Genomic DNA, 70,616 nt, shown 5'->3' with positions numbered 1-70,616 from the left:
GTCTATCTCACCTTAGTTTTCACTGGCTGGCATCAGTGCTTATGTTTGTGTAGAATGATTCATAAATGACCCTTGCAGTACGACTGAATGGAGACAGCTGGGGCCCCTTAGTAAGGTCATGTCTCTAACTGTCACTGCAAACTTTGTACATTGCTGCTGTGTCTGGTTTGTCCACAGGCGACCGTGGCTCAGGGGGTTGGGAAGCGCATCTGTAACCGGAAGGTCGCCGGTTCGATCCCTGGGCTCTCTGTCCTGGTCGTTGTGTCCTTGGGCAAGACACTTTACCCTACTTGCCTACTGGTGTTGGCCAGAGGGGCCGATGGCGCGATATGGCAGCCTCGCTTCTGTCCCAGGGCAGCTGTGGCTACAACTGTAGCTGCCTCCACCAGTGTGTGAATGAATAGTGGTATTGTAAAGCGCTTTGGGTGCCTTGAAAAGCGCTATATAAATCCAATCCGTTGTTATTATTATTATTATTGTCAGTCCTAAGGGGCCCCCTGCTGGTGCTATTGCCTTTGGGCACCAACCAGTTACCTGCCTAACTTAGAGGCACCTCTGCATGCACCAAGAATGCATAAAGGATTTCAACTGATTTCTATAATCACTCAGAGGCATTCTACCAAAAACATATAATACCTGTCCTGGACTCATTGTGGCGAATAAAACTTGTGTATTCCAAAAAGTCTTAATACTGACTGAGTAGCTCTATTAAGGAACATGTCATTACCAGTGTTGGGCAAGCTACTTTGAAAAAGTAATTAATTATAGTTACTAGTTACTTCTTCAAAAAAGTAACTGAGTTAGTAACTGAGTTACAATATTTTAAAAGTAATTAATTACTTGAAAAGTAACTACTGCGTTACTTTAAAAAAATGTTTTACCCTCTGGGGTCCAGGGTATAATTATAAGATGCGGTAAGCTGAACACAGCTTCAGCCGTCTGTTTGTTGAAAAATAGTAACGGACCACATTTTCTTGTTAGTAACTGTAACGGCGTTGTAACAATAGGAATAGTAATTAGTTCGATTACTCGTTACTGAAAAAAGTAATGCCGTTGGTAACGCCGTTACTTGTAACGCCGTGACAAAGCTGAAGCTGCGCCGGGGCTGGATCTTTCAACAAGACAATGACCCGAAACACTGCTCAAAATCCACTAAAGCATTCATGCAGAGGAACAACGTTCTGGAACGTTCATCTCAGTCCAGACCTGAAAACCTTGAAAACCTGTGGTGTGAGTTAAGGAGAGCTGTCCATACTCAGAAGCCATCAAACCTGAATGAACTAGAGATGTTCTGTAAAGAACATCTCCTCCTTGAATCGCTACCTTATCGTGGTGGAGGGGTTTGTGTGTCCCAGGGATCCCAGGGGCTATGTTGTCTGGGGGCTTTTGCCCCCTGGTAGGGTCTCCCATGACAAACTGGTCCTGGGTGAGGGACCAGACAAAGAGCGATTCAGAAGACCCCCATGAAGAGAATATCGAGGGAACAGTTTACCCTGCCCGGGATAGGGTTACCGGGGCCCCGCCCTGGAGCCAGACCCGGGGAGGGTGCCCGAGGGCGAGCGTCTGGTGGCCGGGCCTTAGTCCATGGGGCCCGGCCGGGCACAGCCCGAAGAGGAGACATGGGCCCATCCTCCCGCAGGCCCACCACCCGCAGGAGGCGCCATAGGGGTCGGGTGCATTGTGAGCCGGGTGGCGGCCAGGAGCGGAGGCCCTGGCGGACCGACCCCCGGCTGCCAAGACTGGCAATAGGGACATGGAATGTCACCTCTCTGGTGGGGAAGGAGCCTGAGTTGGTGCGTGAGGTTGAGAGGTACCGGCTAGATATAGTTGGGCTCACCTCTACGCATTGTCTGGGCTCTGGAACCAGTCTCCTGGAGAGGGGCTGGACTCTGTCTCAGTCTGGAGTTGCCCCTGGTGAGAGGCGGCGGGCTGGGGTGGGTATTCTTATATCCCCTCGGCTTGCTGCCGGTACGTTGGGGTTTTTCCCGGTGGACGAGAGGGTTTGCTCCCTGTGCCTTAGGGTCGGGGAACGGGTCCTGACTGTCATCTGCGCTTATGCGCCGGGTGGCAGTTCGGAGTACCCAGCCTTCTTAGAGTCCCTGGGGGGGGTGCTGGAAGGTGCTCCACCTGGAGACTCTGTTGTCCTGCTGGGAGACTTCAATGCTCACTTGGGTAACGACAGCGAGACCTGGAGGGGCGTGATTGGGAGGAACGGCCTCCCTGATCTGAACCCGAGCGGTGCTTTGTTATTGGACTTCTGTGCTAATCACAGTTTGGCCATAACGAACACCCTGTTCGAACATAAGAGTGTTCATAAGTGCACGTGGCACCAGGATGCTCTAGGCCGTAGGTCGATGATCGATTTTGTAATCGTATCACCAGACCTGCGACCATATGTTCTGGACACTCGGGTAAAGAGAGGGGCTGAGCTGTCAACTGATCACCACCTGGTGGTGAGTTGGATCAGGTGGCGGGGGAGGACGCTGGACAGACCTGGTGCACCTAAACGCGTAGTGAGGGTGTGCTGGGAACGTCTAGCAGAGGCCCCAGTCCGCGAGATCTTCAACGCACACCTCCGGCAGAGCTTCAACAGCATTCCGAGGGAGACTGGGGACATGGAGTCCGAATGGACCATGTTCAGCGTCTCCATTGCCGAAGCTGCTGCATTGAGCTGCGGCCGCAAGGTGGTTGGTGCCTGCCGTGGTGGTAATCCCCGAACCAAATGGTGGACACCAGAGGTGAAGGGAGCCACCAGGCTGAAGAAGGAGGCCTATCGGGCTTGGTTAGCCTGTGGGACTCCGGAGGCAGCCGACAGGTACCGACAGGCCAAGCGGAATGCGGCTCGGGCAGTGGCTGAAGCAAAAACTCGGGTGTGGGAGGAGTTCGGAGAGGCCATGGAAAAAGACTTTCGGACTGCCTCAAAGAGATTCTGGCAAACCGTCAGGCGTCTCAGGAGGGGAAAGCGGTGCTCTACCTGCGCTGTGTATAGTGCTGGCGGAGCGCTGTTGACGTCGACTGAGAAAATTGTCGGGCGGTGGAAGGAATACTTCGAGGACCTCCTTAATCCCACTGACACGTCTTCCGAGGAGGAAGCAGAGTCTGGGGATGAGGGGTATGACCCGCCAATTTCCGGGGGCGAGGTCACTGAGGCAGTTAAACAACTCCTTGGTGGCAGAGCCCCTGGTGTTGATGAGGTCCGCCCCGAGTTCCTGAAGGCGCTGGACGTTGTAGGGCTGTCTTGGTTGACACGTCTCTGCAATGTTGCGTGGAGATCAGGGGCAGTGCCTGTGGACTGGCAGACCGGGGTGGTGGTCCCCATCTTTAAGAAGGGGGACCGGAGGGTGTGTTCCAACTACAGGGGGATCACACTCCTCAGCCTCCCTGGGAAAGTCTATGCCAGGGTGCTGGAGAGGAGAGTTCGTCCGCTAGTCGAACCTCGGATACAGGAGGAACAATGCGGTTTTCGTCCTGGTCGCGGAACACTGGACCAGCTCTTTATCCTCTCCAGGATACTTGAGGGTGCATGGGAGTTTGCCCAACCAGTCTACATGTGTTTTGTGGACTTGGAGAAGGCATTCGACCGTGTCCCTCGGGGTGTCCTGTGGGAGGTGTTGCGGGAGTATGGGGTGTCTGGCCCATTGCTACGGGCCATTCAATCCCTATACAACCGTTGCAAGAGCTTGGTTCGCATTGCCGGCAATAAGTCGGACTCGTTCCCGGTGGGTGATGGGCTCCGCCAGGGCTGCCCTTTGTCTCCGGTTCTGTTCATAATTTTTATGGACAGGATTTCTAGGCGCAGCCAAGTGGCGGAGGGCTTTCGCTTTGGTGGCCTCAGAATCTCATCTCTGATTTTTGCGGATGATGTGGTTCTGTTGGCTTCATCGGGTGAGGGCCTCCAGCTCGCACTGGAGCGGTTCGCAGCCGAGTGTGACGCAGCGGGAATGAGGATCAGCACCTCCAAATCTGAGGCCATGGTTCTCAGCCGGAAAAGGGTGGAGTGCCCACTCCGGGTCGGGGATGAGTTCCTGCCCCAAGTGGAGGAGTTCAAGTATCTCGGGGTCTTGTTCGCGAGTGATGGGAGAAGGGAGCCGGAGATCGACAGACGGATTGGGGCTGCGGCTACAGTAATGCGGACGCTGCACCGGTCAGTCGTGGTGAAGAGGGAGCTGAGTGTAAAAGCGAAGCTCTCAATTTACCGGTCGATCTACGTCCCTACCCTCACCTATGGCCACGAGCTGTGGGTAGTGACCGAAAGAACGAGATCGCGGATACAAGCGGCGGAAATGAGCTTCCTCCGAAGGGTGGCTGGCCTCTCCCTTAGAGATAGGGTGAGAAGTTTGGCCATCCGGGAGGGGCTCAGAGTAGAGCAGCTGCTGCTCCACATCGAAAGGAGCCAGCTGAGGTGGTTCGGGCATCTGGCAAGGATGCCCCCTGGGCGCCTCCTGGGCGAGGTGTTCCAGGCATGTCCCACCGGGAGGAGGCCCCGGGGCAGACCCAGGACACGCTGGAGAGATTATATCTCTCGGCTGGCCTGGGAACGCCTTGGTATTCCCCCGGACAAGCTGGAGGAGGTGGCTGGGGAGAGGGAGGTCTGGACCTCTTTGCTTAGGCTGCTACCCCCGCGACCCGACCTCGGATAAGCGGATGAAGATGGATGGATGGATGGATGGATGTTCTGTAAAGAGGAATGATCCAAAATACCTTCAACCGCAATCCAGACTCTCATCGGGACCTACAGGAAGCGTTTAGAGGCTGCAGAAGGCGGATCTACTAAATATCGATTTCATTTCTTTTTTTTGTGGTGCCCACATTTATGCACCTGCCTGATTTTGTTTAAACAATTCTTGCACACTTTCTGTAAATCCAATAAACTTAATTTCACTTCTCAAATATCACTGTGTGTGTCTCCTATACGATATATTTAACTGACATTTTTTATTGTAACAACCACGATTTATACAGGAAAATAATGACTATTAACAAGGTTGCCCAAACGTTTGCATCCCACTGTAGAAATGAGCTGAGTAGAGTCATAGGTGCGGGGCTCAGCCAGCAGCCAGTGGAGAAACCACAGGGGGAGCAACATGTACTGAGAGAGGTGAAGTTTAATACCTGACCTGACAGACATAGACAAACAGATACAAGAGCGACGGGACAAGACTCTGTCCATCTGCTTCTAAAGGACACTCCTTCAAGGATGCCAATGTTCACATTTTCAACAGAGAGGACAGGTGAAAACGTCTTCAAGCAACTTAAAGAAGTCCAGACGCTTTTCTTTCCAAGCTTCTTAGAAGACACAAACATGCATTCCTACCCTCATGTACACAGATACAAATACTCACCTATCATAGAGACACACACAAATAAATGCAGCGCACATACTCCCCATACACACTCTGTACTCCAAGTGTGTTGTTCTTTTACAATAAACAGCAACAATCAGAAAGTGTGTTTGGATTGACAACAACTGTGATGACACATTATAACCTGTTATTAAAGTTCTGCCCCTGCTTTGATCAAATGTGGGTTACTGCTGGTTAGTTAGTGTGACTTCATACAAACCTGTGTGTTACACCAGTGGAAGAAGCTTTTCCTTCATCAGTCTTCTTGTTTCTTACTATAGGGGTGAACAGCTACACTAACACTCTCTGGCTCTATGCTGCCCCCCTGTGGTCACAGTTTTGGTTCATATATATATTGAAACTAAAAAAAATAATAATAAAGAAGATTAAACTATTAAATATTTAAAGGTAATAAGAAATAAGTTCTGTTTTTATACAATCTAACTTTATAACAGCACATTTTACAGTTTTCATGCCATTTTCCCATAAGGTATATAACAAGTGAATAAAGATGGATACTGTTAGGGTGCTGGGTCATCGACCCAGTGATTTTGTTTTGGTTCTTTGATTTTGTTGATTTCATTATATTCTAGCTGTGACTTATGGGTTATAGGATTATTCTTAGTTTAGAGTTGTAGTCTTCTGTTTTTCTGTCTGTGATCCATAGTTGCTGTCTTCCCGGTCTGCTGTACCCTGTGTCAAGTCTGTGTTTCTGTGTTATGTTTCCTGTTTTACTTTGAAAGTCTGTGTCTCATGTAATGCATCTGGTTTTGCTTCCTTTGTCTCGTCAGGCCTGAGCTGCCCCAGCTGTGTTTCCCTCCTGTCTCTCATTCCCTGATTGCCCACTCTGTGTATTTAAGCCCTGTGTATACATCTGTCTGTGTCGCGATCTACCCTCAGCTTGCTGTGTTCTGTCTGTCTGCGTAAGGTTATTTGGAAGGTTGTTACTTTTTGAGTAACGCCGTCGCCTACAGTGCCACCTCCTGCTGCTCCCACACCGGCGCCTGCTGTTACACCACCAAATCTGTCGCCTGCAGCTGCCATGCTGCCATCTGGTCCTGCTTCGTCTCTGCCTGAGGCCTCCGCACGGGCTGGTTCTGCTTCATCTCAACCAGAGGTCTCAGCTCCATCTGGTCCTGCCTCACCTCGTCCTGTCTGGCCTGCACGTCCTCATTGCGGCCGGCCTCCGGACCTGCTCTATCGCCGCCACTGGCTTTGCGGTCGGCCTCCTGAACTGTTTTTTGGACTTTTGTGTTGTTGACCTCCGGGCCGGCCCCCTAAAATGCCTGGTTCTGGACTGATGGGCCGTTGACCTTTTGTTTGTTTTTGAGTTCAGTTTGTCTCCGGAGTCTGCACTTTGGATCCTCCATTTCACCAGCCTTCACATTACAATTACAAACATCATGAAATCACACACTCCTTAAAATTACTTATTCAGTACTTAAATTTATAAATTAAATTTATATAAAGTATATATTACAGAAGAATCATCATCTACAGTGCATAATAACATCAGAAGGCTCGGTCTTGAACAAAAGGAGAAGGAAATCTGAAAAATACCTAAATAAGATTTGGCATGATGGTGGCAGTAATGGGAACATTACAGTCCATCATTGTTTTAGCGCTCAATGACTGAGAGATGATCTAATGAAAGCATCTACAATCTTAAGCAGTCAAAATGGTGTGTTTCTCTAAAATGCAACAGAAATAAAAGTGGAGCTGAGAAAGTACAAGCGAAAGGCTGAATTTGTTTGTGCTGGCGCCTCTGCCAGTGCGCCTCGGGCGGCTGTGGCTACAGTGTAGCTTGTGTCAATGTGTGTGTGAGTGGCTGGATGCTTAAAGCGCTTTGGGGTCCTTAGGGACCAAGTAAATCACTATACAAATACAGGTCATTGACCATTTACCATATCTCTAAGCTCACTTTTTATTGAGCAGATCAAAATGCACTTATTCTTTTGTTAAACAAGTGTTTTTATAGTTTGTCTCAGGCTTTACAAATATAAAGACAAAGAAATGCTCCTCTCAGCACAGCCGAGGTTTTGTGGGTTTGTGTTTCTTTGTTGCTTCTGAAAAGTTTCTTCCGTTCTGAAAGCAGGAAGAAGGCCGGCCAAAAGTGACATCAGTGTCAGGACAGGATATCATTGTATCTGCCAGAGTTAGCAGTGCACAACGGTTAGAGTACAGTTTAAACTCCTGCTCAGTGTCTCCGTCTGTTCAAGATGTCCTCACATATCTATGCCAAACCAGATCTATCAAAGAAGGTGAGAAACAGCAGAAAGGAGGACGGAGCAGAGTGGGAGCAGAGGGAGGTGGATATCTATACTACGTGTATCTACAACAGTGCAGACTTTGCTCACACTGGAATTCAATCACAAGGAGGAGGTAAGTCACCTGTAATAATCTGTTTACTTCCAGTTTGTTACAGTCAGCTTTTAATCCCAATGAACTGCATGTGCTGTATGAACCTTGTACCTGATTTGCTCTTTTCTTATGCAGCATGATTTCTTCATATTAACTGTTTATACAGTTGGCTCTGCATAGAAAACACATTTAGACTTAATGATAAACCAGCACAGTGGATGGTTATGGACAACGCTGCTGCTTTCAGGGATGTTCAGACAATGTTTGTAACTGTTACTCAAATACTATCTGCCTGCTGCTGAGCTCTGTGTGCATGAACAGCTGCTAGCTTTCAGACACAAGCGCAGTTTCAGAAAACGTATTCTTTCTAAACAAGACCGCTTCTTTTTTTCTTTTTTTGGTTTTTAATAAAACAAAAGTAATGATATCAGGTTAGAATATGTTTGACAGCTAATAAAAACAGTGTATGTATGATAAAAAAATAAAGAGCCACTTAGAATATATTACTCTAAAATGTAAGGTCATAAACGACCCGCTCTATAACTTTAGTCAGTTGACGTCTTGCATAAATAGTTTGGTTGGTTGAGGGTTAATCACAATAAAGATGTATTTTGGTATCTGATTATTTTGTGAAGTTGAGCTCATCCAACCACAACCACAGGTCTATTAAAGGCAGTGACACGAAATGACCACAAACCAACATCTGCACTGTTTTCTAACAGGACCAAAGACTAAGAGTCCTTCAGTCCAGAAGGGCTCTTTCAGATGTGCTACACTGGGTCTAGCAGTGCTGTGCCTCCTGATGTTAGCTGGGATCATCATCCTCTCCATACACTGTAAGATAAGATACAATAAGATCTCGTCCTTCTGTGTGCTCCTCTCTACCGGCCTGTGTTCCTTTGTCTTCTTGAAACTTATGTTCACCACTGCCATTTCCATCCTTTCTTTTAAAAGGTCCAGTACCATCTGTCCTTCTACATTTCTCTTCTTCACATTATCCCTACCCAACACCTCTGTTCAACTACATGTCCACTGAAGTCTGCTCCAATCACCACTCTTGGACAAAGTGGCTCTTCCACTGCATCCACCTTACTCCAGAATTCCTCTCTCCTCTAACTGACCTCCAACCTGTGGGGTTCACACACTGACAATATCAACATCATACCTTCAACTTACAGCTTCAAATCCATGATTGTGTAGAGCATTCCCGTCACCTCCACAACACTGCTTAGATACTCTTCTTTCAAGATTACCCTTCCTTATTGGCAGAACTGCTTGACTTCGTCTAAGGCTACGTTCACACTGCAGGTGAAAGTGCAGCAAATCTGACTTTTTTGACCCTGTGCGACTCGTATCCGATCATGGTATGACAGTTTGAACAGCACAAATTCGATGTTTTCAAATGGGACCTGGGTCACTTTCGTATGTGGTACTGAATCCGATACATATCTGATGTTTTAGAAAGCAACTGCTGTTTGAATGGTCATGTCATTCGTCTTTTACGTCACTGACACAAGACAGACGCCAATTATCAGTGCCAGAGAAGACAAACGAGGAAGCATGGCAGCAGAAACTGGAGACGAAGCGAGTCAATGGACAGAAACTGAGGTTTTGGACTTGATTGGCATATGGTGAGACAATTCTATTCAAGCTAAACGACTCTGTGTCCATATACACCTCTGCACGGTGGTAGCAGCCACTGCTCCAAACAAGGCCATTGTTAAATCACAGGCTCTTTTTCTTCTTTTTTTTTCAGTGTCCTTCTTTCTGTAATTAATTTGTGAAAAATGTTTTGGTTACGACTGTGCAGAAATTGATAGACTGCTGCAACAACACCTACTAGCTCTGAAGCCGCCATTTTTATTTCCGTAAACAGAGCGTGTTGTGTATGACGTCTTCTTTTGCTCATGCGGGCAGCTTTGAGGGCCGTGAACAGTTCACACTAGAGCGCGTTTGCCATCACATTTTATTTGTAGTGTGAACAACCAGACAAAAGAAATAGGATTTGATCAAAAGATTGGAATTGAGCATTAAGACCTGCAGTGTGAACGTAAGTGCTCCAGGCCTTGCTTCCCTTCTATCTGGTCTTCTGCACACAAATCTACCTTCCTTCATTTGGATATATCAGCCACATCATTCCATTTATCAGTCTTACTTCTATGTTTAGAGTATCTGAGATCACCTCTATATTTTAGCCTTTCCTTCTCTTTCACTGTTGGCAAACTGCTGAGCAACAGCACCACCAGTGCAGGAATCTTAGTGATTATCTATATGTTTGAATTGTACCCCAGATGGCCTTCCTGACACAACCCTCCCCATTTATCCCTGTTTGTTGTTGGCATAAGGATAACACTGGTTTGAGGGACTCCTTTGACTGGACTGGGTGTTATTGTTAATTTAAACTCTAATTATTAAACAGATCAACAAATGCAACTGATAAAAATAGTATCAGAGAAATAAGCAAACTTCAGCTGACCTCCCAAACTAACATAAACAGGAGAAACTGTTCACAGTCAAAGGCAGCTCAGCCCTACAAACTCCTTCAGAGCGAAACAGGAAACAGAGAGTGAGAGCTGCACAGGTGTGGCAGGTTGGAACAAGGAAAAGCTGAACGAGTCCTCTGCAGACGGCGGCCATCTTGGCTCTTTATGTAATCATAAAGCAGCATGTTGGTGCACCAATCACAGCAGAGTACCTGCACATGCCCGTTATCATCCTCTCATTCAGTCACAGCTGAGGCACAGCATGCAGAGCTTTGCATGAAGACAGAAAAACACAGCAGTTACACAAAATGACACAAATATGATGACAGTCATAACAACAGGTCAAAGTTCAGTTTGTTACTGTATCATAGACACTGATGCTGTGTGTGCTATATGAGATGCTGCAGGCAGTCAGTGTGAGTCTTCAGCAGTCTGAGCTACAAAGATGGGATCTTGGCTGCAACAAACATGCAGCTTCACAACCAGAACGTGTCCTTCTGCCACAGCAAATACAGGAAGTACCTGATCACATGGAAACACCTTTGATATGAGGAAGTGTTGATTCCCACGGCAGCTTGTCTGTTCTTTCAAAAACCTAAAGATAACATCTCTGACTTCATTTCTAACACCTTCCACCACACTGAGAACAATTATTCTGAATCTTGTCAGTGGTTTTTGTTCACAGTTGATACGTATTTAGCTCATCAGATTTCCTGTAGTTCTAACACCTCCACCCACAGGACATGTTAAAGAACAATGGCTGCAAGTTTCTGACTCTTATTGATATTTGACAAAGCAGAGGAAGAAGATTATTTCTGTTTGAATCTCTCACTGAGCTTTTCTGATGTTGCTGTGATACCTGTTTAAATATTTCAGTTGCTGTCAGTCAGACCAACATCATTTCATGCTGAAAACAGTTTTACGTGTTATTGTTTCTTTTCCTGCTGTTCTCTATGATGCATATCTGATTTTTCAGATGGGTTTAAACGATTGGCTGATAAATATTTGATGATGCAGTAAGATTTCCTGGCAGAGTGACATTTATGAGTTTATTATTTTCAGCTGTGCGCTTCACTTCTGCTGTTTCCACCAGAGGAGAAACATCCACATGTAAATTACAAAGACAGTGAATACAAAAGTGTGATTGTGATTTTCAGTCATTGTTGTGATGTTGTTGTGTTTCACGGTTGTAGATTTCATGTTTTCAGTCTGTTTCTTGTTAAATTTCTAAACACATATTTTAGTTACTTTGATAAAACAGCAGCTGCAGAACCAAAACAACAACTGTGCAGGTAAGAAAAACAAATAAGTAAAAACATGTTTATCAAGTTCTTTGACTGTTTCATCAATTGTTTCTCAGTATGAAGCCGACAACAGTCAGTTGCAGCAGCTACAGATCAGTTATGATATGATTATTATCTAAAAATCTAAACAGCTACAGGATGAAGAAAGCCACAGCACACAGTAGTAGGTTAGAGATGTTAAACAAATGTTAAAAACATCAGATTTACACACTGATCACCTGACTGAATCATTTTTAATTATAAATGTTTTGTGCTGAGTTCAAATGAATTTAAATCATGTTGGGGGAAAAGGAGAATATAACTATAATAATACATGGACATTACAGATTTTTTCAGTTTGATACTCAGTGAAATTACACCTGTCTTTAAAACATGTGTTTGACTTTAAGAGAAGTGTCCTGATCGATGGACGAGGTTTGGAAGCAGCTGTTACTTTAAATTCAATGAGACAAAAACTTGGTATGAGAGTCGAAAACTGTGTCAGGATAAAGGAGCTGATCTGGTGATGATAAACAGCAAAGAGGAACAGGTGGGTGTGTTTGTTCATGTCTGTGTGATCTTTGATGGAGCTGACAGTCATCTGTTACTTGTGTCTTTGACCTGCTGTCAGTCTGTGACCTGCTTCCTGTCTCCGCTCTGATGGATTTCTGTGTTTGGTTATTTTGTTTCCATATTGAGAGTTTATGTTTTTAACATTTCAAATGTAATATTGCAAATTCAGACATTTTATTTAACAAATTTCTAAAGCAAAGAGGAATTTATGGAACAAAATACTTGATTGAAATGTAGAGTTTAAAAAAGTGGTAAATATAATTCTCTCTTTTTTGTTTTTGTTAAATGAAACTCAGTAAAATGAAATGTTATGTGAGTTTGTTATTGAGCTACCGGAGGAGCTGATATTCATTGATTCTTTGGCTCTTTCTGATTTCTGCACAATGGAAGAAAAGTTTCATCACAGTTATTCTTCCTTCAGACATGTTCACAAGATGATGTCACTACAACAGAAGTGCTGAATTATGACTGGAGACAATATTTGTGTCTCTTCTCAAACAGGAATTTGTCAGTAAATTTGGAGGAGAGTCCTGGATTGGTCTGGAACGCACTTCTCCGAAACATGAATGGAAATGGATGGATGGATCACTGCTGACAGAAACGTGAGACTATTTCATATTACAATGCTGTCGCAGTTATTCCAGAAGTTATCAGAACCATACTTTAGAAGTTAGACCAGCAAAATATGAGTTGAGATGTTTTTTCACCAGCCCCACAAATTGAATGTAAAGAAAAGCAGAAACAATTTAGTCCAGTTTAATATCATATTTGATCTCTCTGACAGCTTCTGGGCAGCAGGACAGCAGAGTGACAGTTTGGCTTACTATGCAGCTTGTTGTGACAATGATGGGAGATGGACACAAAGTTCTTATGAATCAAAGACCTTCATCTGTGAGAAATGAGTTTGGTGCTTTGATGTAAATGTTTGAATAATCCAACCAAAGACACCTCACTATGAAATGTCCTGCATGAGCCTCAGACTCAGCTTACAGTCTTTACTTGTTCATTCTGCATCATATATTGATTACATATATTGTCCCTCTGTGCTCTGTGCTGTACAGTAAGGTTGGAAGTCATCCACACAAAAACTTGAAGTACTTCATTACTCTGTAGTTCCAGCAAATTGTTCTAATAAAAGTCAAAGTGCAGCTTGTCTTTACTTTGGTTTACTTGGTTTATTCATCAGTCTGTTGGTCCTAAAACTTCAGTAAATGTCTTGTTTCTAAAAGTTCAGCAAAAAATATGTTTGATTAATAAGAATTTTAAAGGTTCTGATCAGCTGGAACATCAGAAGGACATTTTTATACCTCTGTGTATGTGAAAGTGACAGAAAGACATTAAATGTTAATTGTGTTATGTGAGTCATATATATTTAGTTTTGCATTTTATATGGAAGTTGTATTTAATTTTTTTGTATGATGGATTTGAAAAACAGATATTTCATATAAAGCTTTAAGTGTTGATGACTTTAATTACAGATAAAATAACTTACTCAGTAACTTATTGGTTGAACTGTAAAAGAGAGAAAACGGCTTCAGAGCTCTAAGTGTCGCTATATTAAAAGTTCAACATTTAACTTGGAGACACTTTGAAATATTTCAAAACTAAAAAACATCAACAGAATATGAAGAAAACATCTCTGACGTCATGTTCAACACATCTATATATGAACTGAAGTTAGCATCCAGCAAATGTCAGCCTGTACTCTCATGTAATACCACTTTGTACCACAAGAGGCTGCAGTGAGTCAGCATCTAGTCTGCACTGAGCTCACATTTGTATAGTTGTTGTTGCACTACAGCATTAGGTCAGACCACAAGTGTGTTGTTCTTTTACAATAAACAGCAACAATCAGAAAGTGTGTTTGGATTGACAACAACTGTGATGACACATTATAACCTGTTATTAAAGTTCTGCCCCTGCTTTGATCAAATGTGGGTTACTGCTGGTTAGTTAGTGTGACTTCATACAAACCTGTGTGTTACACCAGTGGAAGAAGCTTTTCCTTCATCAGTCTTCTTGTTTCTTACTATAGGGGTGAACAGCTACACTAACACTCTCTGGCTCTATGCTGCCCCCCTGTGGTCACAGTTGTAGTCAGTGTTGGTATGAAATGTTTGAAAGCTTCAGCACCACAGACAGCTACAGGCAGCTCCACCCTCTCTGTACCATGTCTGCAACCTGTAACTTCAGTGTGTTGATTTAAACATTGAAATAAACTCTGGCTGCACATTGTTCTGCTTTTCTTTAAAAACAAAAACAAAAACGGTTAAATAGTGTAAAATATGTAAATGTACAAACAAAATGTACAAAAGTTAGTGGTCCCAGAATAACTACAACTTTAAATAATTATAATCATAGCGAGGTTTGGCCTGATGGTGGCAGTAATGGAAACATTAGAGTACCACCATCATCAGTTTAAATTGATCACATTTTATTTGAAGAACACTCAAGGACACTGTACACAGCAGAATAAGAAAAGCAACAGAAAAGCAGGCAGTTTACACAATCATAAAGTCATAAGGCATAAAACTAATTTAACATATCTGTGATGGAGAGGTTATGTGGGATAAGCTATTTTGAACGAGTGAGTTTTTGTCTAGACTTAAAGAGAGAGAAGGAAGAGATATTTCTTAAATCAGGAGGTCGAGAATTCCAGAGTCGAGGAGCAGAGCAGCTCCCCATCGTGGCAAGACGGGGGGAGGGGCTAGAGAGAGAGAGAGAAGGAGATCTAAGACACCGAGACGGGATCATCATCAGAGATAGATGATGAACAGCCTTAAATGTGTACAAAAGTATTTTGACATTGATGTGATATCTAACTGGGAGTGATGAGATCTATAGAAGGGGTCCTGGTGATGATACGAGCCACAGAGTTCTGGACACATTAAAGTTTATTAATGGATTTTTGAGTAAGACCAAAAAGAAGTGAATCACAGTAATCGATCCGAGCAGTAACAACACTGTGAACAAGAATGTCAGCGGCATGTGGAGTGAGAAAAGGACGGAGACGATTAATGTTGCACAATTGAAAATATGCAGACTGAGTAACATTGTTAATGTGTGAATTGAACGATAGAGTACTGTCGAGGATGATACCCAAACTTTTCACAGAGGAAGAAACAGAGACCGGCGAGTTATTGATCGTTATAGAGAAACTGTTGGTTCTGGATAATGTTGATTTAGAGTCGACCAAGAGAAGCTCAGATTTGACGGTAACAGCAGTCGGTAAGAAGATTTTTATCCAGAACTAAAATGAAAACCAGAGAGCAGAAAAGTAAAAGAACAAAAACAATGGTGGGGTTGGCCCGGAAGCAGAGAGGAGAAGAGGGTCAGAACATGTGGACAATATGAAAACGGAGGAGGTGAAAGAACTTCTCTGGAGGTCGGACGTGTTGCTAACAGTGGAGGGGCTGCTTTGAAGATTGGCTGCAAAGGCAGAGTCTCTCTGGAGACTTGGAGGCAGACAGGAGCCCTGCTGGGGCTTAGCTGGGTGACTCAGAGGACTCAGGATACCTTGAAGTTACACCTCCTCCAGCTTATCCAAGGGAACATCAAGGTGTTCCCAGGCCAGCCAAGAGATCTAATTTCTCCAGCTTGTTCTTGGTCTATCCAGTGATTCTACTATAGAAGCATGAACAGGTGGAGACGGAGGCTGCAGCCTGACTGTTCATTAGTTACCTGCTGAAGTTCAGGGTCTGGCTGCTGCGCTAGTTATGGTGTTCTTGATTACAAAAGCATCACAAGTAAACCAGGAAACACTAACTGGAACACACAGCTGGAGGGATGAGGGAGATCATGACAAGTGTTGGAGTGACTTTGTTAAAAATTGTCATTGTTGTGCTTCGAATTGTGAACCTTGTTTAAACTGCATGATTGAAGATATTCTTGTTTCTGTTCTCCTCCCTGCATGTAGGATGGTGGGGGAGGCTACAGCTATAGTGTTCAACTGCAGGCACATTCCAGGTAAAGATTCTGGTTTGTTTATTTGCTCAGGAACGTCCACTTCCTGCCCTTCATGGGCTCACCTATGCTTGTATATGGTGGAGCATTGAGGGGGTTAAGCCAAATACAGGGTGGGGGGAGACGACCCTTTTATGAATAGGGATGTTGTTAAACGGTTGTAAACATATGTTGTGTAGCAGGAAGTCACGTATACAGAGACACACACACACATACAAACACATTCACAGTGTGTGTTCTCTGAATAAAAGGCTGCGAGGGGAGTTTGGAGTTGGCTACAGGGAGCTTGTGTCAGTTCTGGGAGGCAATCTCCCCTTGCAAGCAAACCGTACCAATGGCTCTTGTGTTCTGTTTGCAGTCTCTCGTGGTCTGAATCCAGCAGGGTCGTATGTTCAGACCCAACAACAAGCAACACAAGGGAATGCAGACAATGAATACAAACAATAAGGGAACAGACCACAGGTGGGAACAAAGAGCAGAGTCTAATCGTCAGTTTTACTCACAGAGGGAGGATAGTAGGAGCGTCGTCTCCTCCGGCCTGAGGAAACAGGAGAGTTTGGAGCTGCTGATGCAACATCATTCCAGCTGAAGAGCCTGTGATGAGCCGGCCCGTAAAATCTCCGGCGAGCAAAACGGCATCATCCAGGTGGAGTCGGCAGCCGGTGATAGGTTGTTGCTCCACGTGAGAAGGAAATCTGCACTTTTTTCTTCTTGGTGAAGGAAAAAGGGAAACCGGATAATTGAGCCTCTGATGGCCCCAGACAGGAAACTCTTTGAGGATCGAGGTGGAAGAGCTTATGAGGAGGCAGGCCAATGAGCGGGCAGCGGAGAGGCTGATCAACAACCGTGAGCAACCAGAGATGGGTGGATGATGCCCACTTTCAGCTGCAGAGCATCAGGTGCAGGCGGGGCAGCAGGTGGACGAACACGGCGTCTTTGAGGACCCCTTAGAGCCCGCTGAGTACCACTGAAAATGTGCTCCTACCAGGGGTGAGCCAACGCTTCCACTTCAGCTTTTCCTCAAGAAAGGAAACGGCTACTTGCTGCCACTTGTAGGTCGGAGTCTGCTGCTTTATTTTAGTGCTCGAGATCTCCTGTCATGTACCGCTGTGTGAGGCAAGGCAGGATAGCAGATAAAATGTGGGAGTCGGAGACAGAAACCAAACTTAAAGACAATTATTACTGACTACAAAAACACCATAACTAGACCAAGAAATACTAAACAGACGAACACACAGCTGGAGGGAATGAAGGAGGCTGTGAGAAGAAACACAAGGGAACAGATCACAGGTGGGAACAAAGCTGAACGTAATCAAACTAACGAGACCAGGAAGCAAAACTAAACAAGATGCACACAGGACGAGAGACTGTCAGAGTAAAACAGGAAACAGCAGAAACACACTGAGACACAGACTGACTGAACACAGGGAACAGAGGGAGGGAGAGAAACAGAGACACGACTGGGGAACAGGCCAATCAGCATGGAGACAAGACTGACTTCACAGAGAGATACTAACACAGGAAGAGGGCGGGGACACAGAGGAGGGATGATAACAGAAAACCTGAGGCTAGATAACAAACTAAGACCTGGGACACAAACAGAGACACAACAATCATAACCAAAACTTCACCTCAGAACATGAAACGAACCAGAATCAGTCTTCACCCTCGCCTGGTCCAGCCTCCGAGTCTTCACCCTCGCCTGGTCCAGCCTCCGAGTCTGAAGACTCGGAGGCTGGGCCTGCTCCGTCTAGCGTCGTTTGCGCCTGAGGTCTCCGTGCCGTCTCAGCCTGCTCGTCCTGCACGTCCTGTCTGACCACTTTCCAGGCCGATGACTGGACGTCATGGACGGCCCCCTGACCTACATCGCTGCCGGTGCCTCCCGCCCGGCCGGCCTCCTGACCTGCTCCGTCGTCGCCGGTGCCTCCCGCCTGCCCGGCCCCCTGAACTGTTTTCTGGGATCTTGGGCCGTCAGCCTCCGGGCCGCCCCCCTGAACTTTTTGTAACCTGTTTTTCCTGGCCGCCTGCGCCTGTCGTGAGCCTGTTTTTGTTCTGTTGCTTTCCCGGCTCCAGTGTTTACACTTTTTTTTGTTTCTGGCTCCTTGTGTTTGGTTTGTTTCGAGCCCTCCTTCCTGTTTCCCCCACCGCCCACCCTGGTTGGGTTGTTTTTTGTTTTGGTGTCGGTTTGGGCTGTCTGGGAGCCAGCCCTTTGGGGGGGGGGGGGGGGGGGGGGGTGCTGTTAGGATGCCTGGGTGGTTGACCCAGGGTTTTTTGAGTTTATTATATTATTTATAATTTCTAGTCTTTGGGTTTTTGTTAGAGTCATGTCTTATGGTTTGTCTCTGTGTAATCCTTAGTTGCTGTCTCCCCTGTCCGCTATATCCCCGTGTCCAGTCAGTGTCTCTGTCTGCCCTGGTCCCACGTCTCTGTTCCCTCTGTTGTAGTGCAGACTCACAGGCAGTGTGAGTCTGTGTCTTTGTTCAGTCTGTGTTATGTGTTTCCTGTTTTACTTTGAAGGTCTCTGTCTTATCTCAGTGTGTTCAGTTTACGCTTCCTTGTCTCGTCAGTTCTGATTTGCCCCAGCTGTGTCTCCCTCCTGTTGTCCATTCCCTGATTGCTCCCTCGATGTATTTAAGCTCTGTGTTTCAGTTTGTCATTGTCGTGATCTACCGTTTATTTTGCTGTGTGTTTTTTCTGCCCGTGTAAGTTATTTGGATTCTAACTTTTGTTCTGTTTGAGTTCAGCATCAAAGCTGTTTCAGTTTACGTTTGTCTCTGGAGTCTGCACCTTGGGTCCTTTTCTTGCCTGCACACAGCCGTCACATAACAAAAACAAGAACTCTCTTTCTGAGAAGTGATGGTGCTCACCACTGCAGCACCACGCTGCCCTGTTAGTTTCTGTGCTGGTAAAAATAAAGATGAATAAATAGTTCACTCTGACATATTTCCTGTGTCACAAACACTTCTTCTCTCTGCTGCTTCGATGTACTTACAGTTTGTAGAAGGCAGCGTCTAACAAAGCCGTGTTATTATAAACATACTGCAGCTGCTGAGTTAAAGCTTATTATCTCTGTGATAGAAAATATTAAAAACAAAACTTCTTTCAGTGTTTTACATTCTTGTAACTGAACTTCAGATCTTGTTGAATGTTGTTTTCATTTGTACATAACTGACAGTTTGACGCCTCCTGACGTGTCAGAAGAACTGTGACTCGTCCTGTTTTACTTCCTCTTTGTTTTCTCTTCAAAGCTGTCGGACTTAAAGACACAGACAGACGGTGAAGCTGCTCAAAGATCTTTCAGCTCAAAATGTCTACAGAAATTCAAAGTGTTGAAGATTTCAGGGTGAAATACAGCAGAGGGTCCCAAGAGGATGGAGGAGTGAGAGAGCAAAGTGAGGTGGAGGTGTTAGATGATGGAGAGCAGCACCCTGACGTTGGCCTACAAGAAGCTGGTAAGCAGGAAATCATCAAAGTGACCAAACCAAAGAAAATGTTGGTGATGAAAGTGTTGTTCAGTGTCTTTCAAAGCTCTGATATCCGACCACTTTAAGACATATTAGTGTTCGTGTCACATGTGCCCAGAATATGTTTCCAGTTTCAGTCCAAACTGGCACACAGATCATTTGTTGCACTGGGCCTGTTTACTCCCAGTTAGGAGCTCCGTTTCTAACCGTCTGACTGTTTCAGTGTCTGTGGCTTCAAGTCAAACTGGTTCAGCTGCTGCTCTGCTTTCAGGAAGAGGTCTGTGAGTGACAGAGAGAAGCAGCCAATAGGAGCAGCACAGCTCTTTCTGCTTCCTCTCCAAGTGATAACATGACTGTAAATACAGCCAGATTGTCCACACAGTCATTGTTTTAAACATATGTGAATGTCGAGTTTGTCCGACAATGTTGTGCTTCCAAAAATGCGTCTTTCAGAGGTGCAGAGCAGCAGCTTGGTATGCAGCTCCAGTGTGTTAGCAGCTTCCCCCTGCAGTTAATGCAGCACGTTTAAATCAGTAGTTCATAGTTGTTCTGTGGTCTGACAACAGGAACAGAAAGATGCAGATTCATTGTGAGTTCAGCTGCATCAAAATGCAGTATGAGTGAGTGCAGAGAGGAGAGAAGCAAACTGATGGAAACAGCTAGCAGAAAGCTAACTGAGTGTAACTGAAGCACAAACACAGAGTAACACACACCCAGCACCACTCTGTTATAAATCAGCTTTAAAGTTTCCACAGTTCATGGTTGTTCCTCAGCATTACACTTTCCTCACAGCTCTGACCCGCGTGCAGATGATCATCATACAAACGAATATTCTGGGACTCTCCTCCATATTTGTCCCTCAGGTTTCTACACTTCTTTCTACGTTCCCTCACGTCCATCAGGATAGTTTTGCTCATTTAGTCCTTATATTGAGAGGAGGATTGTTTTTCTCTCACTGATCTATTCAAAAGCTGCGACAAAGAAGTGGCCAGAAATGCACCGACCGATCACAACAGCTGGAATGGACTAATATTACTTTGTCCTTGTTTGAGTTCCTGTAACTTTTAACAAACTCGACTGATTTGTTTGGTGAATCTGATTTACTTTCTACTGGGATCATTCCTACAGTGAGGATTAATAAAAAGCTCCAAAGTCTCTCATTAGTGCTTCATAAATGGACTTTTTGTTTTCTCTTTGTAGATATTCACACCGAGAAGAAGCTTCCAGCTGTGAGAAGAAGCTGGTTCAGAGCTTTTGAAGTGAACCTGGGAGTGCTGTATCTGCTGATTGTGGTGGGAATCATGACACGCTGTGAGGAATTTGATTCCAATATGTTAGATGTTTGATTTTGAACATTAGAAGTGAAATGATTTGATGCTGCAGACCTGATTGTGTTTAGTTCCTGTTCCCACACTGCTGTGTTTCTCCTACTTCACTGGAAAACACACAAACAGCAAACTTGTTACTGTAATGTTATTGTAGGGTCGACCTCACAACATAAAGCACCTTGAGGCTGTTGCTGTGATTTGGAGCTGTAGAAGTAAAACTGAATTGAATGATTAAGACAACGTGTGTCCTCCAGTTGGACAAACCTCCAACACCTAAGTAGCACACAGGTGTAATCCTAGTCAGGTGCTTTCAGTGTGGAGGAGCTCCAGCTCTGAGCCCACAGACACCTTTAGGTAGAAGCTTGTTTCCACCCCTTGTATCTCACTCTTTCAGTCAGTACTCACTGCTTGTGTTCATTACTGAGGTGAAGGTAAGAATGTAGCTCATCTGATAAACCAGCAGCACTTTCATGCTCAGCTCTCTCTTCACCCCAACAGACAGGATCACTGCACCAATCTGGCTTCTAACATCCTGCTGCTTTCTTTTCTCACTCGAGAACAAAATTCAAGGATTCATTAACTTCTTTACTTGGAAGAAACTCATTTCCAGCCTTAAACAGGCACAACACCCTTTTCCAGCTGAGAACCTCAGAATTGAAGGTGCTAAATGTCATCCCAACTACTTCACACTCAACTTCAACCAACCTACAGTAAGCTGGACGACATCACTCCCACACATCCTGGAGAGAATGAAGAGCTCGTCCAGTGCTGCATGACCAGGATGGAAACCACACTGTTGCTCTGAATTTGAGATTTCACAATTGGATGGAGCTTCTCCTTCAATATTCTGACATAAACCTTCTCAGGGAGGCTGAGGAGTGTGATCTCCTGAAGTTTGAACCCACCAGCCCAGATTTACAAATCCAGAGGCCGAGTGCCCGACTCTCATGTAATGTTGCAGAGGTGTGTTAACCAGGACGGCCCAACAACAAGGAGTATTTCCTGGTGACCTCACAGTAAGATGTGCAACATTTAAGTGCACTGTAATTTCAAAAAACTTTTCCTCCTTATGTTGGACACTTTTTCACACAAGTACTTCTGTATTCCTTTGAAAATCAAATCAAAGAACACAAAAAATGAACTGCATCAGTTTTCCTGAAAGTGCAAAATGTAGAAATGAAAGGAAAAGTTACAGAGTGACCTAAAAAGGGAAAAACACAAATAACTGAACACAAACATCTTGTTCTTTTTAAAATCTTCGGTCAGCAGTGAAGCTAAATTTAATTGTTGTTCATTTAAAGAGTGTTTGAGACGTGGTTCAAACTTTCCACATCGACTGGATGAACCTCAACAGTTCAACAGTTTGTTTCTCTATAAGGCAACAGCAAGAAAACAAACTGTAACTGACAAAATAACATTTCCTGGGTCGAACCAACTGTGACACTGAGGTGTGACTGTGTTTGTGCTTTTATGTGTGAACGTTCAACGTCTTTAGAAAAAGAAGAGTTTATACATTTTCTGCTTTATGCAAACTCAGTCAAAAGCTCAACAAAGTACACATATTGTACAACGCAGAGTTTTATCTGTAGTTAAGAGAAACAATAAATGCAGTTAAGACATTTTTATGCAAATTAATCACACGGTCTGTGTTTCCTTACATGCTGCCACTTCCTCAAAGCTTCTTCCTGCCTGAAAGCAGACAGAAGGCTGGACAAGAATAAAACAGCTCGATATCTACCAGGGTCAGTACTGCAGGACTGTTAGAGTACAGTTTAAACTCCTGCTCAGCGTCTCAGTCCTCTCAACATGTCCTCAGATATTTATGCCAAACCAGATCTATCAAAGAAGGTGAGATACAGCAGAAAGGAGGACGGAGCAGAGTGGGAGCAGAGGGAGGTGGATATCTACGAGAGTACAGATGAGATCAGAGATAGTTATGATCATTTTCAGTCGCAGGAAGGAGGTAGGTCAATTATGAATCTAAATGTACTTCCAGTTTGTTACAGTCAGCTTTTAATGCCAAATTACTGCAGCCCATCAAACATCTGTTTCTCCATTTGCTGTATGAACCTTTTTAATTTAAATTCTTTCCCACAATAGTTTGTACGTCACTTATTGATTAACAGGAACTTCTTTCAGTCACAGTGCAGATGTTATATTTCCTTTGTTTTTTGGCAACCGGCCCTTTTTTGACGTTAAACTGATACAACCACAACCACAGGTCTGTTAACCACAGACTGACAGGAAATAAGCACAGACCAACATCCACACTGCTTTCTAACAGGACCACAGACTCAGAATCCTCCTTCAGTCCTGAAGGGCTCTTTCAGATGTGCTACACTGGGTCTAAGAGTGCTGTGCCTCCTGATGTTAGCTGGGATCATCATCCTGTCCATATGCTGTAAGATAAGATACAACCTCTGAACTTCTCCTGCAAATGAATGTATGACTGATACTGAATCCCAGCAGCCAACAAACATGCAGCTTCACAACCAGAACGTGTCCTTCTGCCACAGCAAATACAGGAAGTACCTGAAGCCAACACAGAAGCAGCAAACACTGCAGTTCCTTTAATGACCACTGGAGGCTGATGCTGAAAGCGAGTCAGTCCCCACAGACTCCCATGTTAAAATGAGCACCTTTGCTGCAGTAAAAACATGTTTCCATTCAGGACCAAATGAGTTTTGGTCTCTAAGGATAGTTTCCTCTTCATAAAAACTGCACGGTGGCATTTTAAATGGAATTCTCTGATCAATAATATGAGCTGCTGTGTGGTACAGCCTGACCAACACGTTGGTTTTGCTGACTGAGCTTCTAGTATTTCATCAGTCTGTTACTTAGCACTGATTAGCAGGTGTGTGTCTGTGTGCATGATTCCTGGCTCATATCTTGTGTGTGTTGTGGAGGTGGAGTGAATGTTCTTGTCGTTCCTTCAAACTCTTCACTCAACACGGTGATTCTGTGATTATCTCAACAAAGCAGACAGGCAGCAGCATCTGCTGCAGACTGATGCAGGTGCAGCCACACTATGTTAGACAGTGGCCGTCTGTCATTGTGCGACTAGTTAGTTCACTTGGTGCATTAAGCAGGTAGCTAACAAGCTAATGTTAGCTCCATTCATCTGCTGGGATATATCAATTAATCTTTTTTTATTACATCAAATCACAACAACAGTTGCCTCGAGGTTCTTTATATTATCAGGTAAAGACTCCACAATAACAAAAACAACAACACAGAGAAAACTTCCAGCAGCTGCTGATGTTTGGATTTTAAGGTGGTTTGATTCTATGTTTTAAATCAGTTGATGATCTTCAGCTGACCTTTAGGTCCTGGTGGAGCTGTGACAGACTTAATGCTGGATCAGGAGAAACATCACAAATCTGTGATGTGAGAACAGAGACGCCTGAAAAAGGACGTCTGAAAGCAGGAAACACTGTAACAGGAGTTCCTGGAAGCTGCAGGAAGAAACATTTATTAATTATAAATAAGCAGAAAGAGGAAGTGTTGAAGCCTCAGAGCAGCTTTGACTGAATGTAAAAAGACATATTTTCAGTGAGAACAGGCACATGTCACATGAGTCAGAATCTATTCTTTCAAAGCATGTAGATAACATCTCTGACTACAGGTGTAGAAATGCTGTTTGACTCTTCACCTTCTTCCTCCACACTGAAGCACAATTATTCTGAATCTTGTCAGTGGTTTTTGTTCACAGTTGATACGTATTTAGCTCATCAGATTTCCTGTAGTTCTAACACCTCCACCCACAGGACATGTTAAAGAACAATGGCTGCACAAGTTTCTGACTCTTATTGATATTTGACAAAGCAGAGGAAGAAGATTATTTCTGTTCAATGTTTTACTCATTTTATTTTATTTTATTTTATTTTATTTTGGTTTCACTAAAATATTTTAGATGCTTTGAACAAAAGTGAATTCAACAAACTTCAAATCAAACAAAATAAACTGAACCAAGTTTACAATGACACCAAAAAGAATCACACTGAGCTCCAGGATGAACTTCAAGGTAAGCAAACACCAAGTTCTTATATCACAGATATATTTGTAGAACATTTTAACTTAATTTTAATCTGTTTTTCTCTAAAGGCACAAAAACCAGCCGGACTCAGTTACAGAGCCGTTATGATGAACTGAGTAAAAACCACAGTCAGCTACAGGAAGAAGTGAAGAAGCTGAAGGAGAAGATAGAAGGTAATAAAGTTTGAATAACTAATAGAAAACATCAGTGTTACACAGTGATAACCTGATTGTGTCTTTGTTTTGAATCCTAAATGTTTGATGCTGTGTAACAGTTTCTCTGTATAAATGTAAGTTTCAGTTCATTATGAATAAGAGAGAAAACCTGAGTTTAAATGAAGCATTTACAGGGAAAATGACAGGGACCAAAGATTAATGTGATACAACATGACACAAAGTCTGTCTTTAAAACATGTGTTTGACTTTAAGAGAAGTGTCCTGAAGGATGGACGAGATTTGGAAGCAGCTGTTACTTTAAATCCACTGAGAAGAAAACTTGGTCTGAGAGTCAAAACCACTGTAAGACCAAAGGAGCTGATCTGGTGATGATAAACAGCGAAGAGGAACAGGTGGGTGTGTTTGTTCATGTCTGTGTGATCTTTGATGGAGCTGACAGTCATCTGTTACTTGTGTCTTTGACCTGCTGTCAGTCTGTGACCTGCTTCCTGTCTCCACTCTGATGGATTTCTTCGATTCTCCTTTTTTGTTTCAGACACATTCAAACGTAAAGTTTTTACACATTTGACAAACATTTAATTTACACAGAAATGTTATAAAATGAGAGAAATCCTCATAATCCAGATTATTTTTCTGATTCAATCCAACTGAATCAAATGATTTGTTAACACTGATTCCACTGCAACACTGACTGAGCTACAGGAGGAGCTGATATTCATTGATTCTTTGGCTCTTTCTGATTTCTGCACAATGGAAGAAAAGTTTCATCACAGTTATTCTTCCTTCAGACATGTTCACAAGATGATGTCACTACAACAGAAGTGCTGAATTATGACTGGAGACAATATTTGTGTCTCTTCTCAAACAGGAATTTATCAGTAATTTCAGAGGATTCTCTTGGATTGGTCTGAGAGCCAGACAGACATCAGGAGGATATAAATGGGAATGGGTGGACGGATCAGCGCTGACAGAAACGTGAGACATTCGTTTGTTTCTATTCCAGAGTTATTATTTAGAAGTGAAACATTGATGTTTTGGAAGATAGATCAGCAATACATGAGTTGAGCTATTTTCCAACAGCCCCACAAACTGAATGCAAAGAAAAGCAGAAATCCTCCTTTGAATGAACAGCTGTGCTTGAACTCTCTTCATCTGCAGTCTGTGATGACGTTCAGTTACAACAAGTCAGTTTGAAGGAATCAGGATTGAAACATGTTCAAAGCAGCGACCGACACGTTTCACTTTGTTCAATTTGTCTTCATGTTTTTTGTGCTGTAATGTTTCTTTTCTCACAGAACAAAAAGTGTTTCAGAGAATTCCTGTCTCTTCTTCTTTGGTGTTTGTAAAACTTCAGAACATATGAAGGAAGAAGCTTCAGTAAATATGACCTGATAGACACACATTTCAAAGTGATGTCTGTAAACAGCTGACAAAACAGTTTCAAACAGCAGAAAGTCAGCTCTGACTTCTTTTTATTCTCCATTTTTACAGCAGGAAGATTTCATATTCATCAAAGCTTGAAAGCTGTTTTAGTGTGCATGATGATTCTCAGAGAAAAGTCTAAAGGAGGGAAAGTGGGCGAGAAAGCTGGGAAAGAAATACAGCAAATATTGGAAATATTCCAAAAGAGACGCATATTTATATGAATGTGACAATAGTTATGAGTTTAGTCCAGTTTCATATCAGATTTGATCTCTCTGACAGGTTCTGGGCAGAAGGACCACAAGAGCCATCGTCAGATCACAAAGCAGTTTACTGCTTTTATGACGGGAAATGCCATCGTCACAATTCTTCTGATTCCAAGACCTTCATCTGTGAGAAATGAGTTTGGTGCTTTGATGTAAATGTTTGAATAATCCAACCAAAGACACCTCACTATGAAATGTCCTGCATGAGCCTCAGACTCAGCTTACAGTCTTTACTTGTTCATTCTGCATCATATATTGATTACATATATTGTCCCTCTGTGCTCTGTGCTGTACAGTAAGGTTGGAAGTCATCCACACAAAACCTTGAAGTACTTCATTACTCTGTAGTTCCAGCAAATTGTTCTAATAAAAGTCAAAGTGCAGCTTGTCTTTACTTTGGTTTACTTGGTTTATTCATCAGTCTGTTGGTCCTAAAACTTCAGTAAACGTCTTCTTCAGTTTCTCTCAAACAGCTGAAAGTTGCTGCTTCTTACTTTTAGCTACAAATCAGGAACCAAGAGACTGAAACCAGCACAAATTCAGTTTGTCAAACTTACAACGTGTGAATAAGTGAAGATGAATCCGTTTAAAACAACTTTCCTTCTTCTTCTTCACTTACATCAAAACACAACTTTACCTTCCTGCTTAGTTTGCAGCGAGCTGCCTGCACAGCGTTAACACACTGAAGGTCAAAGTTCATTTCAGCATGACAGAAAGGAAAAGTCCAGAAACAACAACCCTCACAGTGGACACGGTTAAAGTCTGTTGATGACTCTGAACATGACTCGGGTCTTTTTGTAATGTGGGCCTTAGTCGTCTCTCATGAATCAGACAGTTTCAGAGCCAGTTTCCATGTGACACACTTCCTGCTTTGGACCCTTTACCTGCAGCCTGTATGTGTCCACATGTGATTGGTGCAAAGCTTTTAACTAATGACCACAGACCCTGGTTGTGTTTCACTTCAGATGATTTTCAGCATTTCATTGAATTCTAACTGCATCAAAGACATTTCAGCGTTTCAATTCATCAAACTGAACTTCAGATCTTGTTGGATGCTGTTAGTGCTCATAAATAACTCAGCGTTTCACACATCATGACGTGACAGGAAAACTGTGGCTCTCTTCTGGTTTGACTTCCTGGATATTTTCAGTTCAAAGCTGCCTGACTCAAAGAAACAGGCAGACAGTGACGGACGGTCAAATATCTTCTTAGCTTAAGATGTCGACACAAACTCAAGGTGTCCATGACTCCAGGGTGAAATACAGCAGAGGGACCCATGAGGATGGAAGAGGAAGAGAGCAAATCGAGGTGGAGATGTTAGACGATGGAGAGCAGAACCCTGCTGGTGGATTACAAGAAGCTGGTAAGTAGGAACGAACTAAAAATACAAACTACAGATAATAAAAGGGAGGAAGAAGAAGGAGCTCCAGAGTCCCTCATTAGTGCTCCATGAATGGACTCTTTGTGTATTTTCTCTGTAGATGAACACACCCAGAGAAAGCTTCCAGCTGTGGACAGCAGCTGTTTCAGAGCGTTTGAAGTGACCCTGGGAGTGCTGTATCTGCTGATTCTGGCTGGAATCTTAACACGCTGTGAGCAACTTTATTTATCATGTTAGATTTGTGATTTTTAACATTTTAAGGGAAATTATTTGATGTTGTTGACCTGATTCTGTTTACTTCCTGTTCTCTCTTCATGTTACAGTTAGAAACAGTCACTCTGCAGAGTTTTCTTATATATGTTACACTACTGCTGAAATATGTCCACTACCTACAGGCTGGTTAAAAATGTGCTGGTGGCCCAAGAGTTGGGAGTTCGCCTTGTAATCGGAAGGTTGCCGGTTCGAACCCCGGCTTAGACAGTCTTGGTCGTTGTGTCCTTGGGCAAGACACTTCCCTCTGGTGGTCAGAGGGCCCGGTGGCGCCAGTGTTCGGCAGCCTCGCCTCTGTCAGTGCGCCCCAGGGTGGCTGTGGCTACAATGTAGCTGCCATCACCAGTGTGTGAATGTGTGGATGACTGGTTGTGTAAAGTGCTTTGGGGTCCTTAGGGACTAGTAAAGCGCTATACAAATACAGGCCATTTACCATAACCCTTTAACGTTAGTAGGGATGGGTATCGTTTAGGCTTTATCCGATACCAGTACCAAATCGGTGCTTGAACCAGTGCTTAAAGAATGGAGAACACAGACTTTGTCCAAAAAACTCTCATGTTTAGCTGTTTCCCTCTTTTTCTTTGGTCATTTTAGCCTTTTTGGCCAGGGTGAAGGGAGTATCTGCCATCAAACAAGAAGACAGCCGCATGTAACGGTGTTTGCTAGTTCACCTTACATGCATTAATGTAATAACGTGGTTAGCCTACTCAACATAAATTACACACGAACAACATTAAGCTACTCACACAGAGAAGAACGGCTGCTGCTGCATCATCATCCTCATCATTTCTGCTACACTGGCAGGGCTAGGGGCCAGGACTCTCCTCTTCGGGTTTTTGGGGATGTTGCTAACTCCGGGTCCGATAACAGGCACCACACCCGCAGTAGATGTGCACGGTGTGAGCTCTCGCAGCAAGCTATCAAATATGGCGCATTTCTCGGCTTTTAACAAAATGCTATACATCGCCAGGTGTTTCATCGGATTTGAGGAGTTACCTCCTTTGCACAGTATCACAGTGTCACCTTAAAGCACTTGTTGCAGGCTGCTGAGTTTGCATCTTTTGCTGTGAAGTACAGCCAGACTTTGACTGCTTCGCTTTGGGCATTTTTAATCTGTAGCTCTGCTCTAAAAGAACGTACGTACCTGGACCCGCCTACTATCCTCGGAAAGGTAAAATGATTGGCTAGAATCCAAAGTGTATGACATCTTAGGAAAAAAAAGCACCAAAATAAAGCACCGAAATGTGCGCTGCATTTCATTCTGGTTACTACTGTTTATGTCAGAACTGGTGCCATATTGGCACCAGATACCGGTACCCATCCCTAAACGTTAGTGGCTAACCACCAGCAGCTAAAGCTGAGGACACACTGGAAAGGATTCACTCGTCACGTATCACTTTGAAGATCACAGCTGGCTGCAGTTTTATGTAACCTAATGTATTTAATACTAAATCATATGTCAGGCTTGATGTGCTCTCATATGTAGCCGCTTCGATCTCTGTCTCTACCTGGAAGTAGAGAAACATTACTCTTCAGTTCCCATCGTGCTGATTTTGAACATTATGGAATTTAAGTCATGTACTAACAGAGACTTGGAGGAGAGAGACCTAATATTTAATAATCCACATTTCACTGTTTTACTCTTTGGTTCAGATGTGAATACTGTATTGTTCTTTCTTTGTGATTTTTTTTGTTTAAGTTGTTTGTTGCTGGTTTTTAGTTTGTTTTTTGTCTGTTTGGGAGCTGACACAGTCTCTATGGAGATGGGTTTTTGGGGGGTAACAGGAGGAGAGAAGCTGCAGAGAGGTGTGTAACACTGCAACTCTGCTTCCTGGTCCCAAATCTGGACAGCCATGGTCTGGGGCATTTACTAAATTTGTCTATATTTCTAGAAATGAGAGCTGCTCCATCCAAAGTGGAGGAGTGGGAACAAGACCAGGTTTCCTCCAGAAGGTTTGCCAATTTTTTATGAAGCCCACATTGTTTTTTGGACACCACTCAGACAGCCAGCAATTTAAGGAGAACATGCGGCTAAACATGTCACTCCTGGTCTGATTGGGGAGGGGACCAGAGAAAACTACAGAGTCTGACATTGTTTTGTCAGTTGCACAGCGATTCAATATTGATTTTAGGGACCTCCGATTGGCGTAACCGGCTGTCATTACTGCCGATGTGAATTACAATTTTACTGAATTCATGTTTACCCTTCCCCAGCAGTTTTACATTTCCTCAATGTCGCCTGCTCTGGTCCCTGGAAGACAATTGACTATGGTTGTTTGTGTCTCTCGCTTCACATGTCTGAGAACAGAATCACCAATTACCAGAGTTTGACTCCTGCTGGGTGTTTTGCTGAGTGGGGAAAAACTGTTAGACACAGAAAAGGCTGGTGATGTACCTGGGTATTCTATTTAGGACTACACTTCCTCCTCACCGTCACCCAGCCATCTTGTTTCCCCAGCTTCTCGGGGCAGTCTGCCGTGGGACAGCTAGTAGGGCCTACGCTACCTGTGGCTGCATCGGCTACATGGCCATGTCTAGCTACAGATTTTTCAAGGGTGTGAAGCCAAATCTCCAATTCAATGATCCTGGCCTCCAGAGCTGCAAATAGGCTACAGTTATTACAGGTATCATTACTGCTAAAGGAGGTTGAGGAGTAACTAAAATTCTGACATAATGAGCAGGAAAGTGCAGCAGGGACGGGTGAAGAGGCCATGCTGGTAGCGAGTTGGCTACGAGCTAAGCTACGCTAAAAAGTAAAGACACAGTGAGTGAATACTGTAAATATAATTAGCGTGTTATATGTACAGTATCGGGCGATCGTGGCTCAAGAGTTGGGAGTTCGCCTTGTAATCGGAAGGTTGCCGGTTCGAGTCCCGGCTTGGACAGTCTCGGTCGTTGTGTCCTTGGGCAAGACACTTCACCCGTTGCCTACTGGTGGTGGTCAGAGGGCCCGGTGGCGCCAGTGTCCGGCAGCCTCGCCTCTGTCAGTGCGCCCCAGGGTGGCTGTAGCTACAATGTAGCTGCCATCACCAGTGTGTGAATGTGTGTGTGAATGAGTGGATGACTGGATGTGTAAAGCGCTTTCGGGTCCTTAGGGACTAGTAAAGCGCTATATAAATACAGGCCATTTACCATTTACAATAACAGGAACAGGAAGTGATACTCAGAGAGGGCGAACACCAAGTGAAGGACAACCCAGAGGAACCTTCCGTGGTTCTTGATTTAAGTGGTTGTAATTTTTTTTCCTATTCATTACACATGTCCCAAAATTTAGTACATGAAGAATAAACCAATTTCAGGAAAAGAATGAATTTGAAATGTGTTAATTTAGCAGTTGCATGATTTTTAACTTGGTAAAATGGTCAAAATCACACACTTGTTTGTTCTAGAGGTCATTCTGTGTTTGTGGTTAGAAACATCCACACTGATTTCTAACAGGACCACAGACTCAGAATCCTCCTTCACTCCAGAAGGGCTCTTTCAGATGTGCTACACTGGGTCGAAGAGTGCTGTGCCTCCTCAAAAACACAGGCGGCGCCATGAGCAGGCAGCGGCTGATTTTTTTGTTTTGTTTTGTTTCTTTTCAAGACCGAGGCACGATGCGTACCACCTACAATAGACAATTTCTGATCAGAATCAGTGAAAAGAGAACAATTTCCATGACTAATCTGCCGACAGAGAAACTTCGGAGTCTGGGTTTGTTAACTCCCCCACCGCCCACCGAGGCAGCAAGGCGCAAGCGAGGAAAGCGTGTCGGTGCTAGCACTAGGCTAAAGGCTAACCTGTTCCGCCGGGCACTTCCATCCATCCCGCTCTCCAGCGTTCGCTCCCTGGACAGTTAAATCGATGATCTTTGGCTCCAGCATTCGACCCAGCACAAAGTTAAGAACTTTTGTGTTTTCATCCTCACGGACACCTGGTTTCCTGAGGAGCTGAACAAGTTCTACACATGGTTTGATGCACTGAACAAACCACAGGCAAAGAAAGCCATGCCCACCACCACCGACCATACCATCTCTCTGCCTGCAGCTGACCCGAGGAGAACTTTCACCAAGGTCAACATACGGAAAGTTGCTGGACCAGACAACATCCCAGGTTGCGTGCTGAGAGACTGCGCTGATGAGCTGGCTGATGTCTTCACAGACATTTTCAATTCATCGCTGAGCCAGATGATCGTCCCAGCATGCTGGCTATCCCGGTACCAAAGAAATCCTCAGCATCCTGCCTGAATTTCATCGCCCTGACCCCCATCATCATGAAGTGCTTCGAGGGACTTGTCATGGCACATGTGAAAAGCAACCTCCCCTGCTCACTGGATCCACTGCAGTTTGCATACTGGCCGAACAGGTCGACCGAGGATACTATTTCCACTCCACTTCACCTCTCCTTCTCCCACCGGGACAAGAAACACACCTATGTCAGAATGGTGTTCATGGACTTGAGCTCAGCATTCAGCACCATTATTCCCCAAAAACTGTTTGACAAACTCAGCAAGTTGGGACTGAGCAGCTCTCTCTGCTACTGGATGCTAGATTTCCTGTCAGAGAGGCCTCAGTCCGTCCGAATCGGCAACAACACCTCCAGCACCATCAGACTGAGCACAGGAGCTCCTCAGGGCTGTGTTCTCAGCCCACTGTTGTTCACGCTACTGACACACGATTGCACCGCCCTACACAGCTCCAACCAATCATCAAGTTTGATGATGACACAACCGTGGTTGGACTCATCAGCAGCAACACAAAGTCAGCGTACAGAGATGAGGTTCAGCAGCTGGAGTTCTGGTGCAGCAAGAACAACCTGTCACTGAATGTGGACGAAACCAAGGAGATGATTGTCGACTTCAAGGAGACTCGCTCCACCCACACACCACTCAGCATCCACGGTTCCACGTAGAGACTGTTAACAGCATCAAGTTCCTGGGAGTTCACATCTCAGACGACCTCATCTGGACCACCAACACCACCTCCATCACCAAAAAGGCCCAGCAGCGCCTCCACTTCCTGAGATGCCTGAAACCTCCCTCCTCCCACCCTCACCATGTTCTACAGGAGCACCATAGCGAGCTCCTGACCAGCTGCATCTGCGTGTGGTTCGGTAACTGCAAAGTCGGCGACCTCAGCCAGCTACGTCGGATCGTCAATGCAGCTGCCAAGATCACTGGAACATCTCTCCCTCTGCTACAGGGCATCTTTCACAAACACTGCATCAGTAAGGACTCCTGCATCATACTTGACCCCTCCTCCCATCCGGCAACCGCTATCGGAGCATTGGGGCCTGATACTCCAGACTGCAAGATAGCTTTTTCCTGCAAGCCATCAGATTCCTGAAATCACGCATACTGTAAACTCTCATTGGTGGCCAGTGCGGGCGGCCACGCAACGGGAGCAGGCAGCGGCGTGGCGCCATCGGTGGGGAGAGCTGCAGGACCAGACAGAGCACCACCTGCAGAGAATCAAGGATCTGGTGGCACTTAGTGGAATACATTTTAAAATAATGGATTGGATTTATATAGCGCTTTTCAAGGCACCCAAAGCGCTTTACAATGCCACTATTCATTCACTCTCACATTCACACACTGGTGGAGGCAGCTACGGTTGTAACCACAGCTGCCCTGGGGCAGACTGACAGAAGCAAGGCTGCCATATCGCGCCATCGGCCCCTCTGGCCAACACCAGTAGGCGGTAGGGTAAAGTGTCTTGCCCAAGGACACAAGGACCAGGACAGAGAGCCCGGGGATCGAACCGGCGACCTTCCGGTTACAGATACGCTTCCCAACCCCCCGAGCCATGGTCGCCCTTCCCAGTGTTGGGAAGTAACCTTCCCAACACTGGAGAGGACAAAGTCTTCTCCAGTGTTGGGACATCATCCTGTCCATATACTGTAAGATAAGATACAACCTCTGAACTTCTCCTGCAAATGAATGTATGACTGATACTGAATCCCAGCAGCCAACAAACATGCAGCTTCACAACCAGAACGTGTCCTTCTGCCACAGCAAATACAGGAAGTACATGAAGACAACACAGAAGCAGCAAACACTGCAGTTCCTTTAATGACCACTGGAGGCTGATGCTGAAAGCGAGTCAGTCCCCACAGACTCCCATGTTAAAATGAGCACCTTTGCTGCAGTAAAAACATGTTTCCATTCAGGACCAAATGAGTTTTGGTCTCTAAGGATAGTTTCCTCTTCATAAAAACTGCACGGTGGCATTTTAAATGGAATTCTCTGATCAATAATATGAGCTGCTGTGTGGTACAGCCTGACCAACACGTTGGTTTTGCTGACTGAGCTTCTAGTATTTCATCAGTCTGTTACTTAGCACTGATTAGCAGGTGTGTGTCTGTGTGCATGATTCCTGGCTCATATCTTGTGTGTGTTGTGGAGGTGGAGTGAATTTTCTTGTTGTTCCTTCAAACTCTTCACTCAACACGGTGATTCTGTGATTATATTAAATTAAACCAAGGAGTTGGTGGTAGACTTCCACAAGCATCCTCCACTGCAACTACTAAACATCCAAGGTACGAACACTGAGGCTGTGGACAGCTACAGGTACCTTGGTGTTCATCTGAACAATAAACTGGACTGCACTTATAATTCAGACGCCCTCTACAGGAAAGGGCAGAGCAGGCTGTACCTGCTATGTAGAGTCAGGTCTTCAGGAGTGGAGGGCCCACTCCTGAAGACCTTCTATGACTCTGTGGTGGCCTCAGCTATCTTTTACAGTGTGGTCTGCTGGGGTGGCAGCATCTCAGTCCGGAACAGGAAGAGACTGAACAGGCTGATTTGAAGGGATCTAGGATGCCCTCTGGACCCAGTGGAGGTGGTGAGTGACAGGAGAATGGGGGCTAAGCTGTCACCCCTGTTGGACAACATCTCCCACCCCATGCAGGAGACTCTGACAGCACTGAGCAGCTCCTTCAGTGGCTGCAGCACCCACGATGTGGGACGGAGAGATTTCGCAGGTCTTTCCTCCCCACTGCTGTCAGACTCCACAACAAAGACTTTTGCAGCTGATCAAACACACACATCCACACATGTGCAATAAGACTAAGTGCAATAGTCTTCTCTGACAAAGTTGTATTTTTATTCAGTTGTATAAAGCATTTGCATTCTAGTTTTATCCTATTGTTCATCCTATTGTTTATTTTATTCTATTTTATTCTACTGTATATATTTACTCTATTCTGTACAGTTGGGTACAGTATATAATTCATATTACATTCTAAGTTTTGCTATATAACTTTTGCACTGTCCACTTCCTGCTGTGACAAAACAAATTTCCCACGTGTGGGACTAATAAAGGTTATCTTATCTCAACAAAGCAGACAGGCAGCAGCATCTGCTGCAGACTGATACAGGTGCAGTCACACTATGTTAGACAGCGGCCGTCTGTCATTATGTCAACTAGTTAGTTCATTTGGTGTATTAAACAGCTAGCTAACAAGCTAATGTTAGTTCCATTCATCTAAAGTGAGAATAAAAAAGTCCATCTGGGAAAGTGGAATGATTTGAAATTTGAAATTAATTTCCTGTTTTGTTGCATTTCTAACCAGATATTTTAGTGAGTTTGGAAAAACAGCAGCTGCAGAAAGAAGTGAAGCTGAAGGACAAGATGGAAGGTAAGAAACTATTAAGAAGTATTAAAGTTGGAGATGACTGTATTTGAGAGTGGGTTAATTTTATGTTTTAAATCAGGTTCTTGTGTAAAGATAATCTGATAAAAAGAAACAAAACAAGTTACAGCTGCTGACCTCCCAAACTAACATAAACAGGAGAAAACTGTTCAAAGTCAAAGGCAGCTCAGCCCTACAAACTATCAGGTTATGTTGTCCACGGTGTGGTGGAAGCATCAGGACCCAAATGCAGAACATGGTGGGCAAATGTTAAACATAAAGTGTGTTTATTCCAGGAAAGATTTTCCAGGATTCCAGGATTTCTTGTACCTCCATGAGGTACAAGAAAAACAGACAAAAAGAGTTGGAACAGCACAGCTAGTGAGACGACTGGACAAAGGGCGAGGGAAACAATGGGAATGAATACTAGTGATGGGAATTCTGGCTCTTTTTAGAGAACCGGCTCTTTCGGCTCGGCTCACTAAAAAGATCCGGATCTTTCGGCTCCCAATCCTCTATTTACGTTGTTTTGTTGGTTTAATTAATTAATTATTAACAACAATGTAAAATTATGCACAAAATTAATTACTAATTTAAAAAATATTTTTATTTATGTATGTTTATTATAGGCAGCTCAGCCTATAATAAACATGCAGCTTTATGTAATCATAAAGCAGCATGTTGGTGCACCAATCACAGCAGAGTACCTGCACATGCCCGTTATCATCCTCTCATTCAGTCACAGCTGAGGCACAGCATGCAGAGATTTTCATGAAGGACAGAAAAACACAGCAGTTGCACAAAATGACAAAAAATATACTGACAGTCATAACAACGGGTCAAAGTTCAGTCTGTTACTGTATCATAGACACTGATGCTGTGTGTGCTATATGAGATGCTGCAGGCAGTCAGTGTGAGTCTTCAGCAGTCTGAGCTACAAAGATGGGATCTTGGCTGCAAATGAATGTATGACTGATACTGAATCCCAGCAGCCAACAAACATGCAGCTTCACAACCAGAACGTGTCCTTCTGCCACAGCAAATACAGGAAGTACCTGATCACATGGAAACACCTTTGATATGAGGAAGTGTTGAAGCCTCAGAGCAGCTTTGACTGAATGTAAAAAGACATATTTTCCTTTTGGTTTTTTTTTTTTTTTTTTTTTGCCTGTCCCGTTTGGCTCTTTTGCATCAGAATTGTTGTCTAAAGGCAAACAAAGATGCCCAACGGATTTACTTTACCAAATTGACCATCCCAGCCTTGCCGTAATGGTCCATTTGATTCACCTTTTATTGTTTATTTTATTTTCACTTACTGAATACGGGACAGACTTGACTGGGGGAAAGAAGGGGAAAAAGAAAGAGGGAAAGAGAAACAGCTGAGAAGAGGGACGGGGGAGAAGGGCAAAAAACAAAAACCAACAGAATGAGCAAAAAAAAAAAGAAAAAAAAATGCATATATCGATCACCTGGATCACCTGCTGAGAAAGAAAAAAGAAAACAAGCAGAAGAGAACAAGAGTAATAGAATAAACAACATCACAATGATATATGGGAATATGACAGTAAATACTAAATATTAAACATTATTGTGCAGCACATAAGATCAACAGAACACAGTGTGCTTTGAGGTAGGAGCCAAAAAGGGTGTAGTTTGTGGGTGTGATCACCCGTGTGTACACCTGTGAGCATGGACGCGCTTGTTTTTTCAAAAGGTTCCTTCATGTAATGATCTGCTAGAGGGTGTGGGGGGGCCACAGCCCCGTCCTCCAGGGCATGAAGCAGGTATGGAGGAGATCAAAACTCCAGACATCCAGAGGCCCCCAGAACACAAGAGACCAAGGAAGACCAACAGAGGGGCAGCCGCGCCACTGTCCCAGAAAGAGCTGAGGAGAGTCCCAGATGAGGGGTCACTCAGCAGCCGTGGAGCAGAAGCCAGGGGGGGGTTGCAGTGACGCGCCCGTGAGCTCCGCCAGCAGCCAGCCGTGCCTGAATGACCGAGCCCCAGGCCGAGAGGCCGGGGGCATCCCACCTCCGAAGTGGCCCGAGCGAGCCCCAGGCTCCAGGCCCCGATAAGCGGCCGCCAAGGAGTGAGCCGGTGTGTACCTGGACGCCCACCCCCAGACACAAAGAACCACCAACCCCCCGATGTCTGAGGGAGTCCGCCACTGACAGGAGAAGTGGTGGTGGGGGGAGATAGGCCTCCAAACCTTGGAGGGCCTGAGATGTCCCCAGAGAGGTGGCGCCTGACACCCAACCTGACATATAGACACAGACATACAGGCACACACATATACAAACATCCATTCCCACCCTCATGCTCTAATATGCACTTACTCCACACTCAACCAACGTGGAGACAGACATAAAGAGACGCTGTACCACCAACTCCTCCCAGCCCCCCCGCTCCAGCAGGCCGCAGAGAACGGGGGTGAGAGAAGACTCCAAACCTCCCTCCACCCGCTCATTGTAGTGTTGATGCATGTGTGTTCTAAGGTGCATTTAAAACCCAGGAGGGCATGGAGCTACCTGCCAGAGAGCAGCAGGTAAGCGCATAGCCCCTCCTGCTAGCCCTCAATGTCTACGTGTATTTAACATTGAGAGGTGGGCAACGACGCCAGGGGTGGGGTGTACACCCTGATGGTACTTTGGATTCCGTGTATCGTGCCCACCCCCAAGATCCTATATGTATGTGTAATGAGAGTGTGAGTAATGTGAATGTCTAAGTTGTGGGATAAAAAGACATATTTTCAGTGAGAACAGGCACATGTCACATGAGTCAGAATCTATTCTTTCCAAAACCTAAAGATAACATCTCTGACTACAGGTGTAGAAATGCTGTTTGACTCTTCACCTTCTTCCTCCACACTGAAGCACAATTATTCTGAATCTTGTCAGTGGTTTTTGTTCACAGTTGATACGTATTTAGCTCATCAGATTTCCTGTAGTTCTAACACCTCCACCCACAGGACATGTTAAAGAACAATGGCTGCACAAGTTTCTGACTCTTATTGATATATTTGACAAAGCAGAGGAAGAAGATTATTTCTGTTCAATGTTTCACTCATTTTATTTTATTTTATTTTATTTTGGTTTCACTGAAATATTTTAGATGCTTTGAACAAGAGTGAGCTCCAGGATGAACTTCAAGGTAAGCAAACACCAAGTTCTTATATCACAGATATATTTGTAGAACATTTTAACTTAATTTGAATCTTTTTTCTCTAAAGGCACAAAAACCAGCCTGACTCAGTTACAGAGCCGTTATGATGAACTGAGTAAAAACCACAGTCAGCTACAGGAAGAAGTGAAGAAGCTGAAGGAGAAGATAGAAGGTAATAAAGTTTGAATAACTAATAGAAAACATCAGTGTTACACAGTGATAACCTGATTGTGTCTTTGTTTTGAATCCTAAATGTTTGATGCTGTGTAACAGTTTCTCTGTATAAATGTAAGTTTCAGTTAATTATGAATAAGAGAGAAAACCTGAGTTTAAATGAAGCATTTACAGGGAAAATGACAGGGACCAAAGATTAATGTGATACAACATGACACAAAGTCTGACTTTAAAACATGTGTTTGACTTTAAGAGAAGTGTCCTGATCGATGGACGAGATTTGGAAGCAGCTGTTACTTTAAATACACTGAGAGTAAAACTTGGTCTGAGAGTCAAAACCACTGTAAGACCAGAGGAGCTGATCTGGTGATGATAAACAGCAAAGAGGAACAGGTGGGTGTGTTTGTTCATGTCTGTGCAGGGCTCTAGAGTGCGACCAATTTGGTCGCAAATGCGACCAAATTTTTCAGTGGTGCAACTAAAAAAAAAAATTTGGTTGCACCTGTGCGACCAACTGTTCAGGTAGGGAAAAAAAAAAATCTGCAACCTTCCCTGTGGTCAACAACAGACACATTATGCCCCTATCGTGGACTAAACCAATCAGAGATAGTAAGGGGCGGGACCTCTCTTATTGGCCGTGGTCCAGTTGAAAGTGCAGGTGGAAGTGGGAGGTGAGTAGCTTGAATAAAGCGATATCAATTCATTAGATCCTGAATCGACTTTTAAATATAACTGTGTTTTGCCAGAAACGCCAGATTCTCAGATTAAAGCTCACAAAACCATTTCAACAACAACCAAACAGCAGATGAGAGCAGGTACACGGACTCCACACAAAGACGTAAACACAGACCCGACGCATCAGAATCAGCTTTGTCTTTCTCGGCTTTCTCACCCGACGGCCCGTAGACGGACACGCTGTCGGAGCTCAGCGATCCTGATGCGTCCGGTCCGCTGTGTTTACGTCTCTCTTTCAACCAAAATTCGCCGAGCCAGCAGCAAAAGAAGCAGCAAACTGCGCTTCACATTTGATCAATGTGTCATTCAATTCAATTTTATTTATATAGCGCCAAATCACAACATAAGTCGCCTCAAGGCGCTTCATAGATACAGAGAAAAAAACCCAACAATCATATGACCCCCTATGAGCAGCACTTTGGCAACAGTGGGAAGGAAAAACTCCCTTTTAACAGGAAGAAACCTCCGGTAGAACCAGGCTCAGGGAGGGGCGGGGCCATCTGCTGCGACCAGTTGGGGTGAGAGAAGGAAGACAGGATAAAGACATGCTGTGGAAGAGAGACAGAGGTTAATAACAGATATGATTCAATGCAGAGAGGTCTGTTAACACATAGTGAGTGAGAAAGGTGACTGGAAAGGAAAAACCCAGTGCATCATGGGAATCCCCGGCAGCCTACGTCTATTGCAGCATAACTAAGGGAGGACAGAAGTGGATGTAGCTGTAATAGGAAAAGAACTATTGCTAACTTTTCTGTTAAGTTAAGGCCTGATCCTTCTGAAATTCATAGCCAGTGCTCTGACACGGTGTCATCAATCTTTGAATGCTGAAAAAGCACAGTGTATCCAGAAAAACACATTATATTATATCAATTATTATAAAATTTGTGTGCGCCTAACTTTTGTACCGGTAAGCCTAACTTTAAAAAGTTAGGCGTACCGGTACGCCCATGGCAAAAAGTTAGTCTAGAGCCCTGCTGTGTGATCTTTGATGGAGCTGACAGTCATCTGTTACTTGTGTTTTTGACCTGCTGTCAGTCTGTGACCTGCTTCCTGTCTCCACTCTGATGGATTTCTTGGATTCTCCTTTTTTGTTGCAGACACTACAAACATTTAATTTACACAGAAATGTTATAAAATGAGAGAAATCCTCATAATCCAGATTATTTTTCTGATTCAATCCAACTGAATCAAATGATTTGTTAACACTGATTCCACTGCAACACTGACTGAGCTACAGGAGGAGCTGATATTCATTGATTCTTTGGCTCTTTCTGATTTCTGCACAATGGAAGAAAAGTTTCATCACAGTTATTCTTCCTTCAGACATGTTCACAAGATGATGTCACTACAACAGAAGTGCTGAATTATGACTGGAGACAATATTTGTGTCTCTTCTCAAACAGGAATTTGTCAGTAAATTTGGAGGACACTCTTGGATTGGTCTGACAGCCAGACAGACATCAGGAGGATATAAATGGGAATGGGTGGACGGATCAGCGCTGACAGAAAGGTGAGACATTAGTTTGTTTCTATTCCAGAGTTATTATTTAGAAGTGAAACATTGATGTTTTGGAAGATAGATCAGCAATACATGAGTTGAGCTATTTTCCAACAGCCCCACAAACTGAATGCAAAGAAAAGCAGAAATCCTCCTTTGAATGAACAGCTGTGCTTGAACTCTCTTCATCTGCAGTCTGTGATGACGTTCAGTTACAACAAGTCAGTTTGAAGGAATCAGGATTGAAACATGTTCAAAGCAGCGACCGACACATTTCACTTTGTTCAATTTGTCTTCATGTTTTTTGTGCTGTAATGTTTCTTTTCTAACAGAACAAAAAGTGTTTCAGAGAATTCCTGTCTCTTCTTCTTTGGTGTTTGTAAAACTTCAGAACATATGAAGGAAGAAGCTTCAGTAAATATGACCTGATAGACACACATTTCAAAGTGATGTCTGTAAACAGCTGACAAAACAGTTTCAAACAGCAGAAAGTCAGCTCTGACTTCTTTTTATTCTCCATTTTTACAGCAGGAAGATTTCATATTCATCAAAGCTTGAAAGCTGTTTTAGTGTGCATGATGATTCTCAGAGAAAAGTAGTCTTTTTTTTTTTTTTTTTTTTTTTTTTTAAATGACATCAGAAACAGCAGTATGCGACATTACGTGATGGCAGAGCTTCAGTTCATCCTTTGTCATTTTTTTTTTTTTTTTCCCCTTTTTTTTTTTTTTTTTTTTTTAATAAATAGGACAGGGGGAATGAATGAGAGAAAGAGAGGGAGGGAAAGAGAGAAAACCAAAGGGGAGAAGAGACGGTGAGAAGGGGGGGGAAGAGAGAGAAAAAAAAAAAAACCAAAAAAAAAAAAAACCAAAAAAAAACAAAAAAACAAACTCCTGGGTCACCTGTATGGAGAAAGAAAAAACAAACAAAAAACAAACAAACAGAGGAGACAGCAAACAACAAAGAGCAACATAATAATAAAGAAAACAAAGCACCATCACAATAAACTAGCTAGTCATAGATATCAATAGTTACTAAGTAATAAACGATATTGTGCAGCACGCAAGATAGACAGCGCACAATGTGCTTTGAGGCAGCAGCCAAGAAAGCTGTAGTCCGCGTCTGTGAATACCCGTGTGTACACCTGTGTGCATACCTGTGTGGATCAGCATGCTTGCATTCCAAAGGTTTCTCCATGTAACGATCTGCTAGGGAGTGTGGGGAGCCACAGCCCCGTCCTCCAGGGCATGAAGCAGGTATGGAGGAGATCAAGACTCCAGACATCCAGAGGCCCCCAGAACACAAGAGACCAAGGAAGACCAACAGAGGGGCAGCCGCGCCACTGTCCCAGTAAGAGCTGAGGAGAGTCCCAGATGAGGGCTCACTCAGCAGCCGCGGAGCAGAAGCCAGGGGGAGTTGCAGTGACGCGCCCGTGAGCTCCGCCGGCAGCCAGCTGTGCCTGAGTGACCGAGCCCCAGGCCGAGAGGCCGGGGGCACCCCACCTCCGAAGTGGCCCGAGCGAGCCCCAGGCTCCAGGCCCCGATAAGCGGCCGCCAAGGAGTGAGCCGGTGTGTACCCAGACGCCCATCCCCAGACACAAAGAACCACCAACGCACCGACACCTGAGGGAGTCCGCCACTGGCAGGGGAAGTGGTGGTGGGTGGAGATAGGCCTCCAAACCTTGGAGGGCCTGAGATGTCCCCAGAGAGGTGGCGTCTGATACCCAACCTGACATATAGACACAGACATACAGGCACACACAGACACAAACATCCATTCCCACCCTCATGCTCTCATAGGCACTTACTCCACACTCAACCAACATGGAGACAGACATAAAGAGACGCTGTACACACAATCACACTCCCCAAGCGTACTCTACAAACCGGGTCTAGGTACCCTTGCCCCTGGAGGGGGGAATTGCACCCAGACCCAGGTGGTGTTACCCTTTTCCCTGCGGTGGGGAGAGGCAGACCACCCCGACTCCGCAGCAGCAGGGAGGCCCCACACCCCAGACCGCAGTCGGACGGCCAACTCCTCCTCCTAGCCCCCCCGCTCCAGCAGGCCGCAGAGAATGGGGGTGGGAGAAGACTCCAAACCTCCCTCCACCCGCTCATTGTAGTGTTGATGCATATGTGTTCTAAGGTGCAATTAAAACCCAGGAGGGCATGGAGCTACCTGCCAAGGAGCAGCAGGTAGGCGCATAGTCCCTCCTGCTAGCCCTCAATGACTAAGTGTATTTAAAATTGAGAGGTGGGCAACGACGTCAGGGGTGAGGTATACACCCTGATGGTAATTTGGACTCCGTGATTGTGCCCACCCCCAAGATCCTATATGTATGTGTAATGAGAGTGTGAATAATGTGAATGTCTAAGTTGTGGGATAAAATTGAGGCAGAGGCAGCCAGAAGGGGACAGAGGGGGGGGTAGCCTCCTCTGCACCCTGGTGACATACCCCTACTCCAAGGCCCTGCATGTGTGGGTGGTTGTGGAGGAGCGGGAAGAGGGTGCATGATGATTCTCAGAGAAAAGTCTAAAGGAGGGAAAGTGGGCGAGAAACCTGGGAAAGAAATACAGCAAATATTGGAAATATTCCAAAAGAGACGCATATTTATATGAATGTGACAATAGTTATGAGTTTAGTCCAGTTTCATATCAGATTTGATCTCTCTGACAGGTTCTGGGCAGAAGGACATGAGAATCCCCGTTCTGGTTACTATGGAGCCTGCTGTGACGGTGATGGGAGATGGACACAGTTATATTATTCTAATTCAATGACCTTCATCTGTGAGAAATGAGTTTGGTGCTTTGATGTAAATGTTTGAATAATCCAACCAAAGACACCTCACTATGAAATGTCCTGCATGAGCCTCAGACTCAGCTTACAGTCTTTACTTGTTCATTCTGCATCATATATTGATTACATATATTGTCCCTCTGTGCTCTGTGCTGTACAGTAAGGTTGGAAGTCATCCACACAAAACCTTGAAGTACTTCATTACTCTGTAGTTCCAGCAAATTGTTCTAATAAAAGTCAAAGTGCAGCTTGTCTTTACTTTGGTTTACTTGGTTTATTCATCAGCCTGTTGGTCCTAAAACTACAGTAAATGTCTTGTTTCTAAAAGTTCAGCAAAAAATATGTTTGATTAATAAGAATTTTAAAGGTTCTGATCAGCTGGAACATCAGAAGGACATTTTTATACCTCTGTGTATGTGAAAGTGACAGAAAGACATTAAATGTTAATTGTGTTATGTGAGTCATATATATTTAGTTTTGCATTTTATATGGAAGTTGTATTTTGATTTGAAAAACAAATATTTCATATAAGGCTTTAAGTGTTGATGACTTTAATTACAGATAAAATAACTTACCCAGTAACTTATTGGTTGAATAGTAAAAGAGAGAAAACTTCAGAGCTCTAAGTGTCGCTATATTAAAGGTTCAACATTTAACTTGGAGACACTTTGAAATATTTCAAAACATCAACAGAATATACAGAAAACATCTCTGATGTCATGTTCAACACATCTATATATGAACTGAAGTTAGCATCCTCTAAGCAGCTAATGTCAGCCTGTACTAGGGTTGCCAACTCCCTGAAAAATAAATAAGGGACACCTCGTGGCCAGGGCCGGGCAACCCAGTTCACCCTTCCCAGTGTGGTGAATTTTGTAGCTCTTTTTTTTGTGTGTGAAATTATTTTTTAACCATTTGACTTGAATTTGATTTAAGCAGATGCATATTCTTTGTGATATGACCATATGGGAAACAAATGATCATTTAGCCATTTATTTTTAGCTCACAATGACAACATTAACACAGTAAAACAGGTCTCTTTCTTAAACAGAAGCCTGTCCTGCTTAACTTTTGAGAATATAAGTAAATCTTTCTTTAAAAGAACTCTGTCCTGCTTAACTTAAAATTATATAAATTAATAGAAAACAATAGAATGAAAAATATTCTTGTAACTGTGCACATATAGTGCATTTAGTACAATTGGCTTCAGTCGAGGTATTATTTCAGCTTTTCTAATGCTAATCAGCTGCTCCTGTTTGTAAACCCACTTGTTCCCATGATTACACATCATAACTCATCATCATTATTCATCTATGTATTACTTTTATGTATTAGTCATCTATTTGTTGTAATGATCTATCCTTGCAGTTGTTTATTACACAAAATAAATTATATTATCACACTTCTGGCCACATAGCGCTGATACTCACTGCACATGCCCATATTAACCAGAGGGTTTAAAAAAAACAAACCAGTGTTTCCATACCATATCTGCTTCTGCCGTGGCCTGGTGGACAAGAAATTGGTTAAGGGTTCCCCGAGCTTTCACGCCCCTCATGTTCTTCATGTGCCCACCACTAGAAGCATGCCTATGGAAAAAGTGTGCCGGCACACAGTGCAGTGCGCTTTAAAGGCGTTATCGTGCACTGTTCCAGCCAGGTGTTTCCCTTTCCCCATTCCTCCCTGTACTTTTGCAGCCTTTTTTTCTTTCTCTGAGGGGAACAAACATTGCTGCTCTAATGCTGGGCTTACACTGTGCGATTTTTTGGCCCATTTTGAGACGATTTTTGAGTCGTGCGACCGATTTGGTGATCGGCCCGATTTTGGCCTTCATCGTGCATCGTGTAGTATACGTGGGGTAACGAGAAGCACACTGCTCACGCGCAAACACGTAAACGTCGGTGAAAAAGACGGCGCAGCACGGCAGTGCAGCGTGTGATCTGGACACAAGCGATGGAGGCACAACTTGTAGAACTTTGGAAAGCTCATCCGAGCCTTTTCGATGTGGCATCACAAAATTATCACGACCACAACAACCGTGAAAATAGTTGGATTTACATGCTGCTCAATCACAGCTGCCTGATCAATGTTTTTCATTAGCAATTTAGCAAAGTTGATGATGGTGGTGTGTCTGTGTGAGTGAAAGACAGAGAGGGAGAGAGCGACAGAATATCTGTTATAACCTTCATGTTATGGAGGCACAGTGTGAGCACTCAGGTCGCATCAGAACATCGGGCGGTATAGTGTGAGACCCTGATCGTGACCTACCAACTTCTAACCCCTGCGAGTCAATCGTACAGTTTGAGCAGGAGCTGAATAACGTGACTGAAAAAAATCGCACAGTGTCTGCCCAGCTTTAGGTGTACTGTCGTCCGAGACTTGCACCGCAGTGTCGGCGTTTGTTTCCCTGTTGGCCATGCTTCTTGTTGTGGTCACCTGTTGTATTTTCTCCCTAAGCGAACTTTCCTCGACCAATGAGATGAGCGGTAATCTGAATTGTCATAAGTGTGCTGTCAGCTCATTGGTCACAAAGCAGGAGAGGGGCTGGGAATTATGTTTTCAAACAAAGCGTTAATTTCATTAACATTTATAGACTACTTTTGATTCTCACTGTATTACGGGACAAAGTGCGTCCCTTATTAGCTCAATACGGGACGTGTACTTTTGTTTCTAAATACGGGACGATTCCGTTTTTTAAGGGACGGTTGGCAACCCTAATCGCATAACCACTTAGCTGGCCGTGGCTGAACTAGCAGGCCCAAGAAAGGAAAAAACACTAAACACTCATAATAAACAAAACTGTCACAACATTGCAATACTATGAAAACACATCTTAAACATAATTAAACACATTTACTACTATTCTGACTGGTTAGTTGTTTTTTTCAGTGCATTGAACTGCAATAGCGGTGCTAAGTGAGCTAGGCTAACTCACCAGAATAGTTCAAAAAGTTCGAAGAAACACTCCGACTCCTTCGAGGTAGGTACCCGTCTGTGGTTCACCGCTAACGACAGCTCTCTCACAAATATTAATTGAACCTCTTTTCTCTCTTTCAACTGGGAAAAACCGTGCTCCGCGGCAGCATGGAGTTTTTCCTTGCCGTCTTTGTTCTTCTACACCACACCTTCATGCACACCGAGCGGCAGGTGGTGCCTTCAGGGCAAGCCCGGAAATTAAACTATCAGACGAGAACTACGATGCATTCACAGAACCCTGTACTTCTGAATGCTGTAAATCTTACCAGGGTTACATTTGTTTCTTTTTTCATTCTAGCTGAAGTCCGGGACAAACTGTATTCCTTTTCAAATCAAATCAAATGACTTTTATAGCCACATCACATGTGCAGGTACACTGGTACACTACATGTGAGTGAAATTCTTGTGTGCGATCTTCACAAGCAACAGAGGTGTGCAAAAATACAATACCATAAGAACAAGCAAAATATAAGAATGGCTAAATATGAGAATTATATGAATAAATATATGTACAATATAAGAGTGTATGCATATTACTGAATGTGTATACTAAATATGTTTTTCTACGTGTGTGTACATATGTGTGTGTGTGTGTGTGTGTGTGTGTGTGTGTGTGTGTGTGTGTGTGTGTGTGTGTGTGTGTGTGTGTGCATGCGTATATACATATTTTACAAATTAAATAGAGTAAACAATAAGATAAAATACATAAAATATACAGAGGTTGGTAGTTGGACATGTGCAAAACAAGTTGCATTTATATACAGTGTGTAGTGCATAATGTTGAAGTTCCAGTAGTGAAGCTCAGGTGTCTATGAAGTGTTCAGCAGTCTGATGGCCTGGTGGAAGAAGCTGTCTCTCAGTCTGCATGTTCGGGACCGGATGCTGCAGAACCTCCTTCCTGATGGAAGTAGTCTGAACAGTTTATGGCTGGGGTGACTGGAGTCCTTGATGATCCTCCCTGCTTTCCTCAGGCACTGCTTCCTGTAGATGTCTTGGAGGGAGGGAAGCTCACCTCCAATTATCCGTTCAGAGCACCGCACTACTCGCTGGAGAGCTTTGCAGTTGTAGGCGGTGCTGTTGCCGTACCAGGTGGTGATGCATCCAGTGAGGATGCTCTCAATGGCACAGTGATAGAAGGTCCTGAGGATGCGGGGGCTCATGCCGAATCTTTTCAGTCTCCTGAGAAAGAAGAGGCGCTGCTGCGCCTTCTTCACTGTTTTGTTTGTGTGTACTGACCACGTAAGATCCTCAGCCAGATGTACACCAAGGAAGCGGAAGCTGCTCACTCTCTCCACAGCAGCGCCGTTGATGGTGATGGGGGTGTGTACTTCTCTGCACCTCCGGAAGTCCACTATCAACTCCTTTGTCTTTGCGACGTTGAGGGTGAGATGGTTGTCTTGACACCAGTGGGTCAGGGTGCTGACCTCCTTCCTGTAAGCCGTCTCATCACCATTGGTGATAAGACCCACCACTGTAGTGTCGTCCGCAAACTTCACAATGATGTTGGAGTTGTTAGTGGCTGTGCAGTCGTAGGTGTAGAGTGAGTACAGGAGAGGGCTCAGTACACACCCCTGTGGAGCACCAGTGTTCAGTGTGATGGGGGATGAGGTGATGCTGCCCAGTCTGACCACTTGGCGTCTGTCAGACAGGAAGTTAAGGATCCAGCTGCAGAGGGAGCTGCTCAGTCCTAGATCCTGCAGTTTCCTGTCCAGCTTCGAGGGAACGATGGTATTGAATGCTGAGCTGTAATCTACAAACAGCATTCTCACATACGCGTCTCTCTTCTCCAGGTGTGACAGGGCAGTGTGTAGTGTCAGGGCTATGGCATCATCAGAATCAGAATCGTGTTTATTGGCCAAGTATATGTGCAGACACATACAGGGAATTTGGTTCCGGTAGATGGTGGCTCTCAAGCACAGCAATGTAAATCACACACACACACGCACACGCACACACACACACACACACACACACACACACACACGTGTCTATATATACACATTACACATACATACACAAAGCTATGTAACCCAACTATAAATAACGAATCTGAACGTATATACATAAAATACAGAATGAATGAGGTGGAATGAATACTACAAAATGTACATAAGGTGCAGCTGCAGTCTGGCAGTGTGACAGGTCAACTGTTAAGAAGGGAGATGGCGAGGGGAAAGAAACTGTTCCTGTGTCGGGTGGTCCTGGTCTGCAGGCTTCTGTACCGTCTGCCAGAGGGCAGCAGATCAAAAAGTCTGTGTCCAGGGTGTGAGGGGTCTGCGATGATTTTCCCTGCCCGTTTCCTGGTTCTTGAGAGGTACAGATCCTGGATGGAGGGCAGGGGGGCGCCGATGATCCTTTCTGCTGCCTGTACAGTCCGCTGCAGTCTGCTCCTGTCCTGTTTAGTGGCTGCTCCATACCAGACTGTGATGGAGGAGCACAGGACAGACTCGATGACCGCAGTGTAGAACTGGATCAGCAGCTGCTGTGTCGACTGTACTTCCCCAGTTGTCTCAGGAAGTACATCCTCTGCTGGGTCTTTTTGAGGATGGCGTTGATGTTGGTCTCCCACTTCAGGTCCTGGGAGATGGTTGTACCCAGGAACTTGAAGGTCTTCACAGTTGACACAGGGCTGTCTGATATGATGAGGGGGAGCAGAGTTGAGGGATGTCTCCTGAAGTCCACTGTCATCTCTACAGTCTTAAGAGTGTTCAGCTCCAGATTGTGCTGACTGCACCAGAGTACCAGCCGCTCAACTTCCTGCCGGTATGCAGACTCATCACCATCTTGAATGAGGCCAATGACAGTGGTGTCATCTGCAAACTTTAGGAGTTTGACAGCAGAGTTATTGGAGGTGCAGTCGTTAGTGTAGAGGGAGAACAGTAGTGGTGAGAGGACACATCCTTGAGGGGCACCAATACTGAGGGACCGAGTTTCAGAGGTGATCTCCCCCAGCCTCACTTGTTGCTTTCTGTCTGTCAGGAAGCTGGTGATCCACTGACAGGTAGCTGGTGACACGATGACCTGGGAGAGTTTGGAGGAAAGAAGTTCATGCACAATGGTGTTAAAAGCCGAACTAAAGTCCACAAACAGGACCCTGGCATAAGTTCCCGGGCGGTCAAGGTGTTGCAGGATGTAATGCAGCCCCATGTTCACTGCATCATCCACCGACCTGTTTGCCCGGTAGGCAAACTGCAGAGGGTCCAGCTGGTGGCCTGTAATGTCTTTCAGATGGGCTAACACCAGTCGTTCGAAGGATTTCATGACCACAGACGTCAAGGCGACAGGTCTGTAGTCATTCAGTCCTGTGATGGTGGGTTTCTTGGGAACAGGGATGATGGTGGAGCGTTTGAAGCAGGAGGGAACTTCACACAGCTCCAGGGATCTGTTGAAGATGCGAGTAAAGATGGGAGCCAGCTGTTCAGCACAGGTTTTGAGGCAGGAGGGTGAGACGCCGTCTGGTCCGGGGGCTTTCCTGGGCTTCTGTTTCTGGAATAGTCGGCTCACATCCTCAGTGTGTATTCTGAGTTTCAGGGAGGAGGAAAGGGGGGTGAGAGGTGTGGTGGAGGTCGTTGAGTCTGGATTGGAGAGGGTGGGGGTGGTCGTTGAGTCTTGATTGGGGAGGGGCAGGGTGAAGGGGGGAGAGGTGGAAGGTGTGTTGGGGGTCAATGTCTGAAGCAATGTCCCTGGGGAGGGGAGGGTGGGGCGTGGGAGTCTGTCCGTCTATCAGTGGACCTGTTGTGGCGGTATGCATATTGTAGAGGGTCCAGTGAGTCGGGTAGTGCAGAGCAGATGAAGTCCCTGACCAGCTTCTCAAAGCATTTGCTCACGATGGGGGTCAGGGCTACAGGTCTCCAGAAGTTCAATGATGAGATGGTGGAGGATTTGGGTACAGGGACGACGGTGGCCATTTTGAAGCAGGCTGGGACTACAGACAGAGAGAGGGAAAGGTTGAAGATGTGTGTAAACACTCCAGACAGCTGAGCCGCGCATGACTTGAGGACGCGGCCGGGAATCCCGTCCGGACCAGTAGCTTTGCGTGCGTTCACCTTCCTGAAGCACTTCCGCACATCCTCCTCAGAAACAGTGTGCGCACTGACGTCATTTACCGCGTAATATTTTCTCTGAATGTGGGACGATTCCGTTTGTACCGGACGGCAAATCTACTAACTAACCTTATGAACATCCACCTGCTGGCCTCTGTGGAAGCTCCGCCACAGCCACCACCAAACAACTGAGTTATTTTGACACATCGGCCAGCATCTGGCCAATCCACCACCTTTCATTGTTTATACCGTTACTTAAAAAATGAAATAAATAATCATCGGCCGTAAAAACAAAAAATCACCGCCAGTCCAGCTGTGGTTACTAACAAGAAAATGCGGTCGCGTTACTATTTTTCAACAAACAGACGGTTGAAGCTGTGTTCAGCTTACTGCATCTTATATCAGTTGCACGTAAGTAGCTGTAAGTAATCTGGATGCTACAGATTGCCCACGGACGGCAATCACTTTCTGGTAGACGATCAGTTTTTGCCACAACACCTGGAGCTCAGGGGGCAAAACAATCGCACGAGTGCTGCTGTTTGACTGAGGAAGAATAAAGTAGTCGTGGTAAGCCAATCACATGACCACTTCAAGATGACAAAGCAACAAGGTGACATATACCAGTTTGTAAATTGTGCCACGTAAAACCAGAGTCATGATAAACAAGATATACGCAGCGTTTTTTCCTCAATAGTTTCGTCACGTTTGCTGTCTAAGGACAGCGCAGCGAGACCTCTCTGCTTATGAGCAAAAAATAAAAAAAACAAAACAAAAACACCCATTTTGTGTTGGTGGAAAAATGCACCATGTCGACCAATTAAAAAATGATATGGCAACATGACATTTGGTTGTTTAGGAAGAGGGGGAAGTTTTAGGAGTGACAGAGAGAGAGAGAGATTTGTGACGTTTAGCGTGTTTGGAGTGTGTAGTTAGTGTGTTGTCTTGTGTAGTTAGTGTGTAGTGTTGTGGATAGTTTTGTGTTGTGTGTCAGAACAATGAGGCGACTGCTGTCTCCAGGTAGAAACAGGAGTGACACACCTGCTGCTGTCAGACCTGCAGGTATCAGGCTGTGATGTTTCCTTTATAGTGGACAGAAACATTTGGAGTGTCACAAATAATTTGTGTGACATCTTGTTGAAGAACAGCTGATTGTTCTGTAAATAGTTTGAAATGGTTATTTAAAAAATCAAGGTAAAATTAAATGGATGCAAATAACTTTGTTGTTTGCAAAACTTGTGCGTATGATTTTAAAATTGACAGTTTATATTTGCATTTAAAGTTATGAAATATGATCATTAAACATGTTTGTGGTTGTTACAGTTTTTTGTCTGATTTAGATCAGTTGTGTTAATACAGTTTGTCAAAATGAAAACATGACTGTAAATTCAGACACGTGAGGTTGTGCTGAAAACAATGAGACCAAACAAGGCAAGTAAATAGTTTTTAAAGGTGAAATGTGGAGGAAACATCAAAAGTAGTTAAAAATGGCCAATTAAACATTTTTTAAAGTAACACAAAAGTTACTTTTCAAGTAATTAATTACTTTTAGAATCTAGAAACTCAGTTACTAATTCAGTTACTTTTTTGAAGTAACTAGTTACTATAATTAATTACTTTTTCATAGGAACTTGCCCAACACTGGTATCTACACACTCCAAACACGCTAAATATGCCGGCTTGTACACATACACGAGAGACACGAGAGTTCTTCTTTACTGATGTTTACTGTGCTTCTCTTAACGTACAGGTACACCGTAGAACTGGTGAATACAAATGTACAAGAAAATTATATTTCAGCATTAAAACATATTACAATATAAAATTCACAAAATATAAACAAACATACCACTTTGGCCTGCAAGTAGACAAACCGGTGTAATTGGAACTTAGGGCTTATTTCTTCTTTCTTAGCTTGACTTTTACACAGCTAGACCGTCACCATGCGCAGCTTCTCTGACCTTACTTCCCAAAACAGGAAGTGACCTCTGCCCTTACCTTATACTTACAAAATTAACTGGTTACTTTCCATGTATCAAATTAACTTTACACCAATCCGGTAGGCAAAAAAGGAAAATGTTAACATGCTCAACACAAAAATAAAACATACAAAATAAAATGCGTTAGTTACATTATCATTACAAGAGCTCCGCCTAGTGGTCAAATACTAACATTTCACCAACTGTTACACTAAACATGACAAGTCTCTCACATCTCAAGACTCGCTGTCAACCTCTCTCTCTCTCTCTCTCTCTCTCTCTCTCTCTCCACTTTATCTCGCTGTAACATCTGATGATGTCAAATGAGGACACGAGGATGCGTGGCACATTAAATGTTGCACAACGTATTCGTGAGTTTCATATCAGATAAAAATATTTTCAGAAACCGTTCAGATGCACTTTTATCATTTTGTCCTATAAATTTGTTCCATCATGTGACTCGGCTGTCATATAAACACGTCTGTGTTCTTATTTAGTCACAGATCAGATCATCACATCTGTCAGGACAGAAAAACTAGCAGCAGTAAAAAGTACTGCAGAGTCTCAGGTTCGTGTTCAGCCCAGGCTCTGTGCTGCAGCTCAGCCCCTCTCTCTCCCCCCACTTTCTTTACTGTTTCAATGGTCTCTGTCCAAAAAACAACAACAAAGAAATATCTGTGAAAAAGTAGAGTTCATAAACTCAAATCATGAATGAATAAATAAATAAAATAAAATGCAAACATTTTATTTTGAAGGAAATTTAGTTTAATTTGTTGAACAAACCTTCAACAAACCCAGAAAGTTGATTCTGTTTATCTGGACTTTGTGTTATCAGTTTTAATTCTAACTATGAACAAAATGTGGTTTAGCTTTTCCTGTCATGACGTCTGTACCTCCTGTTGAAAGCAGCTCACAGAGAGACAGAGACAGCGAAGCGACAGCAGCATCAGAATACAGAGGACCAACATTTACTTATGATTTACTGCAGAATCAGAATCAGCTTCACATAGAAAAGCTCCAGTTAACAGAGAAACACAGCGACTGAGTGACGGCTCTGCTGCACAGGAAACTGATACTGCTGAAAACTGAGCATCTTAAAATGTCTTCCATCATTGATGAGGATCCAGAGTTGAGCATGAATGTGAAATACAGCAAAGGAGAGGACAGAGGAGAGAGACTGGAGGGACTGGTCCTCCTCCATGAGAATGTGGACTCCTGCACAGACCATCAGGTCCATGTTTCAACACAGGACGGAGGTAAGTATCAAATACTGAGGCATCAGGAATCAGGAGAGACTGTTTCCATCTTCTCAATAAACTTAGAGACTTTAACCTTCTGTGACAAATACAACATTTCAAACACAGCCTGATATTGTCATAAAGACAGTTTATGTTAGAGCAGTATCATATTCCCCATCAGCACACTGTTACAAGCTCAGTTTGTCATGAACTCAGAGCAGCTAGTTAACAGCTATCAGCATCGCTGCCTTGATGCCTGTGAACTGTTTTGTGGTTGTTTTCTGCAGTAGGCGGGACTCTGTTTGTTCTTATCTGCTGAGATGAAATAAAGGAAGAAATGCTTCAGTCATGTGACTTCAACTGTCCAACTGTGACTTCTGTTTTACTTTGCAGAGCCGCACACTGAGAATCATCTCCCAGCAGTCCAAAGAAACCGTTTCAGAGTTCTTGGACTAATTCTGGCTCTCCTGCTGTTAGCACTGCTCATAGTCGTGTGCATACGCTGTGAGGCCCTCACTTTCATTTTTAAAACCATAACATGAGTCATTCAAAACCCCGATGACCTCATTTGTTTCTACATCACTGAACTGTCTCTTTTTATGGTTCTCATAAGATACAGAGAAGCTGATGTCTGACAATAAAAAGCTGGCATCTAAGTATGAGACACTGATATCTAAGAATATGGAGCTGATGGTTGAGAACGAGAAGCTGACATCGGATCTGGAAAGGATGAACTGCCAGTTTGGAAAGGAAAACCAAACACAGGCGAACACCACAGGTGAGAAACATCTCAAACTAACTCTTATTAAACTGTTATTACATGATTTGAAACTGGACCTCATGTTGACGATGAGTTATTTCTTAAAGAATGGAAAAGATTTGAGTGCAGCTGTTACTACATTTCTACTGAGAGGAAAAACTGGAGTGAGAGCAGGAAAGACTGTGAGAGGAGAGGAGCAGATCTGCTGGTGATAAAGACCAGGCGCAAACATGTAAGTGTGTCATAACTGTTAACTTAAGACATTATTCATCATTCTGTCGTCTTTTAGTACAGTCAGCTTTCAGTAGGTCATATGTCATTTTCTTATTTTTATTTTTCTCTTTACTGTCATGGACCCACTCCTATAGAAACTGGAATGAGACGAAAAACTAATCCATTCCTGTTTCTGACAAACTGTCAGGAATTTTTCAGAGAGCTGAATAAACGTGGAGACTTCTGGATCGGTCTGGAGAGAAAGGCACAGACAAAAGACTGGTCAAAGACGTGGGAGTGGGAGTGGGTGGACGGATCACCACTAGCACATATGTGAGAAATTTAATTTAGAGTTTATAAAATTGTGATCTATCTCCTGGATAAAAGCTATGGGCGTTTTCACATATGAACTCTGAACAATGTCACAGAATCAGGACGGGACGCTGAATAAATCGTCCTTTTTCCATGTAGCACAGAACAGGAGAGAGTTTGTCCCAGCTGGAGATACTTGATGGAGGAGCTGCTGTCTGTAGAGAGTGTGCAGGAGGCAGGATACATGACACCCACTCGCTCACACCACACAGTTACTGTTTGTTAAAGATCATTTCAGGTCTGATCTGACTACACTGAACATTTATGTTCTCACCAAGATAATGTAGAAATCCCTTAAATCTGCATTATTTCTAACAGCCAGCAGGGGGCGTCTCCTGTGGTTGCATAAACAGGTCAGCTTGTGTTGACGTCTGTGGGAAAATGTCCTTCAGCTGCAGTGATCCAAGTCCTCATGAACACTTTTCTATGAGTCCATGGTCTCAGTTTAAGATTTACAGGACACAGTGATCTTCATTTAATCATTTATTCTGCTGTTAATGTTCAAAGCAGGTGATAAAGCAGGTACGCTTTAGTGGGAGGGGACTGTGTGGTTACCAAGGTGACTGATGAGGATGTGATGTTCCTGGATTTAAAGGCCAGATCCTCAGGAGGCTTTAAAAACACGGCTTTGTAACTAACGGGTGATGTCACAGTGGCAACGTCCATCTTTTATTTACAGTATATGGTTCTCATGCATCCTGCATCATTTTGTATAGAAATGTTCAGAGCTGCAGTTCATGTGTGAAAACTGCATAACTGGTAATAATGGGAATACTGGGGAAGACAAATGGAAGTTAAATAGTTCAGCAGGAGAATATGTTGATGTGTGTTTCTAAGCACTGCTAAGAGCTCTCTGCAAAATACTCTGTGGTGTTTTCAGGGTTTTACCTGTAACAACATTGTACTTGTTCAACAGAGGCTGGAGTCCAGTTGCAAAATTAGATCCTGAGGATGACTTCAAAGTATTTATGGATCTACAAGGAACATGGAACTACACCAACACTGGATCGAAACACTGGATCTGTGAGAGGGACATCTACTGAGAGTTTGCTGGTCACCTCTCAGTCTGACATGTGTAACATGTAACTGCACTGTATCAGATTTAAACCTTACCAAGGATTTTAATAGAGAAACTGAACTGCTTCAGTCAGAAGGTACAATTGTGTGAAATAACTATCATGGTATTATGACTTTAAGTTTTGCTCACAGCGTAGTCAAAGTGAAAAATAAAAGCAAAGGTCGGTTGTTGTGAAATCACAGACTGACTGACAGACTTCTAATTGGTGACTGAACGAAAATGTCTGTAATTCCTGAACAGTTAATGTAATAATTTTGTTAAACTCCTTGAATTAAAGATGGAAGTCTGCACTTCAATCACATCGTATCTGTTTGATTTCAAATCTACTGTCATGATGTACAGAGGCAAAGCTATAAAAACACACATGGACCCGACTGTAAGACTTCATAAAACAAGCTGATAAATAATAAAAACTAAATGAAACTCAGCTCTTAAAGCATAAGTATTAGTATTTGTCAAATCAAAATGGTATTTCCAAAGCCTGAGGACGGGTACATCCTAAAGAGCGTAAGTAGGCACATGAAGTGACACACTAATGTTTGTGCAGTGGGCTTAAAAATGAGGAAAAAGAACCGTCTTCAAGCATGAATTACCATTTTAATAATACCTTGTGTGTTCAAGGTCTGTAAAAAACAACCAAAAAAAATCTTTAAAGAAAAATCCAAATTACTTGAACATGACAACAGTGCTGAGCTTCACACCCAGGTTACAATAGATGGATTTCTGTCTCCACATGGTGGAGTTTACAGCCTTACAGAACACACACACACACACACACACACACACACACACACACACACACACACACACACACAAACATCACATTGGGGAGACAGGTCAGGCCAGGGCCCTATTTCAGGAAGCCGGTTTAGAAAACTCAGAGTGAAAAACGATACTCAGGGTTGAGTAACCCCGAACTGTCCAACTCGGAATATTCGGTTTCAGAAAGGCTGATAACAAGTAGTTCAGTCAACGCGGAGTTGCTTTAACCCCAAGTTAAGCGCGCGCACGAGGATACATAAAGCCCTGATTAGTGGAGCACAGATTAAGCGAGTCACCATGGAGACGGAGGGAAAGAAGGCGGGGTCAGTGTATTTTGCCGATAACATGCAAATTTTGCGGAAAAAAAGTAACACAGCCTCAGCTGCAAAAGAAAGGAAGCATGCATGGCAAAACATAGCCGACAGAGTCAATGCGTGAGTGTTAATTTAAACATTGATCTAGGGATTTCCACCCATTTAACACGTTATTTTATCATATGTTATTTCATTTGTTATTTTATACATTTTATTTTGTGATGTGATGTGAGCGCAGGTGCAACCCAACAGGCCCCAAACGTTCCTGGCAGCAAGTAAAAATGAAATATAAAAATATAGTCCAAACGGGTAAGGTGTAATTGTATTATGAGCCATAGTGCTTGGTCTGTTTGTCCAATGTAAATCAATTGCAGTTAGAGGCTACATTAATTTCCCCTCTGTAAGCACTTATTGAAATTATCTGAGCACATTACAAGTACATATTTGCTTACTCTGTATGCTCAAATGTGACCCGTTATAGCCAACAGGAAAAAAAAGCGGAGGCCCGAAAAACAGGTGGGGGTCCTCCACCACCACCACTCACAGAGGCTGAGCAGTTGGCTTCCACATTTGTGATAATGTTGGCAGCATCACATATGATCTTCACAGTGCAGAGAACACAAATTAGCATCCATTACTATAATGAAATAATCTGTTAGTTTGAAATGCTACAGGGAACTATGTACCTGTACATTAATGCTGTGGAAAGACTTCCTGTTCACATAGTCTCCTTCATTTACTGAAGGAGCAATGATTGGAATGTGAGTGCCATCTATACAGCCAATCACGCCTGGGAACCGTGAGAATAAATGTAAAATTTAAGTAGTAGTTCAAGTATCACCACATCATGGATTAAGTTTCGTTCATCCTGATACCTGCAATTTTGTGGCATCCCTCTTTGATAAATCTTGTGGGTCTATGACCGGGGAACACCACAGACGAGTACAGGAGACGTTTCAGTGCAACTGTAACATTCCTGACTGCCCGACAGACGGTAGCCTTGGAAACGTGCTCAGCGTCACCAATATTATACAGAAAGCTCCCGTTTGCAAAAAACCGAAGTGCAATACAAATAATATGTACAGAACTGAGAGCATGTCCGCGATGTGTCACATGAGCAATATTAGGCCTGAGGATGTTATTCAAATAAATTATAGATTGTGCTGAAAAACGGTAACGTTCACACAGGAAATCATCAGGAAATGATAAAATGTCCAAACGCGCTCTAATCACTCTCTCCCGGCGGAGAGCTCTGCGGAGAATTTGGGCTTCACGATCTACTGGCTCTTCAAGGAAGGAGCACGCCATGTCCGACACTTCCTACTGTCAGGTTTCCGACAACGGGGCGGAGACAGTCAGGGTTAGTTGTAGTAAACCTACTAGGGGGCAGGTTAGCTTCACGGAGTGTGTCGTCATGGTGACTCACTCAGGCTTCAGCTGAACTCGCTTTGTGAAACCGAAAAACCAGAGTTTTCGTTAACTCAGGGTTTACTTACTCAGAGTTTGCACTAAACCGGCTTCCTGAAACAGGGCCCAGGCCTCTGGAGAACTTTAAGACATGTTGAGGAGGTCATTTATCCATTTAAATCAGCTGTCTTGGATCAAGGACACATCTAAAACCTGCAGCACACCGGCCCTTGAGGCCTGGAGTTCCCCACCCTTGCATTAAACCCACCCAAGCACCAGAGGATGTGCAAACTCCACCCAGAAGCAGCACCACACTGCCCTGTTATTGTCTCTGCTAGTAAAAATAAAGATGCATAAATAGTTCACACTGACACATTTATTTATTTGTAGAAGGCGCATCTAAAAAAGTCATGTTATTATGTACATTTTGCAGCTGCTGAGTTGAAACTAATTATCTCATTACGACAGAAAATATTAAAAATGGAGGTATTTTAATGAACTGTTTTTTAAAGTTACCAAAATTTAACCCTTTAAGACCTACCATAGAACTGTCCTGATTCGTAAACTATATGTTTAATAAATGTTTTCATCAAATGCCACTACTCAAAGCTTAATAAAAAGGATATACAAGAATAAACATGATATAAAAATGATATAATTCCCAAAGAACCAAGTCCGCCAGAGCTTATCTTTATATTTTTACATGCTGTAGTGCCATTTTTGGGAGCATTTCAGTTGCTATACATCAATACAACCATTATAGCCCAAATTTTAATAACATGTGTAGATTAAGTCCATAGTAACTACATAAATTGCAAAAAAGTGCAATAAACTACAAAAAAATTAAAAATCGTTTTTTTTGTTTGTTTGTTTTTTCATTTAATGTAAATTGTCCCTTAAATATATTAAATATCGTCTGCTGTGTAACAAATATAATGTGTGTAATTTTAAACTTCGACTCACCTGAAAGTTTCCAGTCAGCCTCCTGCTGTTGCAGCTCCAACAGGCTTCCTGCTCACTTCAAGTTTAATCAGACTTCAGTCCAGCAACACATTTACAACCAACACACACACAGGCAGCACTGATGGTTGTACTTCAGTTTTATTGTTCTCAGAAATCAACACCAGTGAAAAATAAATTAATTCCTCGATTTTATTTTTTAAACATTCTGGTCGGAGGTGTAGAGGGAACTGCTCTCCTCACAGACCTGAAGGCTTCAAAACACTAAACTCAGAAGGAAAGTTCAAAGTTCAAATTCTGGCCAAATTCACATCAAACAAGGTTGAATAAAAGCACAGTCCTCCACGTAACTGGGATTTTTTTCAGACAATGAGACTAAAGGATTAAAGTCTGAATATAAAGACAAGAAATGAAGTGATAACTAAATAAAAACACCAAGTAAGAAACAGAGCGTTGTGAAAAATAACATTTTTTCCAACTAAACTTTGTTAAATTTGCTTCTCTGAGTAAAACTGTGGGTTGACAAACTGAACCAAAATACATTTACACAGAAAGAATCTCAGTTTTTACAACTTATATTTTCATCAGCCTCCCCAAACACAGAGACCAGTTTGAGCTTAATACTGCGACAACACCTGCACTACAAAATAATATGAATATGTAACAATAAAATGTTTGCATGGCTCTATGATTAGAAAATGATACACTGCATGGTAACTGAAATAAACAAAAACATGCAAAACTTTACATAAAAAGGCTTTAAAACAAAGACACTGGAGGTAATAATCAGACTGATGCAGGACAGGACCAACACACTAACAGATTACATCATTGTCATCAAATACTTTGCAATTTAAATCAAAACCTTTTGGATATTTTTATTTTATTTTCTCTGTCAGAGAAGCAACAGAGTAAAATAAAATCTTGTAAGACTAACAGGCTTTAAAGAAAAAATAATGAAGGAGACCGTTTGAAATAAGTTGTTGCTGGACCGTTTGGAGGCACTTAACCAACCAGGTTAAAAATATAAATGACAGACGAGTCTCTGATTAACGACCACAGGGACAGTTACAGACTGTATATAAAAGAAGGATGTAGCTTCTACGTCTGATTAGCCTTGAACCCTAAATTCTCTCTGATGACCAGAAGGTGGCAGCGTTTGACAGAAGCCTGTGGGGAAACTGACAGTCGATCTGTGACCTCAGTAACCAGTTAAAGTTGAAACTTTCAGGGTCAAAATCAGTCGTTTTCAGTCTTCTTTAAAACCCACTTTATTTAATCAACTGTCCAATAAAGAATAAAAATGATAAAGTGGGGCGTGGTTTAAGGCTCCATTAGTTTAGATCATCTGTGTGTAGATGCAGAGTTCAGAGCAGTTCAGCTGCTGTTGTGAGGACTGAGCGAGCAGCGTTTGATTTAGCTGAGGGACCATTTATCATCAGAGGGACTGAAGGTAAGCAGTGGTACATTTAGATATTTGTCAGGGTTTTATTTACTTTGTTCAACAATCTGCTTCAAGCTGTTTACTTTGTAATGACAGAATTTAATGCAGACATTAAAGTCGATGGAGTATAGAGTCGTAGATTGAAGTTAAGCCTGGATCCAGCAGCTGTGTCCTGATGACTGCAGAGATTCAAACTCTGCTTCAAAGACATTTACATTCTGAGGCCCATTTAGCTCGTTTACATCTTGGTCAGTACATGTGAAAGCACAACTGTTAATGACTGAACAATGAGAAGGGCACCAGTGTTCCTAGTGTTCATTTTCCATGTGTATCTATAAGTGGTTATGTCTCTTGTTGTACTGGTTTCCCTTCTTGTGGATAGAATTAAATATTCCACTGGTTGAAGCAAACAGCCCGACAGCCCTGTGATAAACCACTCACTGTGTGTTAACTAGGAGAGACTCTGTTCCTCCCCATGATCCTTATTGAAGCAGTTAAAAATAATGGACGGCTGTATTTTTGCCCAGTTTTGACACGTTACTGCACTTTAATGTGTCTATGAACTGAGAGGTCACGACCCCTTGACCATTTCCACTGGTTTCTCACATTGATCCCTTGCTTCTTTAAACAGCATCAGGAAACCAAACAGGATTCAAAACGAAACGTTAGAAACCAGCGGGGAACGTCATTGGTGGCTACATGAACCTTTGTTATACAGTCTGTGAGAACAGTTCACCTGTGAAACATGAACCCTCTTTAAGATCCGACGATTTCCAAACAATATTGTTGACAAATGAAAAACAAAATGTAAATTGTTTTGAAAGTTTTCTTAATGTAGCATAGATGTTACAATAGTCCCGACTGGTATCCCTTCCCGTCCCTCTACAATGTCCATAAGAAATCCTTTACATCAGGCACTTGTTGATTAGTCCATAGCAGCTCCGAGCCGCCCAATCAGAATCAACTCCTCTCAGTTAGTCCGCGCAGCGCCTCTCTTTAGTCGCCTCTTCGTCCCGACTTTCTCTTCCTCCTCCTTCACACTCCGAGAGGTGCGGTAGACGCCAGGAGACCTCAGCTCAATGTCACCCAGGGCCAGTGCGGGATCATCAGGCGCCACTGGTCGAGGGGCCGGGTAGTTGGGCTGGTAGTAGCGGTACGGATCGTCTTCCTCGACCTCGCCGTAGTTCTGGAAGACGCTGGGTGGTAGTTGGACTGCGGGGACAGCGCCGCCGTCAGTGACATCCTCGCCTTCTGTGATGCCGACCAACCAGGCAATGAGCCAACCAGCAGCCCGGCGGATAGGCAGTGAAAAGCCCAAAACAAAGATGGCCGACCCCGCCACCACAGGAAGCAGTGTTTTGGAGCAATTTGTAGGGTTTTGATTGGGTTAGCAAGAACAAAGGGGTGGGTAAGAAGGAAGGAGCAAGAGACACAGAGACAAGGGTTACCAAAGGTTACCAGGTCAGGTTTATGAGTCAGTTAATAAGGTGAGGAGTTTAAAGTTTGGGTTACCCAGTCAGGATGTGTGAGTCTGGGTTAGAAAGTCAGTGTTGACAATATTGAGGGTCGTTAGGATAAAAAGCTTTAAATAAGTCAGATTGAGCTTTGATGTTTACGTTTTGTGAGACATTTTGTACAAATGTCTAAGTATTACCAGCCAAGGATGACATCATTCAAACTGTCATATTTTAAGTAACAGATTTCAGATATCGTCTTTCAAATGATAAGCATCTGGATACTTAACGTGCAAAAATATTCAAAGTTGTCGTGCAGATGAGTGTTTAGGACGAGTTACAGGAGTTTGTATTAAGTCAGTGGAGTCTGGGAATTAAAAAAGAGGAATTGGATGATCATAATCTAGAAGAAAAGGTAAGGAGAGGACGACCGTGTCAATGTTCACAGTATTTCTTTATCAAACTACTGATAATTCCATATTTTTCTTGCTCCTAAAAAATACAACAAAAAATTAAAACAAGCAACAAATGCATCACATAAAGTAGTGCTGTTTGTATACGGCACCTCAGTGAGCCACTCTAGATTCATGTGGACCAAATCTACGTTTGACTTTTAGGGATCTACAACTACAGGAAGTAATAATAATGATAATAATAATAATGGTCTTTGATGTGGTTAAGATTACATCTGCTGATGATCAGCTCAGATGATGATATATAATTACATGTTGTTCTCTAAGTAATTCATGTCTGTGTAATACTGGGAGCAATATATCTCTTACAAAGTGTTATGATTATGGTCAACGTCCTGTGAGTCCTCTGACAGATCAGGAATGTCTGCCAGGAAACCAGCAAATTTAAACGATCTCTCCCAATTCTTCCTGGATGACTGGTCCATCATCAGGTCAGAAATATGCCAGAAGCTTGTTGATGGCTAACAAAAGCATCTGGTTGAGGTGCAGCTTGCCTGAAGGTATATTTAACCACATATTAGTTTGGGTGTTTGCATACTTTTAATCCAGATCCATAAGTCATTAAAGATTTAAGCTTTACAATCATTCCAGCCTGGAAAAAGAAGAGTTCAAAGAAATCCTAAAAAGCTCCAAATTACTACGACATTCCCGCCCATCATGAGTGTATGCAAACTTAACTGAAGCCACATCATGGTTGAAGTCACATGTGGTCTAACATGTGGGGTTGTTTGGATCATAGCAATAATTCTGATGGTGCTACATTGAACCTGCCACTGACTGTCAGGGATTTAAGGTTTTAGAGAGGGGGTGAAAGTGGACACTGGGAAGGAAAAAGGGTGCATTGGATTTATAGCACGAGACAAAACAAATGAATTGCACAGCCCTGTTTGATTATTTGTGAACGTCTCAGTAATATTCTGTTGTGGGTTATTATGGGGGATAAAAGAAGGTGAAGACAGAGACGTGGAGACACAAACACAGAGACAGAAGAGTGATTACAACATGCAGACATTACTCACATGACCACCCTGCAGACTGCAAGCTGCACACTCCGTTTAGGCCACTGTGTGACCTTTAACCTCAAACACATCAGTGATGTAGCACCAACATGCACAGAACATGCTGAAGATGACTCCTGCAGGGTTTTCTTTAGCCTCTCAAAAACATGTTTGCTGACTTGTGATTGGTGCAAACTAACAGTGATCAGGATGCATGTGAGGGATCAGCTGTGAAGCTGCTCAGATAGAAATGCCTCCTGGGTCTTTGCCTGCAGCAGGAGGGAGAACAGACTGATGCTGCAAGGTAACATCTGCCTGCAGTGCTGCTTCATCACCTGCAACTTTCATGTGGATTTTGTAAAGTCATTTGTTGAATGTTTATATGGAGACATTTAATAACTAATGCATGCATTAGAAAACCCTGCATGGAGCATCTTTCCAGCGACAGATTAAACCCACACTCACTGCACAGAGTGATTTAGCACCAACTGAGATGTTAAGATGCAGAGTTTATGACCACGTGTGGAATAAAACATGTTTTTGAGGCTTTTTCCTTCTACTTCCTTCCAGAGCTGATGTTCAAAGATCTGTCGTTTAAATGAGTTTTCACCACAATAAAATATTCTGTTCTTTTATTTGTCACTTTGAAGTCAAATAATCAGCATCTTTACTCAACATCTAGTCTCAGTTCAACAAACTGAACCTCATTTTGATCATCTTTAGCATCAACAGAAAAATCTACCACTGTAAAAGTCTGTGTATGATATTTAAAATAAGAAGCAGCAGAATAAATAAACTTTAAAAACTCAGCTGTTTTGTCTCAAATGTTCGGAAACAAACTGTCTCAACAAATTCTGCTCAGAGTTGATTATTTTGGGTGAAATGAGCCTTTAAAGTCCGTAGCACGACCACTTTGAGGCTAAATGGTTAAAGACATCATCTCTGTCTCTGTCGTTCCATCGAGTCTGTTTTCTGAGCCCAGTGCGCTGCATGATATTTGAAATTGTACAAAATGTAAAAATCACACACTGAAGATGAATTTCTGTGTTTTTAAACTTCAACACACACACTGCTGTTTGTGAAACTGAATCCTGCATCTTAGCTGTGAGTGTATCTGAACGTGTTTCACCTTCAGATACACTGAGTGTGGGTGGATGACTCTATGTGAAGCACTAAATGTATAAAGGCTCATTTACACCATGAAGGCTGCTCTCACAGACCGGCACAGACTGATTGTTAAGGTGGAATTAAGAAATAAGTGTCTAAAGTTCTTAGAACATGTTTAGCGCCACCTTGTGGCCGGACGTCACTTTTTTCTTAAATTCAGCTTCATGAGGTTTAAATTTCTGTCAGTTTTTGAAAGCAGGGTTCCAGAGTGTAAATGAACCTTTATACACGCAGTGTTTCATGCCCACTTCTGTGACATGCACTCTGTTTAACTCAGTGGCAGCTTTTCAGTGTGAAAATGAACCACAAGAACTGAACATCTGTCCTCATGACTTCAGTCCAAATACAATCAGCAGTGAAATGTTTTCATGCTCAGTTAAAAAGTTTCTTCTGTTCACATATTTGAACAAACATGCAGGTTTGTCTCATTACAGCCTCTTCAGTCTGTGGCTGTAATTACACAACAGTCACGGTGGAGGCTGCTGCTTTAATCATGTGGTTGACAATAAGAGCTCCAGAGCAAAGAGTTGCAGAGCAAAGAGCTCCAGGGCAAAGAGCTCCAGAGCAAAGAGTTGCAGAGCAAAGAGCTCCAGGGCAAAGAGCTCCAGAGCAAAGAGCTCCAGAGCAACGAGCTCCAGAGCAACGAGCTCCAGGGCAAAGAGCAAAGAGCTCAGTATTTTTCTTTGATGAAAAACTCCAGAGAAAGCAGCACAAACTACCAGAATTAGAGTCTTGATAACACTGGTGGATCATAGTTTCCTCATATTTCTGAGACTACGTACCTCCAACATTGTAGCCCACACAGGAGTTCTGATCACAGTAACCCGGAGGCCCCTGGGGGCCGATGGGTCCGGGGGCTCCGGGCCGACCGGGTACTCCGGGATTTCCAGGTCGTCCTGAGGGTCCAGAGCTACCTGGTCTGCCCTGTCCCTGGGGTCCTGGGAGGAAGAGGATGAAGAGTTTAGAAAACAAAACTGAATGTTAGAATTACAGAATCACTCTGAGGTCAAACTCATCATCAGTCATAAGAACCCCGACTGTGAGCCCGAAGTTACCACAACATGTGTTTGTGTTTTCTCCTGCGTTCTGTCAGTCAGAGGACAGAAAAACACTTTGCAGCTATCAAAGTGATTATTTTAATGATTTTATGGTCAGAGTCGAGTAGTTAAAGTACTTCCAGACGTTTCCAGGTAACAAATGTTTAAGACATTTTTAAATGGCACTCAGAATTAACTTAAGAACACCTCAACAACTAAAACTATAGAAAAAATTATATCAACTATTTAATTTTAGAGACAATTTGTTCACATTTTTTGGTTCAGTTCAGAAAAACAACAACAACAACACTAGTACTAATACTAATAATCTATCTTACCATGTCAGTTAAGACATTTGATAAAAAATTATATTTTCTGTTGAATTTGTGGATTTTACAACATCTTAATGATCCATGTGAAACATGTGAAACATTTTTTCTTTTACTAATCAGACAATCATGTTCAGGACTTTCTTCACTGCATCACTGGGATGGTTCAGAAAGGCTTAGCAGGAAAATAAGTTACCAGGTGGTCCTGGAGGTCCTCTGGGTCCTTGTACACCAACACCTGGAGATCCCTTATCACCCTTCTCTCCTGGTTGTCCTGGAAACACACAACAGAAATAAATACTGCTTAAATTTCTATATTTTGTGTCATTCCATACAGATACACTGTAACATGGAGAAAGTCAGGAAGTTCGACCTTTCCTGCACATTTCTGACTTTTTATTTATTTTTTGCTGTCAGACTGAACCAGTGCAGCTTTGCATCGTTTGCAGTTCAAAATAATTTTGTATTCATTTTATTCTGGGCCGTGTGGCAGCCCCTCAGTTCACTCTGCTTTAAACAGTAACAGAGTTTTACTGTTTTGCTAAACTTGCCTCTTTCTCCTGGTTGCCCATTCTGTCCATTTTGTCCTGGGAAGCCTGGTCTGCCTGGGGGTCCCTGTTCTCCCTGTGGTCCTGGGGGTCCTTCTCGACCAGGCTCTCCCGGTGGTCCGGGAACTGTGCGGATTGACACCGGAGGACTTGGCACGTGGTTCAGGATGCTGTTGTAGCGCGCCATGTGGCCTGAAAACAGTTCAGTTCAAACATTATTAGTATTATTATTATTATTATTATTATTAACAAATAAAGGTTTGGGGTTTTTTAACTCACTTTGGATCAGCTGCTCACAGACCTGTCGGGCAATGGCCTGAACTGATGCTGTCGACTGGAGATCTCCCTGAAAAAACACACGATGTTCATATAAAACACACGTAGTTATGTGCGAGTGTTTTTAAATGATTCATATTCTGCGTTTTATGAAGGCGCTACAGACTCAAATTATTAGGACTGAAATTCACTCATAAATCTGCAGATTTGTTTCGTTTCTTTTTCAGCTGCTGGTGTCAAATTTTTAGTTACAGCAAATTTAAAGTAAATTTATTTTATGAAACTCAAATACACACATATTATATTTACTTATTGGATGATGTTGATATTTCATTATTGTAATCAACGAAGGAAACGGTGACTAATGTTTACTGCATATTAATAAAACATATATTAATACTTTGATGAATGTCTGCTGTTTGTGTATCCTTGAGTTTGACATTGCTGCTGCAACACAACAATATATCTCAATGTGCAGGTCAGCAGACAGGACGTTTGTGACTGGGGGAAGTAATAACATGAAGACAGAGAGCTTACCCGTTCACCTTTCTCTCCCTTAGTTCCAGGAGGTCCCTGCAAGAGAAACGAATTCATGAAAAACCAGGAAAAAACCTCCAAACTTGTGAAGCATCGAACACAAGATGAAGCAGGTGATTCTCTCGTCAGGGCAGCATGTTGATCATCTTGCTGTCCTGATTAAACTGCAGCCTGCTTGTTTTTGTCATTTATTTAAAATATTGGAAATCTTTATCTATATGAATAATAACTAAAACCATAATTTCAAATGTTTATACTTTTCAGTGTTGACACGTCTCAGAGGGAAACAGACACGTCCTAAATCGAGGGGAAAAAGTTCTTCTGAATCAATGACCTTCATCTGTGAGAAATGAGTTTGGTGCTTTGATGTAAATGTTTGAATAATCCAACCAAAGACACCTCACTATGAAATGTCCTGCATGAGCCTCAGACTCAGCTTACAGTCTTTACTTGTTCATTCTGCATCATATATTGATTACATATATTGTCCCTCTGTGCTCTGTGCTGTACAGTAAGGTTGGAAGTCATCCACACAAAACCTGAAGTACTTCATTACTCTGTAGTTCCAGCAAATTGTTCTAATAAAAGTCAAAGTGCAGCTTGTCTTTACTTTGGTTTACTTGGTTTATTCATCAGCCTGTTGGTCCTAAAACTTCAGTAAATGTCTTGTTTCTAAAAGTTCAGCAAAAATATGTTTGATTAATAAGAATTTTAAAGGTTCTGATCAGCTGGAACATCAGAAGGACATTTTTATACCTCTGTGTATGTGAAAGTGACAGAAAGACATTAAATGTTAATTGTGTTATGTGAGTCATATATATTTAGTTTTGCATTTTATATGGAAGTTGTATTTTGATTTGAAAAACAAATATTTCATATAAGGCTTTAAGTGTTGATGACTTTAATTACAGATAAAATAACTTACTCAGTAACTTATTGGTTGAATAGTAAAAGAGAGAAAACGGCTTCAGAGCTCTAAGTGTCGCTATATTAAAGGTTCAACATTTAACTTGGAGACACTTTGAAATATTTCAAAACATCAACAGAATATAAAGAAAACATCTCTGATGTCATGTTCAACACATCTATATATGAACTGAAGTTAGCATCCAGCTAATGTCAGCCTGTACACTCATGTAATACCACTTTGTACCACAAGAGGCTGCAGTGAGTCAGCATCTAGTCTGCACTGAGCTCACATTTGTATAGTTGTTGTTGCACTACAGCATTAGGTCAGACCACAAGTGTGTTGTTCTTTTACAATAAACAGCAACAATCAGAAAGTGTGTTTGGATTGACAACAACTGTGATGACACATTATAACCTGTTATTAAAGTTCTGCCCCTGCTTTGATCAAATGTGGGTTACTGCTGGTTAGTTAGTGAGACTTCATACAAACCTGTGTGTTGCACCAGTGGAAGAAGCTTTTCCTTCATCAGTCTTCTTGTTTCTTACTATAGGGGTGAACAGCTACACTAACACTCTCTGGCTCTATGCTGCCCCCCTGTGGTCACAGTTGTAGTCAGTGTTGGTATGAAATGTTTGAAAGCTTCAGCACCACAGACAGCTACAGGCAGCTCCACCCTCTCTGTACCATGTCTGCAACCTGTAACTTCAGTGTGTTGATTTAAATATTGAAATAAATAAACAGAAATAAAAAGGTTAAATAGTGTAAAATATGTAAATGTACAAAGAAAATGAAGAAACTGTAGTGGTCCATGAATAACTACATGGATGACCCTTTTATGAATAGGGATGTTGTTAAACGGTTGTAAACATATGTTGTGTAGCAGGAAGTCACGTATACAGAGACACACACACACATACAAACACATTCACAGTGTGTGTTCTCTGAATAAAAGGCTGCGAGGGGAGTTTGGAGTTGGCTACAGGGAGCTTGTGTCAGTTCTGGGAGGCAATCTCCCCTTGC

General features: G+C 43.3%; 4 protein-coding genes and 2 long non-coding RNA genes across 7 annotated transcripts; 3 read left to right on the top strand and 3 right to left on the bottom strand.

Annotated features, from left to right (window-relative positions):
* The first annotated feature begins 7,343 nt into the window (after positions 1–7,343).
* On the top strand, positions 7,344–13,396 carry LOC120746575 (CD209 antigen-like protein E). Its single transcript, XM_040052002.1, has 6 exons — positions 7,344–7,724; positions 8,426–8,539; positions 11,431–11,478; positions 11,880–12,019; positions 12,544–12,644; positions 12,827–13,396. Exons 1-6 carry the CDS (start codon positions 7,562–7,564, stop codon positions 12,942–12,944), a joined length of 684 nt encoding a protein of 227 aa, XP_039907936.1. The 5' UTR covers positions 7,344–7,561; the 3' UTR covers positions 12,945–13,396.
* A 9,149-nt stretch (positions 13,397–22,545) lies between these two features.
* On the top strand, positions 22,546–44,582 carry LOC120746564 (CD209 antigen-like protein C). The gene is made up of 7 exons (XM_040051987.1): positions 22,546–22,760; positions 23,082–23,198; positions 24,711–24,821; positions 24,902–25,006; positions 25,262–25,401; positions 41,437–41,543; positions 44,205–44,582. The coding sequence occupies exons 1-7, from the start codon at positions 22,604–22,606 to the stop codon at positions 44,323–44,325; spliced, it is 858 nt and encodes a 285-aa protein (XP_039907921.1). The 5' UTR covers positions 22,546–22,603; the 3' UTR covers positions 44,326–44,582.
* Positions 28,257–40,352, bottom strand: LOC120746578. Its single transcript, XR_005698882.1, has 3 exons — positions 40,260–40,352; positions 28,416–28,428; positions 28,257–28,271 (listed from the first exon to the last, which is right to left on the bottom strand). It is a non-coding gene; the product is annotated as an uncharacterized LOC120746578 (long non-coding RNA).
* LOC120746580 lies at positions 44,032–69,221 on the bottom strand. Its single transcript, XR_005698884.1, has 2 exons — positions 69,021–69,221; positions 44,032–44,306 (listed from the first exon to the last, which is right to left on the bottom strand). It is a non-coding gene; the product is annotated as an uncharacterized LOC120746580 (long non-coding RNA).
* Positions 54,095–57,367, top strand: LOC120746570 (CD209 antigen-like protein A). Its single transcript, XM_040051994.1, has 6 exons — positions 54,095–54,575; positions 54,951–55,061; positions 55,171–55,335; positions 55,425–55,549; positions 55,739–55,863; positions 56,819–57,367. Exons 1-6 carry the CDS (start codon positions 54,419–54,421, stop codon positions 56,943–56,945), a joined length of 810 nt encoding a protein of 269 aa, XP_039907928.1. The 5' UTR covers positions 54,095–54,418; the 3' UTR covers positions 56,946–57,367.
* LOC120746568 (collagen alpha-1(XIV) chain-like) lies at positions 60,546–68,972 on the bottom strand. Of its 2 annotated transcripts, none has more exons than XM_040051992.1 (6): positions 68,687–68,972; positions 68,153–68,219; positions 67,877–68,065; positions 67,522–67,599; positions 66,742–66,897; positions 60,546–63,118 (listed from the first exon to the last, which is right to left on the bottom strand). In XM_040051992.1, exons 1-6 carry the CDS (start codon positions 68,741–68,743, stop codon positions 62,838–62,840), a joined length of 828 nt encoding a protein of 275 aa, XP_039907926.1. In that variant the 5' UTR covers positions 68,744–68,972; the 3' UTR covers positions 60,546–62,837. The 2 variants fall into 2 exon arrangements, with proteins under 2 accessions (XP_039907926.1, XP_039907927.1); XM_040051993.1 differs by having other exon boundaries at positions 60,546–63,079; positions 68,687–68,969.
* Positions 69,222–70,616: the final 1,395 nt, after the last annotated feature.

The sequence above is a fragment of the Simochromis diagramma genome, unplaced genomic scaffold (assembly GCF_900408965.1).
Source record: "Simochromis diagramma unplaced genomic scaffold, fSimDia1.1 OVJJ01000171.1, whole genome shotgun sequence".
NCBI classification, from domain to species: Eukaryota; Metazoa; Chordata; class Actinopteri; order Cichliformes; family Cichlidae; genus Simochromis; species Simochromis diagramma.
Note: the sequence above shows the minus strand (reverse complement) of the source record. Positions and strands in the feature narration are given on the sequence as shown.

Coding starts and splice junctions, on each gene's coding strand:
- LOC120746575 (XM_040052002.1), top strand. CDS start 7,562: ATGTCCTCACATATCTATGCCAAACCAGATCTATCAAAGAAGGTGAGA. Junction 11,479..11,879: donor CCAAAACAACAACTGTGCAG/GTAAGAAAAACA, acceptor TTTGACTTTAAG/AGAAGTGTCCTGATCGATGG. Junction 12,020..12,543: donor TAAACAGCAAAGAGGAACAG/GTGGGTGTGTTT, acceptor CTTCTCAAACAG/GAATTTGTCAGTAAATTTGG.
- LOC120746564 (XM_040051987.1), top strand. CDS start 22,604: ATGTCCTCAGATATTTATGCCAAACCAGATCTATCAAAGAAGGTGAGA. Junction 23,199..24,710: donor CATCATCCTGTCCATATGCT/GTAAGATAAGAT, acceptor AAAATATTTTAG/ATGCTTTGAACAAAAGTGAA. Junction 25,007..25,261: donor GCTGAAGGAGAAGATAGAAG/GTAATAAAGTTT, acceptor TTTGACTTTAAG/AGAAGTGTCCTGAAGGATGG.
- LOC120746570 (XM_040051994.1), top strand. CDS start 54,419: ATGTCTTCCATCATTGATGAGGATCCAGAGTTGAGCATGAATGTGAAA. Junction 54,576..54,950: donor TGTTTCAACACAGGACGGAG/GTAAGTATCAAA, acceptor TTTACTTTGCAG/AGCCGCACACTGAGAATCAT. Junction 55,336..55,424: donor AACACAGGCGAACACCACAG/GTGAGAAACATC, acceptor TATTTCTTAAAG/AATGGAAAAGATTTGAGTGC.
- LOC120746568 (XM_040051992.1), bottom strand. CDS start 68,743: ATGAATTCGTTTCTCTTGCAGGGACCTCCTGGAACTAAGGGAGAGAAA. Junction 67,600..67,876: donor TGGGCAACCAGGAGAAAGAG/GCAAGTTTAGCA, acceptor GTGTGTTTCCAG/GACAACCAGGAGAGAAGGGT. Junction 66,898..67,521: donor AGGACCTCCAGGACCACCTG/GTAACTTATTTT, acceptor TCTTCCTCCCAG/GACCCCAGGGACAGGGCAGA.